Source organism: Triturus cristatus, chromosome 12 (assembly GCF_964204655.1).
Source record: "Triturus cristatus chromosome 12, aTriCri1.1, whole genome shotgun sequence".
NCBI lineage: Eukaryota > Metazoa > Chordata > Amphibia > Caudata > Salamandridae > Triturus > Triturus cristatus.
In genome coordinates, this window is record NC_140595.1 from 716,007,623 (window position 1) to 716,079,711 (window position 72,089).

Below are 72,089 nucleotides of genomic sequence, written 5' to 3' on the forward strand. Positions count from 1 at the left end.
CAGGTCTTCAGCAGTGTGGGTCGTTCCGGTGCAGCGGCTGCAGGGAGCGCTTTCTTCGGTAAGTATGGTGGGGTTTGCGGGGCTTCGTTAATGTATATTGTATGTGAGGAAGTAACTGTGTTTTTTTTTATGTTTCCTCACAGGTCTTCAGCAGTGTGGGGCGTACCGGTGCAGCGGCTGCAGGGAGCGCTTTAAGTGGTAAGTATAGTGGGGGTTGCGGGAGTTAGCTAAGGCATATTGTATGTATTTTAAGTAATAATTTTTTTATGTGTGTATTTACAGGGCTTCAGCGGTGTGGGTCGTGGCGTTGCAGTGGTGTATCTTGGGCGATTAGGTAAGAGTACGCCATTTTTTATTTATTTATTTTATTTCTAAATTTTTGGGGGGTACTGTTAGACGTTTTAAGTTTAGTTAGCTTTGTTTGTTATGGATTTGTTGGATAGCAATAGGCTTTTTTGTCGTCGGAAGTGTTGTGTATTTTTACTGGGGTTGGGCCAGGGTTTGTTGTGAATCTGCGGATGTTGAATTTTTCTTGTTTTCACGATGCAACGCTCGGCGGAAGACAGCTAGAAACAGGTAAGTGAATTTCTATTTTACGTTTAAAGTTGGACTTTGAGAATTAGTGGGAGGTAAATGTGTGTGTCGTTCCGGTGCAGCGGCTGCAGGGAGCGCTTTCCTCAGTAAGTATGGTGGGGTTAGCGGGACTTAGGTGATGTATATTGTATGTGTGGTAAGTAACTGTTTTTTTTTCTGTTTTCTTACAGGTCTTCAGCAGTGTGTGTTGTACCGGTGCAGCGGCTGCAGGGAGCGCTTTAGTTGGTAAGTATGGTGGGGGTTGCGGGACTTAGGTAAGGCATATTATAGTTTTTGAAGTAATTCTGTTTTGTTTTCTGTTTATTTACAGGGCTTCAGCGGTGTGGGTCGTGGCGTCGCAGCGGTGTATCTTCGGCGATTAGGTAAGAGTACGCCTTTTTTTTCATTTAATTTCTCGATTTTTGGCGGGTACTGTTAGACGTTTTAACTTTAGGTAGTTTTGTTTGTTATGGATTTGTTGTCTAGCAAGAGGGTTTTTGGGCGTAGGAAGTGTTGTGTATTTTTACTGGGGTTGGGCCAGGGTTTGTTGTGAATCTGCGGATGTTGAATTTTTCTTGTTTTCACGATGCAACGCTCGGCGGAAGACAGCTAGAAACAGGTAAGTGAATTTGTATTTTACGTTTAAAGTTGGACTTTGAGAATTAGTGGGAGGTAAATGTGTGGGTCGTTCCGGTGCAGCGGCTGCAGGGAGCGCTTTCCTCGGTAAGTATATGGTGGGGTTAGCGGGACTTAGGTGATGTATATTGTATGTGTGGTAAGTAACAGTTTTTTTTTCCAGTTTTCTTACAGGTCTTCAGCAGTGTGTGTTGTACCGGTGCAGCGGCTGCAGGGAGCGCTTTAGTTGGTAAGTATGGTGGGGGTTGCGGGACTTAGGTAAGGCATATTATAGTTTTTGAAGTAATTCTGTTTTGTTTTCTGTTTATTTACAGGGCTTCAGCGGTGTGGGTCGTGGCGTCGCAGCGGTGTATCTTCGGCGATTAGGTAAGAGTACGCCATTTTTTTTCATTTCATTTCTCGATTTTTTGGGGGTACTGTTAGACGTTTTAACTTTAGGTAGTTTTGTTTGTAATGGATTTGTTGTATAGCAAGAGGGTTTTTGGGCATAGGAAGTGTTGTGTATTTTGACTGGGGTTGGCCCAGGGTTTGTTGTGAATCTGTGGATGTTGAATTTTCATTGTTTTCACGATGCAACGGTCGGCGGAAGAGAGCTAGAAACAGGTAAGTGCATTTGTATTTTACGTTTAAAGTTGGACTTTGAGAGTTAGTGGGAGGTACATAGATTATGTTATGTTTGATATCTAATTCTTTGTTATGTGTCTGTTTTTGTAAGGTCGTGCCGGTGCTGCGGCGTAACTTCAACGAATAGGTAAAAGTATGCCATTTCACATCACTTCATTAACTTATTGGTGTAGTGTTAGACGTTTTATCTTTATGTCGTTTTCTTTCTTATGGATTTCGTAGTATAGCAATAGGGTTTTTGGCGTCGCAAGTCTGGGGTCGTTTTCGTGGGGTTGGGCCAGGGTTTGTTGTGAATCTGCGGATGTTTACTGTTCATTGTTTTCCCGATGCTACGGTAGGCGGAAGACAGCTAGAAACAGGTAAGTGCATTTTTTCTTATACGTTTAAAGTTAGACTTGGTGAGTTGTTGGTAGGTAAATTTTATATGTCTATGCGTAATATTTCATTCTTTGTTATGTGTCCAGTTTTGAAAGGTCGGTCCGGTGCAGCGGCGTCACTTCGGCTATTAGGTAAGAGTACACCATTTTTCAGCATTTAATGCAATTATTTTTGATTGTACTGTTAGACTTTTTATTTTTAGGTTGCTTGGGTTGTTATGGGGTTTGTAGTAGAACAAAAGGCTTTTGGGTGCTCAAAAGTGTGTGTTTTGAGTGGGGTTGGGGCAGGCTTTGTTGCGAATCTGCAGATGTTGACTGTTCATTGTTTTCACTGCGCGACGGCCGGTGGAAGGAAGCGACAAACAGGTAAATGTATATAGTTTATACGTTAAAAGTTGCACTTGGAGAGTAATTCGGAGGGGAATAAAATATGTTTGTGATTTTTTTAAAGTGTTTGTTATGTCTCTGTTTTAGGAGGTTCGTACCGGTGCAGCGGCTGCAGGGAGCGCTTTAGTCGGTAAGTATGGTGGGGGTTGCGGGAGTTAGGTAAGGCATATTGTATGTTTTTGAAGTAATTCTGTTTTGTTTTCTGTTTATTTACAGGGCTTCAGCGGTGTGGGTCGTGGCGTCGCAGCGGTGTATCTTCGGCGATTAGGTAAGAGTACGCCATTTTTTTTCATTGCATTTCTCGCTTTTTGGGGGGTACTGTTAGACGTTTTAACTTTAGGTAGTTTTGTTTGTTAGGATTTGTTGTATAGCAATAGGCTTTTTTTTTTTTTTTTATTTTTTTTTTTTTTGGGAAACCGTTTATTGCATTTTGAAAAAGTTACAGGTATGGGCCTACAACCACCCGGCCGGCCGCTAGAGTGACAAAAGCATATGACATACATACAGTAAGAGTCTCTTGGCGGTGCAGATTGGTAAAGCAGGAGCCATCAATAGCGCAGGCCGCATAACTCCAAGCCCACAATACGGTTTCCTTTTATCAAAACAGAACAACACAAAAAAACCACACCCGCAAGGCAACCCGCAATCCAAAGTGACGGCACGTGCTCCGTAAGTGGGGGATCCCGACCAGCAGCAAAACTCTGAAGAGGGGAATGGGAGTAGATCAGGGACTGGGGAACCACGTGCCCACGGCTGAGGGAGGGGGGTCGGCTAGGGGGACGGAGCTGGCGAGGCAGCCGGTAGCAGTGGCGGCTCACAAATACCCCCGCGGTAGGCGTTCCAGGGGCCCCAGATTTTCACCCACGCCCCAGGCTTACCCCTCGCCACATACACTACCTTTTCACGAAACATACACCAATCCATATGTTCTTTCCAGGCCAACACCGCCGGGGGCCTCTGGGATCCCCACAATTGGGCAATGTCACGCTTAGCTATCATGTATCCCAGAGTCACCCACCGCGTCTGCGGGACCGAATAGTCATTTGGTTCCCACACATTCAGCAAGCATCTCCTCGCTTCAGGCAACAGCGCGACACGCGTAACCACACGCAGAACCTCATGCACACCACGCCAGAATCTCTCCACCTTTGGGCACTCCCACAGTATATGCATGAAAGTTGCCAAAGCACCACAGCCACGCTTACACAATCCGTCACCAGCAAAGCCCATACGTAGAAGCCTTGGCCCCGTCACGTAAACCCGGTGAAGGATCTTAAGCTGGACGAAGCGAAGGCGAGCCGGGATGGCCACCTCCTTCGGAGAGGCCACCGCGGAAATCCAATCCCCGTCGTCCAGTTCCAGCCCGTCGGCAACCCAGGCCTCGCGGAGACTAATCAGCAGGCACGATCTGTCGTTGATCAGTTTTTTATATATAAGGGAGATTGTGCTGTCTGGAACATGGCCATCCAGCACTCTGTCCTCCAGGGGGGAAGACTCCGGGATGGACGCGACATCCGGAAAGACGGAGCCCAGCGCGTGGCGGACTTGTAGGTACCGAAAGTACTCACTGCCTTGCAGCTGAAACTCCGTCTGCAGCGTCTCAAAAGTTTTGAATCCCCCCCTCGTCCAGAGATCTCCCACCTTGCTGATTCCGATCGTGTCCCACTTCTCGAAGCCCTTCGATGTCCACAGGGAGCCCAACCTCTCAGACGCATATAGCGGTGACGCCCGGGTCAAACGGTCCTTCCACCCCATAGCTGCATTAGCCGCGTGCCAGACACGCACCATGACACGCGTCGGTCCCGTCAGACGGGAGTCGGGCGCGCCAGAGTAGAGCGCTCGATTGTAATCGCCACCGGGCAGGAGCATCTTGTCCATTTCAAATGCCGGGTTCAAGGCGGGCCCGTAAAGGCCATGATTAATTGCAGCTAGTTGGGAGGCCCAGTAATACCGTTTAATGTCCGGGAGGGCGACCCCCCCATCGTACCACGGGAGCGTCAATTTAGCCAGAGCAATGCGCGGCCTCCCGTCCCAGAACAGGCGCCGCTGGAGGCTCTCCACCTCACGGAAGTAGCGCGCCGGAACCAAGTCCATAGTGTTCTGGAGGGCGTACAGAAAGCGCGGCAAGGACATCATCTTAAACAAGGCCGCTCGGCCAAGCGGCGATAGCGGAAGATGCCGCCAACGCGCAACGTCCTCCTTCAGGCGCTGGAGGGGGGGCAGCAAGTTCCGCTCATAGCGGGCCTCCGGGTCTAGGGTAATATATATACCCAGGTACCGGAACCCCTGGGAGGCAATCTGGATCGGGCAGTCCCGTGGTAGGGCCGGAGCCTCCCCGGAAAGCACATATACGCAGGATTTCGCCCAGTTGATGACGAGGCCTGAGTTACGACCGAAGGAGCGCAAAACATCAACCAGGACAATCAGCGATTTACGCGGGGAGGCGAGATACAAAAGGATATCATCGGCATAGAGGGACACGCGGTCCTCATGCTCGGGGGTCCAGCGGAGACCACGGATAGAAGGGTGCCACCGTAGCCACTCCGCCAAGGGCTCCAAGGCCAGTGCAAACAGGAGCGGCGACAAGGGGCAACCCTGACGCGTGCCCCGCCCCAGCGCGAATGGGGCCGAGACTCGCCCATTCACCACCACCTGCGCCAATGGGCCCGAATACAACAATTTGACCCAGCTAATGAATCCCGGTCCAAATCCAAATTTCGCCAGCATCGCCCAGATGTATGGCCATTCAAGCGTGTCAAACGCCATGGTGGCGTCTAAGGACACCAAGATGGCCGGCTCCCGCACAAACGGGACACGCGCGAGCACCCCGTGCAAGGGTCGCATATTAAGAGCCGTGTTGCGGTGGGGTATAAAGCCAGATTGGTCTTGGTGGACCAAATCGCCCACCACGCCGACCAACCGGTTGGCCAACACCTTGGCGAGGATTTTGGGCTCCGCGTTCAAGAGCGAGATCGGCCTATAGGATGTGACCCGCTCACGGGGTCTCCCCTCCTTGTGGATCACCACGATTGTGGCCAGACGCTGGTCCGGCGGGAGGGAACCCTGCGAGTGGGCCGCCAGGAACATCGCGCGCAGGTGGGGCGCTAGTACATCCGGGCGTAGCTTGTAAAGCTCGATGGGGATACCATTGGGGCCCATGGCCTTGCCGGATGCAACCGAGCGAATAGCCAGGGCAATTTCGTCCGAGGTGGGAGGAGCGTCCAGCAAATCCCTGTCCTCCACCGTAAGGGAGGGCAGCGCGATGTCCCGAAGCAGGCCATGGGAATCTTCCTCCGAGCAGGGGGAAACCGGGGAGTACACCTCGCGGAAGTAATCCGCGAAGCAGGAGACAATGGCTTCCGGCTCGGTGACACACGCACCATCCATCCTCTCAATCAAAGGAACCACACGACTCGCTCTCTCCCTCTTATCCAACCACGCAATCAATTTGCCAGCCTTATCACCCACATCATACAATCGCCCCTGCTGCTCTCTACTGAGGCCCCTGGCCGCCTCCGTGACGAGGGCCCTATAGGCCGCCTGCTTGAGGTGTAGAACATGCAGCTTGGCATCCGTTACCCCGCTCCCCAGGTCACCCTCCAGTTCCGCAATCTCGGCCTCCACCCGGGTCACTTCCTCTCGCTCGCGCCTCCGGGCATGGGAGATAAAGGAGAGGGCCTCCCCTCTGAGAACTACCTTAAAAGCCTCCCACAGGGAGATGGCCGAAGGGACAGACCCCACATTCTCATCAAAATATCGCTGTAAGGATTTGATCAAGTCGGCACGAATGGTGGGGTCGCGCAAATACCATGCATTGATTGGAGCCACCCTGCCCTCCCCCCTCGGGAAGACATCGAAATGTAACAGCAATGGGGAGTGATCTGAAATACCCCGCGCCAGATGGCACACCTCCCCCACCCTCCCAGCATAGGCCGCCGGGACAAGGATGTAATCAAGCCGCGAGAGGCTACCATGGGCACCCGAGTGGAAGGTGTATTGCAGCTGTGCGGGATGCTTTAGTCGCCAGCAATCCACCAGGCCCAGTGTGTCTAAAAGGCCGGACAGCCACGCCTGTGCCCGGGGGAGGTCCCTAGGGGGATGACGATCCATAGACCCAGAAGCTACCGCATTAATGTCCCCCCCAACCACCAGCAGGCCACCCGGAAGGTCCAGGAGGAGGCGCCCCAGGTCCGCAAATGTAGTAGCTTGTAACCCAGGCGGGACGTACACTGATATAAAAATAAACACTCTACCCTCCATTCTACCCACCAGGACAGTGTAGCGTCCCCTCTCATCATGGCGCACCTCATCAATCTCCAACGGGAGCGAGTTCTTGATCATGATACCCACCCCCCGCGAGCCCGAAGTGAAGCCCGAATGGGCCACCAAACGATAGCCCCGCCGATTCATTGCATGAAAGGAGTTACCTATAAGGTGTGTCTCCTGCAGGAAGACAACATCTGGTGAAATACGTTTCAAGTTCTGCAGGACCACACCACGCTTAATCCTATCCCCCAGGCCGTTAACATTCCATGACAACACAGTCAAATCCCTACCCCCCATCGTACGTAGAAGCAATCAGTCGTCCCCCACAGAGCATCTTGAGAGCAACAATACAGTAGCGGGTTTGCCTTGCGGTGCAAACAAACAACACACCCCCCCCACCCCCCCCAACCCAACAGAACTCCCCCCTCCCTGCACCCCTGCATGAGCCCAGACAGCCCCCCCAAAGTGCAGTGTGCCTGTCGCCCCATAGATGAAAACTAACTAGTCCCCCAGAGGAGGAGGGAAGCCCCCAACAGACCCCGAACGACCTCCATAGGAGGGGAACATATACGATCAATAAATGGTAAAGGAATGTTGTCCAGAGCAAGGCCTATTATTCACCCCTCAATTCTGATCCGGCGGGCCCTCCCCGCCGACCGCACCCCCCCCACCCCCTCGGCCCCGATCTCCTGGCAGAGTGTCCAACCAGTCCCCAGCCGCCTCGGGCACAATAGGCTTTTTTTGTCGTCGGGAGAGTTGTGTATTTTGACTGGGGTTGGCCCAGGGTTTGTTGTGAATCTGCGGATGTTGAATGTTCATTGTTTTCACGATGCAACGGTCGGCGGAAGAGAGCTAGAAACAGGTAAGTGCATTTGTATTTTACGTTTACAGTTGGACTTTGAGAGTTAGTGGGAGGTACATAGATTATGTTATGTTTGGTATATAATTCTCGGTTATGTGTCTGTTTTGGTAGAGTCTTCCCGGTGCAGCGGCGTAACTTCGGCTATTAGGTAAGAGTAGGCAATTTTACATCGTTTTATTAAATTAGTTTTTGGGGTACTGTTAGATGGTTTATCTTCATGTCGTTTTCTTTGTTATGGATAAAGTAGTATAGCAATAGGGGTTTTTGGCGTGGCAAGTGTGGGGTCGTTTTCGTGGGGTTGGGCCAGGGTTTGTTGTGAATCTGCGGATGTTGACTGTCCATTGTTTTCCCGATGCTACGATAGGCGGAAGACAGCTAGAAACAGGTAAGAGAAAGTTTTAATATACGTTTAGAGATAGCCTTTGAGAGTTAGTGGGAGGTAAATAGGAAATGTTATGATTTATATCTCAATCTTTGTTATGTGTCTGTTTTTGTAGGGTCGTTCCGGTGCAGCGGCGTAACTTCAACGAATAGGTAAAAGTATGCCATTTTACATCACTGCATTAACTTATTGGTGTAGTGTTAGACACTTTATCTTTTTGTTGTTTTCTTTGTTATGGATTTCGTAGTATAGCAATAGGGTTTTTGGCGTCGCAAGTGTAGGGTCGTTTTCGTGGGGTTGGGCCAGTGTTTGTTGTGATTCTGCGGATGTTTACTGTTCATTGTTTTCCCGATGCTACGGTAGGCGGAAGACAGCTAGAAACAGGTAAGTGCATTTTTCTTAAACGTTTAAAGTTAGACTTGGTGAGTTGTTGGTAGGTAAATTTTATATGTCTATGCGTAATATTTCATTCTTTGTTATGTGTCCAGTTTTGAAAGGTCGGTCCGGTGCAGCGGCGTCACTTCGGCTATTAGGTAAGAGTACACCATTTTTCAGCATTTAATTCAATTATTTTTGATTGTACTGTTAGACTTTTTATTTTTAGGTTTTTTTGGTTGTTATGGGGTTTGTAGTAGAACAAAAGGCTTTTGGGTGCTCGAAAGTGTGTGTTTTGAGTGGGGTTGGGGCAGGCTTTGTTGCGAATCTGCAGATGTTGACTGTTCATTGTTTACACGGCGCGACGGCCGGTGGAAGGAAGCGACAAACAGGTAAGTGTATATATTTTATACGTTACAAGTTGCAGTTGGAGAGTAATTATGAGGCAAATAAAATATGTTTGTGATTTTTTTAAAGTGTTTGTTATGTCTATGTTTTAGGAGGTTCGTACCAGTGCAGCGGCTGCAGGGAGCGCTTTAGTCGGTAAGTATGGTGGGGGTTGCGGGAGTTAGGTAAGGCATATTGTATGTTTTTGAAGTAATTCTGTTTTGTTTTCTGTTTATTTACAGGGCTTCAGCGGTCTGGCTCGTGGCGTCGCAGCGGTGTATCTTCGGCGATTAGGTAAGAGTACGCCATTTTTTTCTCATTGCATTTCTCGATTTTTTGGGGGTACTGTTAGACGTTTTAACTTTAGGTAGTTTTGTTTGTAATGGATTTGTTGTATAGCAAGAGGTTTTTGGGGCGTAGGAAGTGTTGTGTATTTTGACTGGGGTTGGCCCAGGGTTTGTTGTGAATCTGCGGATGTTGAATGTTCATTGTTTTCACGATGCAACGGTCGGCGGAAGAGAGCTAGAAACAGGTAAGTGCATTTGTATTTTACGTTTAAAGTTGCACTTTGAGAGTTAGTGGGAGGTACATAGATTATGTTATGTCTGATATCTAATTCTTGGTTATGTGTCTGTTTTGGTAGGGTCTTCCCAGTGCAGCGGCGTAACTTCGGCTATTAGGTAAGGGAACGCAATTTTACATCGTTTTATTTAAATAGTTTTTGGGGTACTGTTAGATTATTTGTCTTTATGTCGTTTTCTTTGTTATGGATTTAGTAGTATAGCAATAGGGGTTTTTGGCGTCGCAAGTGTGGGCTCTTTTTCGTGGGGTTGGGCCAGGGTTTGTTCTGAATCTGCGGATGTTGACTGTTCATTGTTTTCACGATGCAACGATAGGCGAACAGAGCTACAAACAGGTAAGTGAATTTTTAATATACGTTTAGAGATAGACTTTGAGAGTTAGTGGGAGGTAAATAGAATATGGTATGATTTATATCTCATTCTTTGTTATGTGTCTGTTTTTGTAGGGTCGTGCCGGTGCTGCGGCGTAACTTCAACGAATAGCTAAAGTATGCCATTTTACATCACTGCATTAACTTATTGGTGTAGTGTTAGACGTTTTATCTTTATGTCGTTTTCTTTGTTATGGATTTAGTAGGATAGCAATAGGGGTTTTTGGCGTCGGAAGTGTGGGGAACTTTTTGGTGCGGTTGGACCGCTTTTTGTTGTGAATCTGCGGATGTTTACTGTTCATTGTTTTTCAGATGCTACGGAAGGCGGAAGGCAGCTAGAAACAGGTAAGTGCATTTTGTATCTACGTTTAAAGTTGGACTTTCAGAGTTGTTTGTAGGTAAATATAATATGTCTATGCGTAATATCTAATTATTTTGTTAGGTTTTGTAACGGAAGTACTGTCACGTATATTGTGTGTTATTCAATATGTGAGTACGTGAGGGTGGGGCACGTTTTGGTGATGAATCTGCTGCTTTGGGAGTGTCTCATCCTTTTTTAGATCGGACGGTAGGCGTGACGCAGCTACAGACAGGTAAGCGCGAAACTTTTATACCTATTATGTTTGATTTGAAAGTATTTTTAATGTGATTATAATGTTTGCGTTATTGGATGTATTTGTAATACAAGGTTATCTTATTTATTGCTGGGTGTTACACTGTTTAGTTGCTTGTGATACAGGTTTTGTAACGGGAGTACTGTCACGTGTATTGTGTGTTATTCAATATGTGAGTACGTGAGGGTGGGGCACGTTTTTGTGATGAATCTGCTGCTTTGGGAGTGTCTCATCCTTTTTTAGATCGAACGGTAGGCGTGACGCAGCTACAGACAGGTAAGTGCGAATCTTTTATAGCTGTTATGTTTTATTTGAAAGTATTTTAAATGTAATTATAATGTTTGCGGTATTGGTGATGTATTTGTAATACAAGGTTATCTTATTTATTGCTGGGTGTTAGACTGCAAAGTTGATTGTGAAACAGGTTTTGTGACGAAAGTACTGTCACGTGTATTGTGTTTGATTCAATATGTGAGTACGTCAGGGTGGGGCACGTTTTTGTGATGAATCTGCTGTTTTGGGAGTGTGTCATCCTTTTTCCGATCGGACGGTAGGAGTGACGCAGCTACAGACAGGTAAGTGCGAATCTTTTATGCCTGTTACGTTCTTTTGGTAATTACTTTTACTGTGATTAGAATGTTTGTGAGTTATTGCTGATGTATTTTTATTCTAAGTTTATTCGTATTTCTTGCTGAATGTTAGAACGTTTATTTGATTGTGAGACAGGTTTTGTGACGAAAGTACTGTCACGTGTATTGTGTTTGATTCAATATGTGAGTACGTCAGGGTGGGGCACGTTTTTGTGATGAATCTGCTGCTTTGGGAGTGCCTCATCCTTTTTTAGATCGGACGGTAGGCGTGACGCTGCTACAGACAGGTAAGTGCGAATCTTTTATATTTGGTATGTTTTATTTCAAAGTATTTTTAATGTGATTATAATGTTTGAGTTATTGATGATGTATTTGCAATACAAGGTTATCTTATTTATTGCTGGGTGTTACACTGTTTAGTTGCTTGTGATACAGGTTTTGTAACGGAAGTACTGTCACGTGTATTGTGTGTTATTCAATATGTGAGTACGTGAGGGTGGGGCACGTTTTGGTGATGAATCTGCTGCTTTGGGAGTGTCTCATCCTTTTTTAGATCGGACGGTAGGAGTGACGCAGCTACAGACAGGTAAGTGCGAATCTTTTATACCTATTATGTTTGATTTGAAAGTATTTTTAATGTGGTTATAATGTTTGCGTTATTGGTGATGTATTTGTAATACAAGGTTATCTTATTTATTGCTGGGTGTTAGACTGTAAAGTTGATTGTGAAACAGGTTTTGTGACGAAAGTACTGTCACGTGTATTGTGTTTGATTCAATATGTGAGTACGTGAGGGTGGGGCACGTTTTTGTGACGAATCTGCTGTTTTGGGAGTGTCTCATCCTTTTTCCGATCGGACGGTAGGCGTGACGCAGCTACAGACAGGTAAGTGCGAATCTTTTATACCTGTTATGTTCTATTTTGAATTATTTATAATGTGATTATAGTGTTTGTGTGATTGATTATGTATTTTGGTTCAAAGCTTTGTCGTATTTATTGCTGGGTGTTAGACTGTTTATTTAATTGTCATACAGGTTTAGTGACGAAAGTACTGTCACGTGTATTGTGTGTTATTCAATATGTGAGTACGTCAGGGTGGGGCACGTTTTTGTGATGAATCTGCTGTTTTGGGAGTGTCTCATCCTTTTCTAGATCGGACGGTAGGCGTGGCGCAGCTACAGACAGGTAAGTGCAAATCTTTTATGCCTGTTATGTTCTTTTGGAAATTACTTTTACTGTGATTAGAATGTTTGTGAGTTATTGCTGATGTATTTTTATTCTAAGTTTATTCGTATTTCTTGCTGAATGTTAGAACGTTTATTTGATTGTGAGACAGGTTTTGTGACGAAAGTACTGTCACGTGTATTGATTCAATATGTGAGTACGTCAGGGTGGGGCACGATTTTGTGATGAATCTGCTGCTTTGGGAGTGTCTCATCCTCTTTTAGATCGGACGGTAGGCGTGACGCAGCTACAGACAGGTAAGTGCGAATCTTTTATATTTGTTATGTTTAATTTGCAAGAATTTTTAATGTGATTATAATGTTTGAGTTATTGATGATGTATTTGTAATACAAGGTTATCTTATTTATTGCTCGGTGTTACACTGTTTAGTTGCTTGTGATACAGGTTTTGTAACGGAAGTACTGTCACGTGTATTGTGTGTTATTCAATATGTGAGTACGTGAGGGTGGGGCACGTTTTTGGGATGAATCTGCTGTTTTGGGAGTGTGTCATCTTTTTCAAGATCGGACAGTAGGAGTGACGCAGCTACAGACAGGTAAGTGCGAATCTTTTATACCTGTTATGTTCTCTTGGGAATTAATTATTGCTGGATGTTAGAACGTTTATTTGATTGTGATACAGGTTTTGTGACAAAAGTACTGTCACGTGTATTGTGTTTGATTCAATATGTGATTACGTCAGGGTGGGGCACGTTTTTGTGATGAATCTGCTGTATTGGGAGTGTCATCCTTTTTCTGATCGGACGGTAGGAGTGACGCAGCTACAGACAGGTAAGTGCGAATCTTTTTTTCCTTTTTAGGTTCATTCTAAAATTACTTTGACGATAATTAGAATGTTGGAGAGTTATCGATGCTGTAATTTTTGGGGATGTGTTCACTTTTTTAAGGTTGTATGTTAGGCGGTTTATTTCTTTGGAATACAGGATTTTTAACGGAAGTACAGTCACGTGTATTGTGTGCAATTCAATATTTGCGTACGGTGAGGGTGGGGCACGTTTTTGGGTTGGATCTGATGTGGTGGGAGTGGCACTCTTTTCTAGATCTCACGGTAGGCGGACGCAGCTACAGACAGCTAAATTGAATTATTTGAAACGTAATATGTTCAATGTAAAATTGCGGTTACTTTGATTGTAATGCTTGGGAGTTATCATAAGGGCACGTTTTTTAACAGAATCTGCTATTGGGGGAGAGTGACAGTCTTTTGCAGATCGCATGGTAGGTGCTACGCAGTTATAAACGGGTCACTTGAAGTTTGTTCACCAATTGTAGGCATTACCTCAGGTTGTTATTGGAATAAATAACTTTCGGTTTGTTTTCCAGGTATGCCTCTCTCTGGCCCGTTCCCGGGAACCAACGTGCTTGCACTGCTTTCCATGGGTATGTATAATGCGTTTGCCGCCTCTGTAGTAAAGCATCTTGTCTGTCCCTTATCTAACGCTTGTATTTTTACTTTTTTTTTCACAGGGATTCACCGGGCCTATCCGTCCTTGGGAAGCGTCATGCAAAGATTACTTCAGCCGGTATGTATGCTGGTGTTTGCGGATCTTTCATAAGACATCTTGTCTGATTCGTATTTCACTTAGACATTTTTTGGGGGGGTTTTACAGGGACTTCTGCGGGCCTGACTATCCCGGGCAGCATCGTGCTTTAGGAGCTTTACTCTGTAGGTATTAATCTTTTGGCGGGTCTAAGGTAAGGCATCTAAAGGTAAGTCTGTTTACTTATTTTCGTATTCTGCCTGTATTTAGAATGTTTTGTGTTCGTAAAGGAGGTTTTAGCTTTACAGCGCATTTGCGGGGAATTCTCTTTGATAAAAACTTTGAACGCGGTCAGACAGGTTGGAGCCGCGTTTCCTTTTGCTGGATCGCTATCTGTCTCATGCATGCTTTCACATTCAATTCACCAGGAATTCACACCTCCTCGCTAACGATAGCACACACTCTCAGGCAGACATTCCTTTCATCCAAGGAAGACCACCACCCAAACATTAGCATACGGCTAGACAACAAGAAGATTTCACACGCGTGCTGTTCGTAAACAAGTGTTACTTCTCTATTGTTATTCATTTAAAGTAACTCCCCTTTCCTCCGGTTTGACTGTACTTAAACTCGAAGAGCAGCCATTCGAAAACATTGCTTGGTTCCAGGTCATCCAGTACGAGCTAAACTATCTCTATTCCGAAAAGGTAAGCCACTTTATTTGTATTGCCGTTTTGTAAATATACGCATTGAACGTTTTGTATCGTGTTTTGCTAATGTAAAGTGCTGGTGTTTTACTATGTTAACCTTAGCCAACATGTTGGGCGCTTTTATTGTTAGCAAAGTCCGCTCAGTATCTTGATGCCTTTAAATTTTCAAAACCGCGCTTTTATTTACTATCGGCAACGGGAAAATTGACTAACTTATATTGGGCAGGATTTAGAAGGGGCACGCACCCCATATAACCTTAATGTTTATGCTTTTTCCGGGATTATTATATACATTACGGGACCGCTTCGCCATCGTTTGGTATCTTGCTCCCTTTAATTGTCAATGCCGCGATTACTTGCATTTTAAAAAGAAAAACACTTGCTAATAAATATTTGACGGAATTTGTGAGGACCTCGCACACACACCACATTACCTTGCATGCTTTTTGTGTTCGCCGCTATTAATAAATACATTACGGTACCGATTTGCTAGCGTTTCCCGTGTATTGCATACTTAGTGAAGCGCTCTCTGCATAATACACTTTCCCATGCTTTACATTTCAGACTTGCTATTGTTGTCAGGGATCGTACATTTATTAGTTAAAATACAACTTAGAATGCCTTTTGCTTTCGAATCGATGGTTACATTTTTGAGATCATTTATATTAAATACGCTTCATTTCTCTTTTCCTCGACCTGAACTGGAACAGCAGCCATTCTAGACATTACGTGGGTCATCCGGTACGAAGTATACTATCTCTATTGCAAAAAGGTAAGCAAATTCAATTGTATTGCCCTTTTTAAAATAAACTCAACGAACGTTTTCTATCGTGGATTGCTAATGACAAGTACAGTAAATTTCCAATGTTGACCTTTGCAAACATGTTATGTGCTTTATTTATTAGCAAAGTTCGCTGAGTGTCTTAATGGCTTTAAATTTTCAAAGCCGCACTTTTATTTAAAAGCTGCAACGAAAAGATTTACTAGCATATGTTAGGCAGATTTTACAAGGGACACGCACACACACCACATTACATTAATGTTTTACCTTTCGCCGCGATTTATATATACATTACGGTACCGGTTCGCCATCGTTTGGTATCTTGCTGACTTTAAGTTTCGAAGCCGCGATTACAATCGTTGAAAATAAATCACTTGCTAGGAAAGATTTAACACAATTTATAAGGAGCACGCACGCACACCACGTTATTTTGCAGTTTTTGGGTGTTTGCCACTCTTACTATACACATTACGGTACGCGTGTATTGCATACTTTGTGAGGCGCACACTGCATTACAAACGTTTCCCTGGATTGCATTGCACACTTGCTCTGTTGTCCGAAATCGTACAATTATTACTTAAAATACAACTTACAATGCATTTGCCTTTCGAATAGATGGCTAGATTTCAGAAGACATTTGAACTAACTCCCTTTTATTTCTCTTTTCCTTGACCTAAACTGGGAGAGCAGACATTCAAGACATTTCGTGGGTCATCCAGTACGACCAAAACGATCTCTATTGCTATAAGGTAAGCAGCTTCTATTGTATTTCCGTTTACACAATGAACTCACTGAACGTTTTCTGTCGTGTTTGGCTAATGACAAGTGCAGTGGTTTTGCGATCTCAACCTTTGGCAACATGTTAGGCGCTTTGTAGTTACCACAGTGCGCTTCGTATCTGAATGCATTTAAACTTCCGACCCGCGCTTTTTTGTCAAGTTTGCAATAAAATATTTAGTGAGCGTAGATTGGGCAGAATTTAGAAGGGACACACATAGACAGCACATAACCTGGATGCTTTTGGCTTTCGCCAGTATTTCGGTATACATTACGGTACCGCTTCGCCATTGTTGGGTATCCTGCTTATTTTGATTTGTAAGCGTTACGTTTAGATGCCATCATTTTGTTTTTAGCTTAAAACCGAACAGCTTTCGAAACATATTAGTCCTACTTTAACGAATGCACACGCAGTACATTGACTTGCTCTTTTTGCTTGCACCACTAATGCTAGCCTTATTACGGTAACGTTTTGCTTTAGTTTGCCACTTATTTCATCCTCACTGAAACACTCTATGCACAAGATACTTTAACATCGATTGCATTGCAAATTTGCGACTGTTGCCAGTCATCTGCAATTATATGCTAGTATACAATTTTGGCACCCGAGGAATATTAATGCGCTTGATACTTTTTACATGTCTTACGACTGTTTTACTTTTGTTGGCAAAATGTGTTTTGTGATGCGAAACATTTATGTGAAATGTTTTCATATGCATGCCTCCTTTTGGAACTGACTTTTGGCCTATGATTGCAGTTATGGTGCGCGCATTCTATAGATTTGGGTTTATTTCTATTCGTTTGGCTTGACATTTGAATACATTTACCATGTTCCGGTTGGGATTCTTTGCATATGCTTTTAAGGTACATTGTTTACGTATAGGTACCGTCTAAAACGCGTCTTTACCTTACTTAAATCTCTAACGCTTCTATGCTAATGTAACCAACTGAAACAAGTGTGTGATGAGGGGGGCGAAAAGGGGGGGAGGGGGGTTAACCTTATACTAGCAGTGACATTTTGTCATGTGCACTAATGCTAGCCTTATTACGGTAACGTTTGGCTTTAGTTTGCCACTTATTTCATCCTCACTGAAACACTCTATGCATAAGATACTTTAACATCGATTGCATTGCAAATTTGCGACTGTTGCCAGTCATCTGCAATTATATGGTAGTATACAATTTTGGCACCCGAGGAATATTAATGCGCTTGATACTTTTTACATGTCTTACGACTGTTTTACTTTTGTTGGCAAAATGTGTTTTGTGATGCGAAACATTTATGTGAAATGCTTTCATGTGCATGCCTCCTTTTGGATCTGACTTTTGGCCTATGATTGCAGTTATGGTGCGCGCATTCTATAGATTTGGCTTTATTTCTATTCGTTTTTCTTGACATTTGAATACATTTACCATCTTCCGGTTGGAATTCTTTGCATATGCTTTCAAGGTGCATTGTTTACGTATAGGTACCGTCTAAAACGCGTCTTTACCTTACTTAAATCTCTAAGGCTTCTATGCTAATGGAACCAACTGAAACAAGTGTGTGATGAGGGGGGCGCAAAGGGGGGGAGGGGGGTTAAGCTTATACTAGCAGTGACATTTTGTCATGTGATGTTTGTTAGACTTTTGGAGGGGGTGGGAGGGGTTTCACAAAGTACGCTAGCGGGACGAGGTATCCTTTTCTAAATTATTTCATCGCTCCTCGAAGGTTACTTAATTTTAGTGTTTGCTGTACAAACATTGGCGTTCATGTATGTATTACCCGCAGTAATGCAGATACTACTGTGCAATTGTTTTTGGGGAATCACGCGTTGGAAAAAATGCATTTTTTCATTCAGAACATATGGTTCATAGCTTAAAAATGTCATGCACTGTTTGGCATACATCTCTGCTGCCTTTATCTTCAATACTAACCTTTAATATTTGTATACTACATAAATTACTCCTCTCGCTACTCCTTTATGTTTATTACACACTTTATCTTCTTTAATCTTCTCTTTGTTTTCCATGATTTTTCATAATTTACAACTAAAAGTTGACAATAGCTAATGATGAGAAAGTGAGCATGCAGGTGAGAACCAATCTGCTAACTCAAATGGTGTGACTGACGTGAGGCTCTGCAAACGTTTTGTACAAGTTTTACCTTTTGCTATTCCTATTTTCAGCAGTAATAGCGCACACTCGCCACCATGCATTTCACATCATGCATTCTCCAAAACACACGCTACACCACACACTCTTTAGCGCACATTGAAATTCACTCTCTTCTATCCACTCTCTACAGCACACTCATTGTGTGACTTAGTGCGTGTAACTTAGCGCGTGTAACTTAGTGCGTGTAACTTAGCGCAGGTAACTTAGCGCGGGTAACTTAGCGCGGGTAACTTAGCGCGTGTAACTTAGCGCGTGTAACTTAGCGCGTGTAACTTAGCGCGTGTGACGCTCTGTTGCACGCGCTCTGTTGCACGCGCTCTGTTGCACGCGCTCTGTTGCGCGCGCTCTGTTGCGCGCGCTCTGTTGCGCGCGGTCTGTTGCGTGCGCTTTGTTGCACGCACTGTCACACGCTCTCATGCACTATCATTTCACATACTCTTTAGCATACTACTTTTTGTACACATTTTTATATACATCCCCTCAACATGCACCACAGCAAATTTACATCTCTAATGCCTTTATCTTCACTACTATCCTTTATTATTTGTACACTGCATACATTGCTCTTGCTCCTGTCGCTACTCCTTTATGTATGCTACACTATGCCTCTTCTTTATACTCCTCTTTGTTTCCCTTGCTTTTCTCATACTTTCAAACTATAAGTTGACAATAGCTGATGATGAGAAAGTGAGCATGCAGGTGAGAACCAATCTGCAAACTCCAATGGTGTTACTTACGTGAGGCTCTGACAACTTTTTCTGAATTTTTTTCATTTTCCTATCCCTGTTTTCAACAGTAATTGCTCACACTCCACACCATGCATTTTGCACCATGCATTCTCAAAAACACACTTCACACCACACACTCTTTAGCACACATTCTCATTTACACTCTTTTATCCACTCTCTACAGTACTCTCATTGTGTAACTTACCACATGTGGCTTAGCGCAGGTAACTTAGCGCATGTAACTTAGCGCATATGACAGCATGGTGCATATACTCTGTAGCACGCAGTTTAGTTACAGCCTCTATGGCACTCTCTGTACTACCAGCTCTTTACCACAGGCTCTCTGCCACACACTGTATGCCACACACTTTTCTACATGCTATCTTTTGGCAGGCGCTTTCACATACTACCTACTGTACACATTGTAATACACATCTCCTCTACATGCAGCATAGCTAATGCTTCCAACTACTACCTTTATTATCCTCCTATCCTTTACTATCAGTCAAACACTACACACACTACTTTTACTGCTCAAAACTACTTCTTCATGTATAGTACATACTGTCTCTTCTTTATTCACACTTTTTATTCCCTTCTTTTTGGACACTTTCAGCCTATTTGTCAAAAAAAAAAAAAAAACAGAAAGTGAGCATGCACGTGACAACCAATCTGCACAATGCAATGGTGTTACTTATGTCACGCACTGTCAACTTTGTGGGCAACTATTTTCTTTAGCTAGCTGTGTTTTCACCATTAATAGACTATTTTTTGATGCGCACTCTTTCCCGCGCCCTCTTTTCCGCGCACTTTCCAGCGCCCTCTTTCCCGCGCCCTCTTTCCCGCGCCCTCTTTCCCGCGCCCTCCTCCCCGCGCCGTCTTCCCCGCGCCCTCTTCCCCGCGCCCTCTTCCACACGTAGTCTCAATACACATACTTTACTGCACACCATTTTTAGCACACCTCTTAAACATCGTAGCTAATGCTAGCTTTTTTTACTACATGCATAGCCCAAACAGCACCATACATCTCTAATGCCTTTATCTTCACTACTATCCTTTATTATTTGTGCACTGCATACATTACTCTTGCTCCTGTCGCTACTCCTTTATGTATACTACACTCTGCCTCTTCTTTACACTCCTCTTTGTTTCCCTTGCTTTTCTCATACTTTCAAACTATAAGTTGACAATAGCTGATGATGAAAAAGTGAGCATGCAGGTGAGAACCAATCTGCAAACTCCAATGGTGTTACTTACGTGAGGCTCTGTCAACTTTTTCTGAAATTTTTTCTTTTTCCTATCCCTGTTTTCAACAGTAATTGCTCACACTCCACACAATGCATTTTGCACCATGCATTCTCAAAGACACACTTCACACCACACACTCTTTAGCACACACTCTCATTTACACTCTTTTATCCACTCTCTACAGTACTCTCATTGTGTAACTTACCACATGTGGCTTAGCGCAGGTAACTTAGCGCAGGTAAATTAGCGCATGTAACTTAGTGCATATGACAGCATGGTGCATATACTCTGTAGCACGCAGTTTAGTTACAGCCTCTATGGCACTCTCTGTACTACCAGCTCTTTACCACAGGCTCTCTGCCACACACTGTATGCCACACACTTTTCTACATGCTATCTTTTGGCAGGCGCTTTCACATACTACCTACTGTACACATTGTAATACACATCTCCTCTACATGCTGCATAGCTAATGCTTCCAACTACTACCTTTATTATCCTCCTATCCTTTACTATCAGTCAAACACTACACACAATACTTTGATTACTGCTCAAAACTACTTTTTCATGTATACTACATACTGTCTCTTCTTTATTCTCACCTTTTTTTCCACTTCTTTTTGGACACTTTCAGCCTATTTGTCAAAAAAAACCAATAAACAGAAAGTGAGCATGCACGTGACAACCAATCTGCCCAATGCAATGGTGTTACTTATGTAACGCACTGTCAACTTTGTGGGCAACTATTTCCTTTAGCTAGCTCAGTGTTTTCACCATTAATACACTATTTATTTATGCGCACTCTTTCCCGCGCCCTCTTTCCCGCGCCCTCTTACTCGCGCCCTCTTTCCCGCGCCCTCTTTCCCGCACCCTCTTTCCCGCGCCCTCTTTCACGCGCCCTCTTTCCCGCGCCCTCTTACCCGCGCCCTCTTACCCGCGCCCTCTTTCCCGCGCCCTCTTTCCCGCGCCCTCTTTCCCGCGCCCTCTTTCCCGCGCCCTCTTTCCCGCGCCCTCTTTCCCGCGCCCTCTTTCCCGCGCCCTCTTTCCCGCGCCCTCTTCCCCGCGCCCTCTTTCCCGCGCCCTCCTCCCCGCGCCCTCTTTCCCGCGCCCTCTTTCCCGTGCCCTCTTTCCCGCGCCCTCTTTCCCGCGCCCTCCTCCCCGCGCCGTCTTCCCCGCGCCCTCTTCCACACGTACTCTCAATACACATACTTTACTGCACACCATTTGTAGCACACCTCTTAAACATCGTAGCTAATGCTAACTTTTTTTAATAGATGCATAGCCCAAACAGCACCATACATTTGGGGAAAGTGCTCCATGTAGGCATCTCCACCGTAGCACCCCAGAACGATGAAGCCCTGTAAACAAACAAAGATACACAGTTAGTTACAAAACATACAATATGCCTTACCTAAGTCCCGCAAACAACACCATACTTACAAAGGAAAAGCCTCCCTGCATGCCGCCGCACTGGAACGACCCTCACTGCTGAAGACCTGTAACGAAACAGAAAAAAAAAATGAGTTACTTACAATATGCCTTACCTAAGTCCCACAAACAGCACCATACTTACCGAGGAAAGCACTCCCTGCACGCCGCTGCACCGGAATGACCCACACCGCTTAAGCTCGAGAAACAAAAAGTTAGATAAAAAGCAAGCAAACAACAAAACAGCCAAAAAACATAGCACATTGCTTGCCATACTGCTTCAGGAAGAATTTGCCTCACAGTCATAAACATAAGCTGGAAAAGGCCAAAGATAAAATAGAAGAAACATGCCCACCATCAAATATGGGTCCGGCTGGGCAAAAGAGAAAAGTTGCAAAAAAAGACACCCATGATTCTGAAGAGCGTGGGGCAGGCTGAGGGAAACTTCCTCAACAAATGCTTGCTATGGGAAAGGGGAGAGAAAAGAGTTGGGCCAAAAAAAACAATACATAGATGGCTGTGCACACTCAAATAATGTATTATTGCTTTTAAAGAAATGAGCAAAATGGGAAGTTTGCATGGAGTACTTAAATTCACGATTGGATGAAGCAGTGTGTATGTGTAGGTTTATGTAAATGCCTGTGTGACATCGTGAAAATGTGAATATAAACCACATTTGGCATTAGCTATTGATGGGGAAGTAAGCATGCACATGCAAAACAATCGGAAAAGTCGAATGGTGTTAATAACATGAGGCGCTGGCAACTTTTACGTTAGAGCAGTTGAATTTATTAGATAGCAATATAGTTTAGTTTTCTACAAACAGTCTTGCGTTTGCACTGTTTACCATACAATCTTTAACATGCACTCTTTAACATGCTATATTTTACAGAATACAATTTTAAGCGCGCTTTTTTAGAGACACCTCCTCTACATATATCATACTTAATGCCTACATTTAGACTACTGTTGGTCGTTAGACGCGCCTCTTTTTAATCCTTTTTTTGGGGAACTTTCAAGCTATATGCTGCCGAATTTTAACAATGAAGAAGTGAACATACAAGTAAAGTATTTGGCAAACCTCAATAGTGTTACTGACATTAAACACTCAACACTACCAGGGGATTTGGACTTTGCCTATGTCAATTTTTCCAGCAATAATATACTTTAATCCTCTACAAACACTCTTTTGCACGCACACTGTTGCACGCACTCTGTTGCATGCACTCTGTTGCATGCACTTCTTAAATGCTCTCTGCCATGCGCTCTATCATGCACTATGCTTTTACATACTCTTTACCATACTACCTGTTGCACACCTTTTTAAGTACATCTCCTCAACATACACCACATCTAATGCTTACATCACTACTGACCTTTATCCTCAACACTATCCTTTACAATTTAACACTACATACATTACTCTTACTCCTCTCGCTACTCCTTAACGTAAAAGACACACTGCCTCTTCTTTACTCTCCTCTTTGTTTTCGTTTCTTTTTCATATTTTAAACCTAAACGTTGACAATAGCTGATGATGAGAAAGTGAGCATGCAGGTGAGAACCAATGTGCAAACTACAATGGTGTTACTTACGCGATGCTCTGTCAACTTTTTATACAATTATTTCCTTTTACTAACCCTGTTTTCAACAGAAATTGCGCACACACCACAGCATGCATTTTACACCATGCATTCTCCAAAACACACTCCACAACACACACTCTTTAGCACACATTCTCATTCACACTCTTTTAGCCACTCTCTACAGTACTCTCATTGTGTAACTTGACACATGTGGCTTAGCAACTGTGACTTAGCGCAGGTAACTTAGCGCGTGTAACTTAGCGCATATGACAACATGGTGCATATACTCTGTAGCACGCACTATATTTACAGCCTCTATGGCACTATCTGTACTACCAGCTCTTCACCACAGCCTCTCTGCCACACGCTCTATGCAACCCACTTCCCTACACGCTGTCTTTTGGCATACACTTTAACATACTACCTATTGTGCAAATTGTAATACACATCTCCTCTACATGCACCCTAGCTAATGCTTATAACTCTACTACCTTTATTATCCTCCTATCCTTTACTATCAGGCAAACACTACACACACTACTCTTACTGCTCTTTCTACTCCATGTATACTACATACTGTCTCTTCTTTATTCTCACTTTATTTTCCCCTACATTTTTGACACTTTCAGCCTATTTGTTGGCAATAACTAATTTTGAGAAAGTGAGCATGCACATGACAACCAATCTGCACAATGCAATGATGTTACTTATGTAAGGCACTGTCAACTTTTTGGGAAAGTTTTTCCTTTACGTAGCACAGTGTTTTCACCATTAATAGACTATTTCTTTATGCACCCTCTTCCCTGCCCCCTCTTCCCCGCCCCCTCTTCCCCGCCCCCTCTTTCCCCGCGCCCTCTTCTCGCGCCCTCTTCTCGCGCCCTTTTTCCCGCGCCCTCTTTCCCGCGTCCTCTTTCCCGCACCCTCTTCCCCGCCCCCTCTTCCCCGCCTCCTCTTTCCCCGCGCCCTCTTTCCCCGCCCCCTCTTTCCCTTTCCCTCTTTCCCCGCCCCCTCTTTCCCCGCCCCCTCTTTCCCCGCCCCCTCTTTCACCGCCCCCTCTTTCACCGCCCCCTCTTTCCACGCGCCCTCTTTCCACGCGCCCTCTTTCCACGCGCCCTCTTTCCACGCGCCCTCTTTCCACGCGCCCTCTTTCCACGCGCCCTCTTTCCACGCGCCCTCTTTCCACGCACCCTCTTTCCACGCACCCTCTTTCCTTTGCCATGCACTCTGTTGCATGCATGCTGTTGCATGCATGCTGTTGCATGCGCTCTGTTGCACACGCTCTGTTGCACGCGCTCTGTTGCACACACTCTGTTGCACACACTCTTTTGCACACACTCTTTTGTACACACTCTTTTGCACACACTCTTTTGCACACACTCTTTTGCACACACTCTGTTGCATGCACTTCTTAAATGCTCTCTGCCACACACACTCTCATGCACTATGATTTTACATAATCTTTAGCATACTACCTGTTGCACACATTTTTAGGTACATCTTCTCAACATGCACCACAGCTAATGCTTACATCTCCACTCTCTTTATCCTCACTACTATCCTTTAAAATTGTACTGTACATACATTACTCTTACTCCTCTTGCTACTCCTTGACGTATGACACACTGCCTCTTCTTTACTCTCCTCTTAGTTTTCCTGGCTTTTTCAAACTTTGAACATTTAAGTTGACAATAGCTGATGATGAGAAAGTGAGCATGCAGGTGAGCACCAATCTGCAAACTCCAATGGGGTTACTTACGTGAGGCTCTGTCAACTTTTTCTCAAAGTTTTTCAGTTTCCTATCCCTGTGTTTAATTGTAATAGCACACACTGCTTTTTACACCATGCATTCTCTATTATACATTCTGTACCACACATTCTTTAGCACACATTCTCATTCACACTCTTTTAGCCACTCTCTACAGTACTCTCATTGTGTAACTTGACACATGTGGCTTAGCAACTGTGACTTAGCGCAGGTAACTTAGCGCGTGTAACTTAGCGCATATAACAACATGGTGCATATACTCTATAGCACGCACTATATTTACAGCCTCTATGGCACTCTCTGTACTACCAGCTCTTTACCACAGCCTCTCTGCCACACGCTCTATGCAATACTACACGCTGTCTTTTGGTATGCACTTTAACATACTAGCTACTGTGCAAATTATAATACACATCTCCTCTACATGCACCCTAGCTAATGCTTACAACTCTACTACCTTTATTATCCTCCTAGCCTTTACTATCAAGCAAACACTACACACACTACTCTTACTGCTCTTTCTACTCCATGTATACTACATACTGGCTCTTCTTTATTCTCACTTTATTTTCCCCTACATTTTTCACACTTCCAGCCTATTTGTTGGCAATAACTAATGATGAGGAAGTCAGCATGCACATGACAACCAATCTGCACAATGCAATGATGTTACTTATGTAAGGCACTGTCAAATTTTTAAGAAAGTTTATCCTTTAGATAGCTCAGTGTTTGCACCATTAATAGACTATTTCTTTATGCACCCTCTTTCCCCGCGCCCTCTTTCCCCGCGCCCTCTTTCCCCGCGCCCTCTTTCCCCGCGCCCTCTTTCTCCGCGCCCTCTTTCCCCGCGCCCTCTATCCCCGCGCCCTCTTTCCCCGCGCCCTCTTTCCCCGCGCCCTCTTTCCCCGCACCCTCTTTCCACGCGCCCTCTTTCCACGCGCCCTCTTTCCACGCGCCCTCTTTCCACGCGCCCTCTTTCCACGCGCCCTCTTTCCACGCGCCCTCTTTCCACGCGCCCTCTTTCTACGCGCCCTCTTTCCTTTCCATGCGCTCTGTTGCATGCATGCTGTTGCATGCGCTCTATTGCACGCGCTCTGTTGCACACTCTCATGCACTATGATTATACATAATCTTTACCATACTACCTGTTGCACGCATTTTTGTGTACATCTTCACAACATGCACCAGAGCTAATGGTTACATCTCTACTGTCTTTATCCTCACTACTATCGTTTAAAATTGTACTGTACATACATTACTCTTACTCCTCTCGCTACTCCTTGACGTATGACACACTGCCTCTTCTTTACTCTCCTCTTTGTTTACCTAGCTTTTTTCAAACTTTAAACCTTTAAGTTGACAATAGCTGATGATGAGAAAGTGAGCATGCAGGTGAGAACCAATCTGCAAACTCCAATGGGGTTACTTACGTGAGGCTCTGTCAACTTTTTCTCAAAATTTTTCAGTTTGCTGTCCCTGTTTTCAACTGTAATAGCACACACTGGCCACAATGCTTTTTACACCATGCATTCTCTATTACACATTCTGTACCACACACTCTTTAGCATACATTCTCATTCACAATTTCTTCCATCTACTCTTACAGCACACACATTCTGTGACTTCACACATGTGGCATGACACGTGTTACTTTGCGCCTCTGCCTTAGCCCCTGTACCTTAGCGCATGCGCCAATATGTTGCATAATTCCGTGCTGCAGACTACCATGGGATGAATTATGTGAAGCACTGACAAGTTTTATTGCCTTTGTTTTTGTACCGTACTGTTTGTCTTTTTTATTTAAATATTTTACTCTAAGAAAAACACTCTACTACTCTTTTCTTCACATTCTGCTACACATTCTCGATGTACACTTTTTTGGCTACACATTGTCTACACTATGCTACATTTTACAACACTTTTTCTACCATACTCGACAGAAACCTTACACTACAAACCATCTCCATATTATTACATCTGTATTGCTCTTTGGGATACAATTTCTACTTGTGTTTTCCCTCTATTACATCTACCAACTTTATGAGCCATGCAAAAATTACTTAATTTCGTTACTATTGACAACTTACTGTATATTACTATGCTAAATCAACATTAATACTTGTTTTTATTCTTCCATAGATAACTGTGAGAAGTTGCGCATTCTTTTTCAAGGCATCAAGGTGAAAGTATCTTAATTTATTGTTGATACACCAGCCTATGGTGAAAACAAATCAGTTGGGATCATTAGAATATATATATATTTTTTTTGAAACATACTCATTGTTTTCAGCATGCATAACCTCTGTTAGCGATAGCTATAGGCTGTTGAGAAAGTCTAGTGCTTACAAATCCGTAAACATCATTCACAGACTATTTAAGAAACACTGACCTTTGCTTAAAGCACAACATTCGTGGAAACACTACAAGCGTATAGAAACACACAACAAATGCATGCTTAGAAAACACTTCTATTCATTTTAGATTCCTATGCATATAGCATAAATTTAATAAAGTATACATCTAACCTATCTCACAGAAATTAGTTTGCTGAACAGCATCTATTTATTACTTACTGTTATTAGCAGCACAAGGGAAGTTGCATGAACCTGGTATAGCTATACAAATAAATAGTAACTACTCAGAAAAGTTAGAAAGTGTATATAAATTTTAATATATGCTAGTTAGCATTATACTTGTATAGAAGCATACAGATATATAGTCCATACAAGAAACTTACAACACTAAAATACAGCATCCAAAGAACGCTACAATACAAACCTATAATAGGTAGTTTAATACCGGCAGTTTATTTGAACAATATTTTGGTGTCGCTATTAATATCATGGAAATACTGCAGGCAGCTTATCATCAAGGGCATAACAAATTTTCTCCTACTTCGCGGGGCAAACAATGTTTGCCAAACAGCACATTCGCAATCATACACAATAGCTACAAACCTGCTAATACATGGACTGTAGAAGATTTACATGCCATTATGGACTTAGGGGATGCTTTATATATAGATATGCATTCCATAAATCAAGAACAGCTTATGCATCCTGATGATTTACCAAATTATATCCAACACAATGACACTATCTATTCGCTTAAGCTTAAACAACCTTCTTATGGGGATATACTGAAACAGTTTGACCCATCTTCGCCAAATATGCAAACAGTATTGAGAGCTGCACTCAATTTGCATTGCGGTGTTTTACTTTGCATGGATATGTATGTTATAGCTATTATGCACAGTGAAAATTCATACTTTGTATTTGACTCGCATAGCCGTGACACCACAGGAATGCCTCACCCAAATGGGACATGTATTACCATACAAATATCATTTGAAGGGCTTATACAGTACATAACAAATCTGGCATATAGTCTAAAGCGACCCAATAGTAATTACTTACCATATGAATTAACTCCAATAGATATAATTCCAATTAAAAAAGATTCACTACATAAGGCAATGCTCATAGCAGAAAAAAATGCAAGTGCCATATTACACAAGCATATTTATGTGCATTCTACTAAAGCATGTACAGATTTATTCACACACACATTAAGAACTCGCATACAAAATGAAAGAGATTGCCTCCAAAGATCAAAGGCAGGTACTCTTCAGCCATCAGCATCATTAGCTACTGATCAGCATATTCCCCCCTCACAAAATTGCATTGTGCCTATAACAACTGCACAACTGACGCTACCTACCTGCACTAGCATAGATACAACAGAATATGCAAGTAACTCACATAATACTCCGACATACGCAAATATACTTCGAAATACACTTAGACACAACACAAGAGTCACGAGTTGTGATACAAAAAACATACAGACACAAAACATCACAGGCTCAACAAGTGATTTGCATAATAACGCATATATACAAAGCTCCCATCCTACAAACAAACCTAACACTCAGGGTAACAAAATACTTAGCCCAAAAAATAACCCCAAGACTATATTGTCCAAAATGCATATTAACATCAAGAACAACATAGAACAAACTTTTTGGCCACAAACACAACAACATATAAATGTCGTAAATAGTACAGACAAACAGCAAACACAAACAAATCTTACACTACCATCAAGGTGTACACAATCTATACAAAATAGTCTATTTGCTATTCTACATAACTACTGTAAACCCGCACATAGTTGGGATAGTCAAGACTTGCAATCTATTATGGGACTTGGAAATGCACTATATATTGAAATGCAGTCAATTAATAAAGAAAATTGTATGCAACCACAATATTTACCCAATTACATAGAGCACAATAGCGTTATATATGCAATTAAGCAAAAAAAGAGCATAACGTTGGAGGAAAAGCAAACAGAAATGCAAAATGCAAGGCTTTTGAGAACCCTTACTTCAATTCATTGGAACAGTGGTATATTGATTTGTTTTAATGCATACACTATTTCAATATTCAAAACGATTCATGCATACTTTGTATTTAATTCAAATAGCCAAAATGAGGAATTAATACCTCCTGCTAAGGGGACCTCTATTGCTTTACAAATCAAATCACCTGAGCAGGTTATTGATTACATCAGAACGTTGGCTCTCCAGAACAAAGTACCACATTCATTAAGTTTTACTTTATACTTCACTCCAGTTACAGTACGCAAAATTAGCAAATTGTCACTTGAGACAACACAAAGAAAACATAGAGAGAAAAAAGTTACACCTATAAGAGACATGTATATCCATACTACTAAGTTAACTCTACATGCCTCTATACATATCACACCTATAGAGTTACAACTAGAAAATACAATTACAGAAACACTCAACAGCGATAGGCAAATGCATACAGAGAATTCCACAACCACAAGTCATATTGAATCTATCATAGCTATTAACAATCCCAATCCAATAACAAACACATTTACACATAATGCTGGGATTCACAATGAACCAAATGCAATAGAAGTACAACCAAATAACTGTAACAGAAAAAGATTGCATGAACAAGAAACAGAAAATGCACTTAATGCCACAAATATAACATCTTTGACAAATGCCACAATTAGTACTTTCCATGCACAAATTAAATATGGCCCAGAGTATGCTTGCAGTATTTGCAATCAGTTATGGCATAAACAAAGTTTTCAAACAACGCACAAGTTAAAAAAAAGGGCTAAATTCATAGAATGTAACATTAGTCAATATCAAACAGAAGATATATGCCGGACATGTTACAACTATATTGCCAAGGACAAAATACCACCATGTTCTTTCTATAATGGGATGACATTTCCTGATATCCCACCTGAATTACACTTGCATAATTTAGAAGAGAGATTAGTATCGCCAAGAATACCTTTTTTACAAATCAGAACGCTGCCGCGAGGCTTCCAAAAATCTCTCTCAGGTGCAGTAGTTAACGTTCCTGCCGATGTTATGACAACTGTAACTGTTTTACCAAGACAAATTAATGATAACATGACGATTCCAATAAAATTAAAACGCAAATTAAGCTATAAATCCTATACCCATTTCGAAAATGTAAGGCCAAACAAAGTAAAGCGTGCAGCTCTATATTTAGCAACTACTAGCAGTATGTTCCAAGAATATGGAGTCACTGTTAATAAAGATTGGGAATATACACCAGAGAATATGCCACCTTGTAATGACACTTCTGATGCAAACAATACATCAGATTCATCAGACAACATTGCAGCTGGGAATTTAGATACTATGCTAACTAATGAAACTATAACTACAGAAAGCATTAACATTATTAACTTGGCACCTGCAGAATATAACACACCAAGGGGTCTATATGAAGACAAAGATTCTGAATATTTAGCTTTCCCCACTATTTTTTGTGGGAAGCGAAGGCCAACAAACAAAGAAAGGCATGTACCAATACATTACAGTACAATATGTCAATGGGAATTAAGAAGTTATGATTTAAGAGTAGCAAAGTCCATGACAAATGTTTTCTTCAAATTGAAAAAGTTGCATATTAAGCAAATACAGAGCAAAATATACATCTCACTTAGAAAATATTTTACCAATGGTAACATTATTACAGCAAAAGACATCAAACAAAAATTAGATAGCATTTTCCAATTTAATGAGGGATATAAAATACTAAAAACAATACGTGGCTCACCACCATATTGGGAGCAATGCAAAAAAGACTTATTTGCTATGATAAGACAATTAGGGATACCAACATTTTTTTTAACATTATCAGCAGCAGAAACTAAATGGTATCATTTAATCAACATACTATTACGCACTGAGAAAAAAAAAGAATGTACAGAAGAAGAATTCAAAAAAATGTCATGGGAGGAAAAATGCAAATTAATACAGAGAAATCCCATTACTTGTGCCCGACATTTTGACTTTCAAGTTAGAAAATTCTTTAATTGTATATTACTGCATAAAAGTAACCCAATTGGCAAGGTGATAGATTACTTTTATAGAGTAGAATTTCAACAAAGAGGATCACCACATATACATGCTATAATATGGATTGAAAGAGCTCCACAGTATGAAACTTCAGAAGTTACTACTGTTACAGCTTTTATAGATAAATATATAACCTGTGCAAAACAACAAGATACAAATATCGAGCCTTTATTGCCACTACAAAAGCATGGACATACCAAAAATTGTCGTATTAAACATAAAAGAACATGCAAATACCAGTACCCAAAATATCCAATGCCAGAAACTTTTATACTGGAACCATTACCACTAGACAAAACTGATCAAGAGCTCTTACAGAAAATCGAACTAATCCACCTAACTATGAACACGCAAGAGTTCTCACATTATTCCTTTGAACAGTTTTTAGATACAATGAAACTAGATCTAAGTCAATATGTTAGATGTATACGCTGCATTATAGAAAAAAATACAATTTTCCTAAAAAGAACACCAGCTGAATGCTTTATTAATAACTACAATACGACAATTTTACAAGCATGGCAAGCAAACATTGATATACAATACATCTTAGACGCATATGCATGTGCCGTATATATAGTATCATATATTAGTAAATCACAGCGTGGAATGAGCAAGTTGATTGCACAAGCAGCAAAAGAAGTTTATCACAATCCAAGCATAAAAGAGCAGCTTAAGCATATAGGTAACAAATTCCTGAACTGTACAGAAATAAGCGCGCAAGAAGCAGCCTATCTTATACTTCAAATTCCTTTACGCAAAAGTTCTAGATCGTATGTTTTCATTAATACAAGCCCTCCAGAAAAGCGTACCTACTTATTAAAAGACATTGAGACTATAAATTTGTTACCTGATACATCCAATCAAATACAATATGATAATGTAATAGTAAAGTACAGCAAACGTCCTACAGATTTGGAAACGTGTACATTAGCTGACTATGCATCTATGTATCATGGAAATCATAAAAATAGAAAGCAGAAAAATGCAACAGACCATGATAATTTCCTCACCGAAAACAACTTTTATAGCTCGGATGAGGAAGAACTTGAAATTAATATACCAAATAAAACTGCAGAAACAGATTATACAAAGCGGCAAAAACAAAAAATATTTCGGTATTGCAGGTTTAATAAAAAAAATGACCCTGAAAATTATTACAGAGAATTGCTAATGCTTTATTATCCCTGGAGAGTAGAAAATCAAATTATTGGTAATAAGGAAACATATTATGAAAAATACCTAGAACTTCAAAATATAGTTGACGCTAATCATACTAAGTATAATAGGCATAATACCCCTTTAACACCTAATGCCAATGGAGACTGTACATTGGACGCATTACTTATACCTCCAATGGATATAGAAACTGACGAAAACATTTGTCCTGAAGTTCAAACAAATGAACCAGTATTATATGACTTATCATTTGATTTAGGCATTAGAAGTACAAGTAATGATGAACTTTTAACCAATAATATAATGCCAGATGACCAATATCACAGTTTGATGCAAAATCTTACAGATGAGCAACTTAACTTTATATACCATCACTTGCATTGGATAAAAACCAAAGAAACACCTTGCTATACGTTTTGCACAGGTGGTGCAGGAGTAGGGAAAAGCTTCCTTATAACAGCCCTTTACCAAACATTACTACGCTATTACAATACCAAAGCAGGGGAAAATCCTGATAACATTTATGTATTGCTTACAGCTCCAACAGGCAAAGCAGCACATAACATCCATGGTAAAACGCTACATAGTACATTCAAAATACCAGTTTCGCAATCGCTATCTCATAAACCACTCACTCATGAGAACAGGAGTGCACTTCAAAATGAATTATTGCATCTTAAATTGCTAATAATTGATGAAATATCAATGGTAGGGGCAAATCTTTTCAATTTTATACATAACAGGTTACAAGAAATTAAAATGTCCAAACTCCCTTTTGGTGGGATATCCATATTAGCTATTGGAGATTTTTATCAGTTAAAACCAGTATTTGACACATACATATTTGAAAATTCTAGGCATTCATACAGACCAGTAAGTACAAATTTATGGCAAACACACTTTAAGTTGTTTGAATTAACAAAAATTATGAGACAGCTAAATGACTTACCATTTGCTCAATTACTAAATAGATTAAGAGAAGGAAAACAAACTAATGACGATATTATACAAATACAAACACGCGAGCAAGACCCACCCCAAAACATTACCAAAACCATCCCTTATATAATGGCAACAAACAAAGAGGTTAATAATATTAATAATGAAGTTTTGTTACAACATATAACAAAATACCCTGTATACACATCAACCGCAATAGATACAGTTGCATCTGACCTAAGCGAAATTGTAAAAAAAGAAATACTAATGCAATTACCTGCAGATGCAACTAAGACCATGGGCCTGCCATTTATATTGCATATTGCATTAAAATTACGATACGATCTAACATGCAATATCAATGTTAACGATGGCTTAACAAATGGTGCAACAGGTATAGTTGAATTAGTAGAAACTATCAATAGCATTCCAAATGTGATATGGATTCTTTTTGATAAAGAAAATGTTGGCAAATTAACAAGACAGGAAAATAGGCACATATATCACAGTAACATTTCACCTCATTGGACACCAATTCATGTTATCTCTAGACATTTTCAATTTACACAAAAATTTATAACAATAATACGCAAGCAATTCCCACTACGCCAATCATCTGCACGTACTATACATAGAACACAAGGAGAAACTATTGAACCACTTTACATCCATTTTAACAATAGTAAAATACATCATTTGCATTATGTTGCTTTAAGCAGAGCAAAATCATTAGAAAACATATATATTAAAAACTTTCAGCAGGACAAAATAGTTGTGCACCCAAAGGTTCATGAAGAAATGGCCCGCTTAAGGACAGATATGCTATTAGAAATATCAATACCACAATTATGTAATTATCTGCTAAACTTTAATGTTATTGTACACAACATACGTTCACTACAAAAAAATCACAAAGCTATACAAGCCGACACAAATATCATGAAGGCAGATATTATATGTCTCAATGAAATAAACACAACTAGGGAAGGGAACAGTCATTCATTAGATATTGACCACTATCATCTGATGCTATTTGATAAATTCCATAATCAAAATACCAAGCATGGGATTGCTATTTATTACAAGAAAAATATTTGCCTTTTGCCAATTTATGAAACACAGCACGAAATTGACATTTTACATTTTACTTTATTTATAAAGAATTGTGATTACTTATTTGTGATAATATACAAACCACCACATGTACAACTACAAAAACTTTTTCAAGTGTTAACTAGCGTATTGAGCTTTTACCCAAACTACAAATATATAATAATGGGCGACTTCAACATAGATTTAGCACAAGTATCACATAATGCAACACTACTTTTAGAATACATGCAAAACCAATTTCAATGTCACCAAAAAATACAAAACTACACAACAGACTACAATTCAACCTTAGACCATATATATGTTAATGAAGAGATAACTCACTTTGGTATACTAGAGTCCTACTATAGCGATCACAAAGCATTATGGGTAGCTATTTAATAAGCTGAAATTATCAATTGGTATGTTATTTTGCTTTAGGGATTTCCTTTCTTTACATGCTAGATTCAGAAGGTCTACTTACATTATTTGTCTCGTTGCAGATGATTTCTATACAAGAAATTAAGGAAACCAAACACGAGGAAAGCAAACCGTATCAAAAAGCAATACGAGCCAACATAGTCAAATGCTCTGCAAAAACACACTACAAAAACGCTAAGCAAGAAAATAAGATTTTATTCCACATTGCTCTTGCTGATGAAAGTGGGTCCATTAAAGGAACTTGCTACAATGATGATTTTTTCAAGCTAACAAAAGAAGGGAATGGAATTATAATTCGGAATTTTATAAACAAGAACAATGTCATCATCTTAACGAAACAAACAAAGATTTCGAGAATGCCACCATTAACGCTCCCGGAAACAATTACCCAAGAAGCAGTATATTTGCTACAGCCGCCTGCACCCCCAGTTTCTCCAATAAAAACTATAAGAAAAGCTAATTTACGGACATTGATGAGCATATTAGGGACAATATCAGAGGTACGTATCATAAAAAAATTAAGGTGCTTAACTATTGCATGTAGTAGTCTGTAAACTTACATACTATCAGCAACACTATCTGCCACACACACTTTGTAATCACACTCTTCAAACCACTATACCATACATTCAAAACCCATTTAGTAACTGCAACTCTTTAAAACACACACTATTAGCAGCACACTTTACTATAAACTATATACAACACTCACTCCAACACACATACTATCTACAAACATTTCAAGTAATAGCTGTTGCTTACTCCTTTTACACACACCACAAGGTTACATATAGTTAAAAACGGACACTCTCTATCTCATTCATTGCTACTTAAACTTTGCCAATACTCTGTAGTACAATCTACTACAAGCATACAACAATATTTTATAGAGAAATAACATCTAAAGGCTATATTTAGGACTAATCGATTTAGAAACTCAAATAGAATACACAACATTGCTGCTAATAGCACTATACTTACTGCACAACACATACAATATCCTAGCAACTCTACTCGCTCATTTTACAATCTAAATTATATTATACTAATATAATTTACGAAAAAAAACATTAACATCTGTAAAAATACACATCGGACACTAAATGCACTGTAAAGTGTTGATTACATGGAACAGTCCCACAAGTTTCAAACATGTAAAGTATTTTTACTATTTATTTCAAACACTTGTAAAAATGATAGCTATACAAAATATCATCATCTACTCTTTTATGTGCACTCTCCTACAAATTATATCATATATATACTTCCATACAAAAGTCTCTAACGCACACTCTCTAACATACACACTGTAGCACACACTATTACACAACTAATACACCACAACAATCAACAAACTTTTCACTCGCATGTTCTCTCCAATAAACAAAGATACAGCACAAGTGTATACTATCTATGCAAGAACCAATAACAATGATTGTTTATCAAATTTAACAGGAGGAAGAAACCAAAACTGTATTCATTGGAGGACAAGAAACAAAACTAAAATCAATAACAGTAAACGATGCAACAGACTCAGTGAAAATAACACTGTGGAGGGACGCAGCGGACTTTCCCATCGAACTTGGGAGCTACATAAAAATAACCCATCTAACAGTGCATGAATTTAACAACGAAAAGATATTAAATTCTACTCGGAATACACAATTGCAAGTAAGTACAAAGTAAAAAGACAATGCAAAAAAAAAAAAATGTATTCTTTGCAAAGAAATTACTTACACATCTAGAACAGAAGACTCATTAAATTCACCATTTTTATATCACACGTAGTAACATCAGTTGCTCTTTTTTCAGCATACAATTTGGGATTCTACACATAAATCTCATACACATAGATGAAACACCAAAATACTATATCGCCTTTAAATACATGCATATACATTCATACAAAACACTCTCGAAATATCACAAACAACTTTTCTGTTTACCTTTCCTACAGCTCAACACCTAACGACAAACTTCAAAACATGTAGGTCAATACATTGCAAATCATACTACACCTTTCATTATAATAATTTTGCACACATTTAAAAATGCTAGTCCATAACCATGCCATATTAACTATTTTTGTCCATATCTACACCTTACCTACAAACACATGGAAACATAAAATATCTTACTTTATATATAGCACTAACTTACTATTAGAATAGCACCAGAATCATACATTACTACATCTCAAGCAAAGCAACATCCAACTCTCTATCTATGTCTATATTTACCTTTTTGGAATACATACTAATCAAAAACTGCCTTAAATGCACTTTTCGATTTTACATTACCTATTACTTAACTTGGAGTTTATTTGCACTCTCTCACTACTTTCCTGTGCATATTCGAATTCTATTGCAAATTTTTCACATAATGTGCCATATAAACATACATTTCTATAAATATCTGACACCTTTACATCATCTTGCATTACATTTAGAAACACTCTGCATCAAAAAAAATACAACACCGCCTTCATAAATTCCATAGGTAAGAACACATAAGTACGCACTTTGGGTCTTTGCCTTCAACTACATTTTTCACATTCTCTGAACCGCGCAGAACAAATGCAATTCACAGAAAAATCTTGAAGAAATTCCTTCAGCATCTATAGAAATTTTTTATTTCTCTGAAAAGCACGTTAAAATATAGAAAAAAAAAATAGACAGTAAAAAATGGGTTTTATAACTGATGTTTTTTCTATTTGCAGAAAATTGAGCCACCCCAAGAACAACTGCAGATAACTATATATGGACTCGAAAATACAACTCAGGAAAAAAGCACCATTACCATACAAATTCAAGATAATGAACATTTAAAATCGGTACAAATAAGCAATACGCTTTTAATGGACCACCTACAAATTCCAGCAGATATTGAGGACTTTTCAGAGGCTCTTATGCCACACCTACCGAAAACACTAAATATAATATTTCAAAATGAACACATTGTCGAAATTCTCGACGAAGATTAAATTATACAATATGCAAAAAGATAACTACTTTTGTAACTTTGAATAAAATGGATACATACAAAATAAATATTTTAGTTAATAAAAATCTTAAATCACATTTGACTTACTGTTTATTTTTTCTACAAAATAATGATTGATATGTACTTGCATGTATTTATATGCGCCATTCGGATAAATAATTACACAATGACTTATGTATACATTTTGCAAGAATTGGGTACTAGTATTACTAAAAAAAAAAAAATATATAATTTCTAAATATTACTTAATGCACTTGGATAAGGATAATTACTCCTCCATTTAGAATATAGAACGTCCTATTCAAACCTTTCTCTTTCTCTTCACAACTATTACTCATGTAATAGTACACTATCTAAACAGTAGGTCACCCAACAATACTACTATTGTTAAAGTTACAGCTATTCGAATTGCTAATGACATTATGGTTTGCTTATCTTTAGAAAACAGTACAAAAAAACATTAGTATTTACTGTATCAATAGCTAACTCAATATATGTGTAGGTAACTCTGTCTGTAAGTACAAAGGCAATAAATGTTGCATTTAAGACTTATTAAGGTATTAACATTGGAAATAACAATACCTTTTGTTTAAATGTTTTAACAACAAAAACTTAACCAAAAACAATGTCATAAACAATGCCAATAGCTCTAACTTTACTAATGCCGAGACCATTGCATTGTAAATGCTTGTTGAGTAGTCCTTTAGGGTTTTCTGTAGGGATTTAGGGTCTTTGATAATCCATTTATTGTGACCCTGAGTCTGGCAGGACAGAGCATGGTATACTCAAGATTATGAGCTCATAATGTGCATTTCAAAGGTGGAAATTGCCTCCGTGCCTCCTGAACCTTGATGGTAAAGTCAGGGAAAAGCGAGATGGATGAGCCCTCATACTGCATGTCCCCTATTTTCCTTGCTCTTTAAAGGCTGTCATCCCTGTCCCTGTAATTCAGGAGTTTGGCAATGATCGGGTGCGGCGGCGCACCCGGGGGAGTTTTAGGACTACGAGAACGGTGGGCGCACTCAATCACAAACATGGAGGAGAAAATTTCCCAGACCAGTAGAGTCACTAAGAGGTTTTCTGTGAATAACTCCATGTTCCCTGTAGCGGTAGATTCTGGAAGGCCAGTGATTCGAATACTGCTTCTTCTAGACCTGGCTTCCAAGTCTTCTGTATTGTCCTGCAGCTGTTCAAGGGCCTTATTGAGTTGTTTATGAGCTATGTCAGTTTCCATATGGGCTTCCTCAACCTCTGACACATGCCGCTCCACCATATCAAGCTGTTCAACATGCTTATCTAAGCGCTCGGACATACGGTCCATACAAAAGGCCAAGGAGTCAATTTTGCCATCAATTGTGCTAAGGCTTAATTGCATGTTGGCTAGGATTTGACGCAAGTCAGCAGGCACTTCTACAGACATGTCACACTATGCAGGGGAGGGCTTAGAGTCACCCACTTCACGGGCCCTTGTTTTCCACTGGTCAAATTGAAGCTTGGATTGGACCTTGTCTACTTTTCCCTTCGTGAAAGGGACCATGTCGCCCGTTGCCCCACAAGCCGTCTCCGTAGGAGGCACTCACACTTTAATTAGCTGGTGCTGACTGAGTCCAGGGTAAGCCAGACAGATTTAGACTGCACCTTCCCAACACTTTATTAGAATGTGCAGCACTTTAAGCGATGGGGGGAAGGGCAAAGCAGTGTTTCCTTGCCACATGTCCAGTACCCCAAGTCACTCCAGTCCAATCAGTGCTATCTGCAGAGGCAGCAGCCAACTAGCACTGCCCGGCTCTGGAGACCACTGTGGGGGGGGGAGTCAAAGTACACAGCAAAAGGGTACCTATGTTGGGTATTCAGTAATTGTAGAAGGGTTGCCTTATCTAACTGTGGTTGGTGTTCAAGAGGAGGCGTCTCATGCATCAGAAGGGTACATGCAGGCTTAACTCAGTTTGGTGCTTCAGGAGAGAACGGTGCCCTTGTGGTGCAGCCCGTCTCGTGCTGGTAGTCTCCAGGGCTCACTCCCTCAGGCACCCGGCAGCATTCCCCACTTACCATCCGTAGTAGACTTGCCTTCGTGCAGGACCCAGGCAGGAGCAAGTGACTCTCCTCCCTCGCCAGACAGCTCCGCACGCCACCAGGGAAGCCGCTGGGCCGCGATCAGGCCACGCTACAGCGTCCGGCAGGCAACTCCCGTCACCACTGCAGCCCACAACCACGCCCTGATCCGGGCGGCGAGGAGACCAGCGCAGGTGCACACGGGAGTACCAGCGCTCCCCCCAGAAGCATCACTCACCCCACGTCCGACAAAGGCTGGGAGGCAGAGGGCGCACCCACCAAGGAGTCAATTCTGGATGACTCACTCGGCACAGCAGCAGGTCTCGAGCGCAGACAGGGCAACCTTCTTCTCTCTTCACGTGTTATGGCGCCTTCACACAGTCATCTAGGGGAGTAGAGGTACGTGCCCCCTCAGCAGCGTTTCCCCAACAAAAGAAGCTCTGCTAGGGCTTAAAAGGCTGCAGGATGCTCGGATAACGGTAGGATTGTGACAATGGCTTACAGGAGCTCTGTTACTGCATGGACATTTTGCGAGCCGGCAAGCACTGCCCCGTATGTGTGCATTATTGTTATTTGAATTGCCCACCATGCTACCCAAAAGGTCAGTGGGTATTCCAGCCAGCGTTCAGAGGAATGTATGATGTTACAGCGCATACATTTACAACGCATGCCTTTACAACGCAGTTTTTACATAGCAACATCCTTTACAATGCATACATTTACATCGCATACCACGGCAACAAATTTTTTAAAACTACATTTACAACGCATTCTATTACATCACATCATACCTTTACGACGCATAGCATTACAACGCATACCATTACATTGCATATAAGGTAAGTGTTGAATAGTGTAGGGGTAAAAATTGCTATTCTAACTCCAGAGGGTGTAACAGTAGGGTAAGTGTTGGATAGTGTAGGGGTAAAAATCACTATTCTAACTCCAGGGGGTGTAAGAGTAGGGTAAGTGTTGGCTAGTGTAGGGGTAAAAATCACTATTCTAACTCCAGGGGGTGCAACAGTAGGGTAAGTGTTGAATAGTGTAGTGGTACTATGCGTTGCAATGGTATGCATTTTAATGACATGCGATGTAATGCCTGCATTGTAGTGACATGCGTTGTAGTGTCATGCGTTGTAGTGACATGCAATGTAATGGCTGCATTGTAGTGACATACGTTGTAAAGGATGTTGCGATGTAATGACTGCGTTGTAAATGTAGTGCGATGTAATGACTGCGTTGTAAAGGTTGTTTCCCATTCAGAAAGCTGTTAGGATCCATCCCGGCAGGACTTGTTGCATCCTGACCCATGAGTCTTCACCTTTATGGAATAAACACAGTTATGGGAACAGCCATCCTCTTCTAGAACCTCTACATATGCTATAAACATGGGGTACCATAGATCCCATTCCATTTTGGGCTCGCCAGCAGAGGGTAAGAAATGTGGGGGTGCTGAAATATTCGACATAGTGAAATGAGAACAGTTCCCTTACAGTACTTACGTCATAAAACAGTATGTTTGTATACATGCAGTAGAATTTTAAATTGCTGAAAAGAAATATTATATAAACTTATTATTGCAATATTTTCCTTATGCTTGGCACACATGAAATATACTTTGAAGAAAGCACAGTAAAAAGGACAGGAAAAGAAAGAAAAACCAAAACAAAACAAAGAAAACTGTCTTTGCAAGAGCAGTGTGCGAATCACCGAAGATAGTGCTCGCCTTTCTTTGCTTCTTGAATGACGTGAGAATTTGCTTTAAATCGCCCTTGAAATAGCACAGAAACCGCGTTAGTGTACAATACAATACAATTTCCCAACTAAATATGGCCGCCGAGAGCGTGTGATGTCATCGCGCTCCCGGCATGCTCCGTGCGTTCTCAGCGTGATTCACCGTCTTCAATGGTGAGTGTGGGAGAGCGCGGAGACCGAATCCTGATGCGAGATTCCAAAGTCCGTTCACAGTAAGTTGTGTACTTTTAAATACCTTGCTATCACGCGCGATCCAAGTTAAAATAATATGTCCAAAACACTGCCAATCGTGGATCAAACACGCCTAAAAAATGTTCGTAGCCGGCAATTTACACGCCAGTAGTTCACATTCACTCCCAAGCTCCACAATTGTGTCCGCTTAACTGAACTCCGGCGCTAAACAGCTGACGATCTTCTTATTCGCATCGGCAGACTTGACTCACTAAATTCAGTCTCAGCCGCAGGTGCAATCACAGCACAACTCTTTTGATGCAGCCGCTGGTGCGTGTGCATTCACACATTCACGCACTATAAATCAAAATTTTCTTGATACCTTAAATCTTCTCATCAAGTGAACGCTGTTCTCCCTTCATCCCGCTTGTCGCCAATATGATGTAAGTAGAGATGAGGCCAAGTTGGGTTTCCACGTATGTTTATTCCGTACAAGAGAGAGTAGCTTAGACAACCACAACCAAGTAGTACATCGCCCCGTCTAACCGCCCGTCACGAGTGGAACCTGGAACCCCACTAGACCCATAACATTCTATGATGAGAATACTACACTTTGCTTTGTGGATATTCATCCATTACAGAAGTTTAGCTTGCAAGTTTATACACAGACTGATAAGCTTTGGCTGTCAATGGATCTCCCTACCTGGCCACCTTGCCCACTATGATATTGCATCCGTACGTAATAGTTGGTAGGAATGTCGCTGCCATGGCCTTCTTAGAAGGGCCCTAGAATGGGCCCATGCTATGATTTTGAGAGGGTTTTGAAACCTAATGTCAGGGATGCAGCCTTAGATTTCATTACCTCCATATGTGTGGCAAAGGAACCCCTAGATTAGAATACAATCTCAAGATATTTCGAGTGTGAGTCGCAAGTAAGCCGCAGTTCAATGATGTTCCATGAGCTGGGTGTGCTTAGATGCAAACTAAACCTGACACCTTTGGTTTTCATGGGATTGATTTTGAGTTTGTTCCATTGCTTAAAGATGAAGAGAGCATTAAGGAGGCGCTGTAGTCCAACATGGGTCATATTCATTAAACTTAACAAAAAGGGGGGGACAAGTGGGCTTTAAAAGGTCCTACATACATGCCCATACGAATCAAAACAAGAAAGAGTATGTAGTTCCTAAAGAGAGTCGTGAGCAGGTAAGAGAGCCAAAGTGACTATTACTACAGAAGTAGTCCAACTGATATTACAAGGGGATAGGGGAATTCCCTTGTTTGGAACTAGGGCCCTCACACACCCAGCCAGCTAGGTGTCATGCTTCATCATTGGGCCTGCTCCTCGTCGGGTCGGCGCTGCAATACCCGACGGGCACCCAATGCGGGGCTCTTTGGCGGAGATCTTTTGTTCCACGCCGTATGGTGTAGTGGGGGTGAGGGGCCCAAAGTGAGTAAATGTGGTGAGTGCAGTGATTAAAAAAGGTAAGGGAATCCAATAAGAGACCTTTATTCAGATAGGTTCCCTGCCTCATTAAAATGAAGGTCGAGTGGCGTATATATGGCTGTGATAAATAAAATCATTTACGCTCTACTCGTATTTGTACAGGTCAACATGTTTCTTGCCTTGCTCGTCAGGAGGATCGAATGGCAATTCATCAGGACCAAGTGACATACATCTGCACATCAAGGAGAGGTGGAAGCACCTACCTCCCAACTAATCAAACTGTGGTAGAAGTGACCACAATGATGGAGGACGACCTAAAGAAAAACAACAATAACATATTTGTATATATCGTTGTAGACATAGTAATAGTAACGACTCTCTCAACACTGCAATCATACGTTGATAATAATGACTCTTGGTAAGAGAAAACATGCTTCACATTGTTACAAATTTAAGTGTCAATGTTTCTTGAAAGGCTTACAGTGAGATCATAATGGAAGACTTAAAAACAGGACTCAAACTCGTCAAGAGGATAGTGGCAAATGAACTCACCTACAATTGTAGGAGTCATACCTCAGCGGTTGCCGGCGGGTCATAGGACACCTATCATGTAGTGTCATATCGGGGCAGAATAGTGAAGAAATCACCAATTAGTTAAAAGCACACCTGGGATAAGGAAAATACCTATGATGCAAAGCAGGCAGTAGGGTGGGAGCATCTTGTCCCTGTGTCGCGGCTCATACTGGCGGTGGTTAATTAATGGTTAAAAGCACTCGCTTATCGCTAGATTCTGCCGCCTCTCACCCAAAGCCAGCACATCAGTTATATAACAACGGAGGCCGGAACCGCTCGTGGATGAATACGAGCTCACCTGATCAGCAATGGATCCTACTATGAGACCTTAAATTTGTAACAATGTGAAGCATGGTGTGCTTTTAACTAATTGGTGATCTCACTGTAAGCCTTTCAAGAAACATTGACACTTAAATTTGTAACAATGTGAAGCATGTTTTCTCTTACCAAGAGTCATTATTATCAACGTATGATTGCAGTGTTGAGAGAGTCGTTACTATTACTATGTCTACAACGATATATACAAATATGTTATTGTTGTTTTTCTTTAGGTCGTCCTCCATCATTGTGGTCACTTCTACCACAGTTTGATTAGTTGGGAGGTAGGTGCTTCCACCTCTCCTTGATGTGCAGATGTATGTCACTTGGTCCTGATGAATTGCCATTCGATCCTCCTGACGAGCAAGGCAAGAAACATGTTGACCTGTACAAATACGAGTAGAGCGTAAATGATTTTATTTATCACAGCCATATATACGCCACTCGACCTTCATTTTAATGAGGCAGGGAACCTATCTGAATAAAGGTCTCTTATTGGATTCCCTTACCTTTTTTAATCACTGCACTCACCACATTTACTCACTTTGGGCCCCTCACCCCCACTACACCATACGGCGTGGAACAAAAGATCTCCGCCAAAGAGCCCCGCATTGGGTGCCCGTCGGGTATTGCAGCGCCGACCCGACGAGGAGCAGGCCCAATGATGAAGCATGACACCTAGCTGGCTGGGTGTGTGAGGGTCATATTCATTAAAGTCAATTCATCAGCGTATAAGATATGAGTAAGGATTGGGGGGCCCAACTTTTGGCGAATGAGCATTTAATTTATCTAAATCTCTGGATAGACTTGAGATGTAGATATTAAACACCTGAGGGGCAAGAATGCAACCCTGCTTCAATCCAACTGTGGTGTAGATTTTCTGGGAGTGTTTGAAGCCTTTTCTTATCTTTACATGAAGCCATGTTTTAGAGTACAGTAATTGGATAGCTTGCAGTACTTATTGCAGCTCTTATTAATTTTTGCCAGAGTAGGTCTCGAGAGACCCTGTCGAATGCACCTTTGAAATCAATGAAACAGGCATTGAGTTTAGATTTTATGCTAAGTGTGCTTTCCAAGCAAAATGCAAGGGCCTCTAGGTTTGATAATGTGCCCTGTGAAAAATCCTGCTTGATTCCATAGGTTAAGCTCCGGCCTGTCTACCTTTGGCAAAGGATCTCCTAGTATTAAACTTGTGTAGTACTTGGGTTCAATATCGAGCAAAGCAATCAGACAGTATTTGGCTATTTTACTCTTGTCATCTCCTTTGAAGATTAGCAGGATTATGGATCCACACTTAGAATCTGGAACAGGCTGTTGTAGGCACGCTGCACTAGACAGGATGTTGAGATTGTTTTGCCAAGAATGATATTTTAGACTAAGAGAGCTGAGGGTAAGCTATTTGTGCCACAGACCCCATCTGCTCTGCTCTTCCAATGGGGCATGTTTTTCGTTCTTCTGACCCCTGATGTTCACTCTTTATCACCTGCCTGTTCTTGGTTGGGGCAAATATCAATCCATGCCAATTTACCCAAACTAGCTACTCATTGCCATTCTTTGGGGTGGGTGAATTTGATGACTTTATCAGCCGATCTATGTTGTTGGGGATGTGTATTCTAATAGTTTTCACATCCACCTGATCATCTTTACTTCCACTTGACCATGAGGGCTTAATTAATGCTGGTGATGTTTTTTTGGCATCAGGCAAAACATCTGTAAGCTTATACGGCAGGTTTTCTGTGGAATCCACTGATGTGAAGGAATAGTGTTTCCTCAGATGCTATACCAAGGACTAGGGGTGGGCAAAACATGCAGAATTTCACTTCATGGATTTCTGCACAGTTATACAATTATCTCACGCAAACCAAAAGAGGTCCATTATTTGGGGGAAAATGCATGTTGCACTGAGTTTTAGTGTCAGCAGCATGACCTGAAAGACCAGCGTGAATGGAACCCCTCAGTGCACAAGCGTACAGTCATTTTATTTAATCCATCCTGGTTCTGACTAACTTTCTCCTGTACTTCTTGTTTTTCCATCCAACCCAATCCACCCTATCTGATCATCAACTTCCCAATCACACCTTTTCTTTACTTCAATGTATTAATTGTGTGTGTTATTTATGTTTCTGTGTATGTTTTAGTGGCTTTTTTTGTACTTTCCTGACCTATCTTGTCTGTCTTCCTGATTCCCTTCGTCCCATTCCAGTCCTAACCTCAGTCTAGACCTCATGCCTATGGCAGAAGCAGGTAGCGATGCAATGCACCCGCACACCCTGTAAGCAACACTGATGTGTAGGGGTGCAGCCACGCCCTAACTTTGGAGAGGTTGGCACACCCATCTTCTAGGTGTAACGCCACCTCCCCCACATGCTTGCAGCAGGCAGCAGTTCTGTTAAGGGATATGCCCTGTGGGAGCATGGATGATCTGGGCATGAGTGTGGCGCTGTATCTAGTGTTCTACACACCAAGCAGCAACTGGCGCACCACTGAGTGGACCTTATAGACCGAGGACAAGACCTGCTAATCATATTATTACTTTTCTCAAGCAGCATGATCACAGGTAAGCATATCCATATATATACTGACGCCTGGTGTCTGCTCTGCACGGACTCACACAGTTGGGTCCGGGCCGTATTTTCCCTGCAGCAGTGCTCGCAGTGCATCCAACCAATTACAGAGGGATACTGTGGTTTTAAACTGAGGGCGGCAAACAGTTCACTTTATTACGGCATCTGAGGAAGTTCGCAAGAACGAAACGCGTCATGACGAGTGTTCAAATAAAGCGCAGTCTCAACTGGGACCCCCATGTGTGCTCAACTTCTTGCCGACAGCGAAAGAGTATATATATATATATATTATCTACTGGCGGTCGGCAGTAGATAGTTATAGTTAGGACCGAGTTCCCATAGGAAATCTGAAAATTCTATTTTGAATAACTTTGGCGCCGGTTGACGAATCCTCGCGAAATTTTCAAAACTAATGGGGCGCTCCGCTCAGCTCCTACCCTGAAAGTCTTGGGGTGATTCGTCAAGCGGGTGCTGAGAAAAAAGGGGGGTCCCAAAACGCGTTTTCCCCATGCATTTTCCCATAGGACCTTTAGTCGAAGGTACAGCCCGAACGGCTGAGCAGAATTACTTGAAATTTGGCAAAGGGGTAGTCCTCAGGTCAGGAATGTGCCTTTTGCATATATGGTGTCAATCTGTTCAGTAGTTCCTGAGAAAATTGCAGTAAAAAGTACATAAATATCTATATGCGCGCACCGTGCGCTCACCGTGCGCACACCATAACGTGCGCGAGCCTAATTCTGATTGGTGGTTACATGTCAGTCAACATTTGAATCGGTCGAAATCAGGAAGTGTCGGCCGCCATTTTGTGTGTGACAGTGAAAAAGAAAGGTGGAGAACGTGAAAAGGGCAGGGTAGAGAGTTCCTGACCCCCTAGCCTTTGTCAGGGGGTCCCTGAAGGACCCCGAAGGGTGAAAAAAAAATTTTTTTTTTTTTTTCTAAATCGCGGGGTGCGCGCACCGTAAAAAAAACTTTTTAAAAAAAACATTTTAAACTGTTCATAAGTTTATAGAAGATATTAACTATGCTGTTCAACTTTATCCAAATTCAAAAAAAAAGAGCTGAGCCATTCCATATTACAGGATACAGTCAATCTATAACTATATACATAGGTAGTTTATTTTAAAATAAATATATAAAAAATATAATAATACATACATAAATTAGCATTTAAAAAACCTTACAAATTCACTTAAAAAAACATAGGTTTCACACACGTTATAGTTAGGAATTAGCATTTAAAAAACCTTGCAAATTCACTTAAAAAACCCATAGGTTTCACACATGTTATAGTTAGCTGGACATTTCACTCGTAAAAAACCATTGAAATTCCCCCGTTATAGTTAGTTCAGATAACTATCACTCGCGCGACCGCCACTCTATCACAAGGATGATGTCATCAGTGATGTCATGAGTGATGTAATATGTGACGTCATCACATCATATTGCCAACACCCTTTCCCATGATTAAGGTGCATGCGCACTGAAACGCGTAGTGATACGCACCAGTTGGGGCTCTGTCCGTGGCCCTGTCAATAAAGGTTTTGAAAATCATACCCCGCGGAGTGGCGTCTTTGAGATCTGGGGCACCTGGAGATATATATATATATATATATCAAAGCTCCAAGGTTCCCACCTGTGGAGACGCACTCTGACATCCACTGCAGCAACCTTCATGTGGTAAAAGCCGGATAGGCGGGCTGATCCGGTTTACAGCATGCCTGTCAATTCACCCCTGACGCGTTTCATGTTCATTGCACTCTTCAGAGGTGCGACAGTCATTTTGCCATAGAGGCCACACCTCCCACTTAAAAATATGAGCCCTCCATTGGGCGACGTGAATGAGTCCGCGTTGGTTTGTGGGTCTTGTAGTGTGTGCCTCAGTTGTGGCCTGTCTGCTAAAATGACTGTCGCGCCTCTGAAGAGTGCATATAACATGAAGGTTGCTGCAGTGGTTACTCCGTGGAGTGGCGTCTTTGAGATCTGGGGCACCTGGAGAGAAATCATGTAAAAACAACAAAAAAACTTAGTAATCCATGGAAGCAACAAATCCCTACAATTCTTCATGTTTGGTTTCTTAAGTTGTTTTTATTCTTTCTTCATGTTTTATTTTCCATGTCAATAAATCCGAAACAGCCTCAAATACTGTAAGCAGTTAGACAAAAGCCAGCACGTGTTTTGCGCTCCACTGCGCTTCTTCAGGGCTGTCAAAAACACAGAACGATCCAAATTAAAATCTAGATATGATCTAAAATCATAATCAAAAACATAATAATTCTATTTCACAACACACTTTTTATAAAATGAAAACACGGTTATTACTCAATTCATGTCAAGGCTACAAAGAGTACAGAAACTTTATGATCTTCATTAACCCGTTGTGTGCTTATGACGAGCCCAGCTCATCATGAGGCACAGTGGAGCTGTGCTCATGACGAGCTGGGCTCGTCATAACGATCGCGCTCCGCCCACGCGCGATTGATTCCCCGCCTGTGCGGGAGAATCAATTAGTGGGCGGAGTCGTGACTCGTCATGAGCACAGCTCAACTCTGCCGGCGAAGGGATTAACATCTTTACACATTTTCTGTATATTAGTACCATCTCATAATATTAGATAGATAGTTTCATCCCCACAGTAACCCACAATTCACCCTGCCCCAATATAAAAACTCTTGCAAATTCAATTCCAGAATTGTTCTAAAAAACCTCCAAATATATATATATCCACAAAAAGCCTTGCACACTCCTACCAGACAACAACACACCGCAAAATCAACAACACCCACAAATGCTTTGATTAAGCAATTTTACATGCTAAAAAGCATATAAACAATTCACCAAAGTAAATTTTAACATGAAATTATAGGCAATGAGACAGGTGATGATTTTGGGGTCCCCCCTAACCTAGGGGGAGGACCAAGCAGATGCCTTGAACACAAAGAGCATATCGTGCTAGTGAACGATTCAGTGGTGGTCCCTTCCTCCTAGGACCACCCCAAGCACAATTATTGGCAAAAACACAATCACAACCAAAGGCCCTGCAAAGCATTATGGGACAAGATTAGCAGTAGGCAGTGAATATTATAATGTTCATATCAAAATAAGTCTATAAAGAGCTGCAGTTCAACTAGTGGTTACTAGATGTCCCACATGAGTCAAATGCAAAAGCATTGAAATTATTATTACATCAAGCTGCAGTTCCACTAGTCGTTACTAGATGTCCCTCACAAGTCAAATGCAAAAGCATTGAAACCCTTTCATGAAGCTTTTGCATTTGACTTGTGAGGGACATCTAGTAACGACTAGTGGAACTGCAGCTTGAAGTAATAATAATTTCGATGCTTTTGCATTTGACTCGTGAGGGACATCTAGTAACGTCTAGTTGAACTGCAGCTCTTTGTAGATTATTTTGATATTGGATACTACACTATTCACTGCCCACTGCTAATTTCGTCCCATAATGCTTTGCAGAACCTTTGGTTGGGATTTTATTTTTGCCAATAAAACAACTGTGCTTGGGGTAGTCCTAAGAGGATGGGACCACCACTGAATCATTCAACAAGATGTGCTTTTTGTTTTCTATGCATCTGCTTGGTCTCTCCCTAGCGTAAGGAGGATCCCAAAATCATCACCTCTCTCACTGCTTGCTAAATTATCATTTTCACTTTTGTGAAAAGACTATATGTATTTTAGCATATAAAGACCTGATCCCTGAAGGTCTGGGCCTGCATCACTCTGGCTTGATCGGAGCCAGGCTGCGTCACTAGGGGTGAAGGGTTTTTGGAGGGCAGATAATTCTTGTCCTTCCTGCCTTGAGGGACTGGGCCTTCGTTCCCTGGCTTGACTGGGGCAAGGCTGACATCTCTGGGTAAGGTGGGCAGGAAGAAGATCCAGAAGAAGATCTCTTGGAGACCAACGTTGCAGGAGGGGTCACTAGCTTTCCCTGACAATGTGGGGCGGGGCCGGGCCTGTGGCACCTGGCTTGACCGGGACCAGGCTGCACACCCCAAAGCTGAAAGGGCATCTAGCTGACACCCCCACGACAAGTAGGGCGGAGGAGCAGTCTGCACCATTTTGCCCTGCACTCTCCACCTGCCAGAAGACCGGACGACTTTGTCTGCAGTGTCCCAGGGAAGCTGCCTACACCCCCACCCCTCCCCTGGCCGTGCAGATCATGCCGGCCCCCTCATGACAGAGGGAAAGGGAGGGGAACGGGGGACGCCTCATCTCATCGTGGTCTTGCCTGACATCTGCTACTGTTGCCACGAGTGTCTCCATTCGGATGTATGACTGGACAGAAATAAAAGCTTTAAAACCTCTGCTTTTCCTTTCTTGGAGGAGCACGCTTGTGACATTTCTACAGAGGCAACGGGCGGATTTAATTTCCGATCCCATCACGGCCCTTTGCCTCGGATCCCCATTTTGCATGCAGGGGAGACTGCCTGTTATACCGGAGCAGTGGCAGACGCCCGCTCCTATCGTTTATATCGATTTTCTAAAACTCCCCTGAACACTTCTGTTTCTGCTAATACCCAGCACGTAAAAACCGGCATGCCTGCTCCCTCAACCGCACAGGAGCTCGGTGGGTGCTGATAGACATTAAGTTGAGATACCTGCAGAGGCTTACTCCCCCGCCGCATCGTGGCGATTAGCATGGCCTCATATGCACGCATGGCTGGCAATATACGCTCATCATATTACGTGCCAAATACGGTGCGTGTGGAAATTGATGAAGTTCAAAGGAAGGAGAAGAATGTCTTGTTTCTCATTGAAGAAGTGTTAAAGAAGGAGTGTAATATATCGGAGAGGGCAATTGAATGTAAGAAGGACTTCTCCAACAGGGGCGTGTTTGATGTTGCCTTCTCTAGTGAGCCTATCTGTCAAGGTTTTCTCCACAATTCAACAGGGAAACGACACAGTAATGCTTTCTATGGGCTCTCTGTAACCCCTATGTTTGCACCTAAAGAGACTGTGCTAGTGGTACATATGTACAACCCGTACACGGATCCAAGGGTAATTGAGGTGTTTTTGAGTCGGTATTGTGCCACCGTCAGAGGGGGGCAAAAGATTACAAACCTGTGTGGGATTTGGAATGGAAAGAGGAAATATGTGGTAATATTCAAGGAAGACCCTGAAGGAGTACGTGGGTTGGCACATCCACCACAGACATTCACCCTGGGAGCCAATAGGGTTTTTTGGTTTACTCAGGGCAACCTCTTTTTTTTAAGACTCTGCCTGCAATTTGGCCACTCCAAGGAACAATGCTCAGGGTTCATTTGCAGGAACTGCGGGGGGCAGATCATAAGGCCCAAGACTGTGTTGCTCCAAAGAAATGCAATCTCTGTGGTAGTGAGGAGCTCCTCTTTAAAATGTGCCCCAGGGGTAAATTCTCCTATGCCTCAGCAGCTAGCACCCATTCCATGCAAAACACGCTCCAGCCGCTCATACCAACCAGCTAGTAGCTTCACCAGAGCTACAGACCCAGCAGGAACAACCAGACATTGCTGACTCTGACATACTGGGTTGCTTTGATGGTATAGATATTAGAAGGTGTAGTGTACAAACAGAGCAAGAGGGGGAGCCACAGGCGGCAGTGCCTCCCATAGACACGGAAGATCCTCCTAGCCCCGTTCCTCTGCTGTCCCAGCTGGCAGGGGATGAGGTGGAGCGCATAGAAACAAAGAGGATTAAAACTGCAGCTTTCAAAAGAAGAGCGCGGCGCGAGCATCTTAAATCACAGGGCGCTACTTCCTCTGCTTTTCCTGGTGCAACACCTACCCTCGCAGAGGATGAGAGTCCGATCACTGAGGTCCCTGATTCTGGTGTCTCAGTGATCCCTCCCCACAGCGCAAGTAATTGTTAAAAGCATCACCACAGAGCAGGCAGTACAGGGTCTGAGGCAGGCTGCACAGGACACTGCTCTTTCTTTGCATTCCTCGACTGTGACCTCAGAGAGGGGGAAGGATATGGAGCACAGCGGGTGGACTACGTACATTTCCAACAAACGCAAAATGAGATGTACTAAAAGCCCAATGGACTCACCTGCTGTCACCTGCTCCAAGCGACGTCCTTCTTCCTCGGACCGCTTTCCCCGAGGGGGCAGGTACGGCCCTCTACTTTCCCTCTCCGATACCGAGGAGGGTTTATCAGATGTTGCACAGGTCTTGGAAGTCAGTGATGGCCCTATAATTGATATAGAAAGCACACCATATTTGGAGGCCCTGTTCTCAACCTCCATAATCACCGGTTGCGAGCGGATGGGCATCACTGAAGATGGAGAGTCAGTGAGGGCAACTACCTCTTCCAAGGTGTAAATATGGCTGGTTCTCTTATGGTTTTCATTATGGCAGTAACAGTAGCCTCTTGCAACGTGAGGGGCATAGGTAATGCTGTTAGCAGAGCAATTGTATTGGATTATTTTGCAAACACACAAGCTGATGTTATATGTCTTCAGGAGTGTTATCTCCCTCATCAGATGCGATACACTTCATTCAAACAACAATGGGCATATGGGCCATCGGCTTGGTCAGGAGAAGCTAATAGGAACGATGGGGTGGTCATCCTCCTTAAAAACAAACATTGGCAGATCTTGGAGGAAAAAGTTTTATACCCAGGAAGGTCTCTTTTGATTTCAGTACTTATGGATGGTATACCATTACGTATTTGTGTTGTTTATGCACCAGCCTCCAAAACAGAAAGAGGGGGCTTGTTCAATCTAATCAAACCTTTATTAACAGGTGCTATACCTCTCTTATTAGTTGGGGATTTCAATTGCATCACACACAGCAGGGACAGGCAAGCATCCCAACAAAATTATGTACTGGATGTTACGTCAAAACTGTTATTAACTCTCATACAGGATTTACACCTATATGATACTTTCCGGAAGCATCATCCACCAGGTGAGGGCTACACTTGGGAGGTGGATAGCGCCCTCACATGATCACGCATTGATTATGTGTTTGCTTCTAAAACTCTCTGCGCTGATAGCAGCTCTGTTGCACCAGTACCCTTTTCAGATCACCATATAATCACAGTCTCTTTGTCAGTTCCTGATCGACCTCAAAGGGGTTCTAGATCATGGAAAATTAATAATGACCTCCTTACAGACCAGCAGATTTGTGACAAATATGTGATGAGTTACCAGAAGTGGGCCCAAAGGAAGGCTCACTTCCCCAATGTATACCAATGGTGGAAATGGGTTAAAACTAAAACATGGCTGTTCTTCCAAGAGCAAGGGAAACTCCGACGCAAAAGGGAATGGCAGGACTTCCAGACTTATACTCCTCCACCAAATGGGAGAAGCTGGGGGTGATGTTAAAGACAAGGTACGCTCTTCGAAACTAGACATGCAGAGATGGTTAAACAGACGGAACAAAAATGCTATCTTCCACTCAAGGGTCAAGAATTTCCAAGAGGATGAAAAGTGTACTTGTTTTTTCTTTAAAAAAGCTCACGCATCACACAAGCTGCTAACTAAATTACAAAATGCGAAAGGGGACATATTACAGGGGGTAGATGCATGCTAGACCATTGCTTTTGACTTCTATCAGTCCTTGTATGATGCTTCTGTCAAAACACCTTCAACTTCAGATTTAGAAGAGTACTGTTCTTTACACACAGGAGGGTTAACATTAGATCAAAGTAACTTCCTTGGGCAACCTTTTGGAGGTGAGGAATTTCTGGACGCACTGAGATCCTCCCCCAAAGGCTCGAGCCCAGGTTTGGACGGTCTAACTTGGGAGTTTTACAAGAAGTTCTGGGGTCTGTTATGCTCTGACTACTTGCAGGTCCTGGAAGAGGGTTTTCAATATGATTGTTTTACACATGATTTTTCCGCAGGGGTTATCACCCTCCTTTACAAAAAAGGAGATGAAACATCACTCCAAAACTGGAGACCAATTTCACTACTAAATGTGGATTACAAATTGGTATCTAAAGTCCTGGCGCGTAGGTTCAGGAAAGTTCTTCATTCATGTATCCACCCTGACCAGACATGTGCAGTTCAAGGACGCACCATCGTTGACAGTTTGGTTACCATTAGGGATGTTCTGTGGTATGCTCACAAAAGATCTCTGTCACTTGGGGTTTTAAGTCTGGATTTCCAGAAAGCTTTCAACCGGGTGGCTCACCCATACCTTTTTGCTGCACTTCAACGCTTGAATGTACCGCAAAATATCCTAAGCATCCTACACACCCTGTATAACACAGCACACAGCAGAGTGAGCATCAATGGTTTCCACACACAAGAGTTTCCCATCCGTGCTGTGGTGCGACAAGGATGTCCCTTGTCCCCAGCGCTCTTTGTCTGTGCTTTAGAGCCTTTCCTGTGCAAGCTACGAAGGTACAAAATCATCAAAGGTGTGTTTGTACCAGGGGGGGGGGGGTGGTACTCCTGCCAAAGCGGTTGTATACATGGACGATGTCACAATCTTCTGCACGGATGCACAATCTGTGCGCAGAGCTCTACTACAGGCTTCACTCTTCCAAGAAGCATCAGGTCTCCGCTTAAATGTGGACAGATGTGTGTGTCTCACTATGGGTCCCCGGGACCGGCTAACTAATCTCCCAGTTGCAGTTACCACAGAACCCACAAAAATACTAGGGGTGCACTTCGCCACTGATACTCATATAGAGAAAAACTGGAAAGAAGTGCAGGAAAAAAAGAAAAAAAAGATCACCTTCTGGAAATTGCGCAAACTCACCATCGAGGGTAAGATCATGGTAACAAAAGCTGTTCTTCTTCCTATTCTGCTATACCTGTCTATGGTTTTACCTCCACTGGCCCGCACATTGCAGAAATGCTCCAAATTGATTTTCTCTTCTATTTGGGGTTCAAAAATGGAAAGGTTGAGCAGGGAAAAAATGTGCACCATTTGGAGAAATGGGGGGGAAAAGTATTCGTAATATCGAAGTGTTTCCGTTTACTAAAGTATTATGCTATGCTGTATCACGGACTAATGTGGACTCCATGTCTGTACCAAGTTTTTCTTGGGAACTATGCTGCGGGGATATGGATTGTTTACACACTCAAATTTAATGCCATTTGCACTGAATGTACCCCCATATTATAATGGACTTTGCAACTTTCTAAAGACTCTGAACTCCACCATACTCTCTAGAGCGATATGTTCCCATGCGAAAAAACTGAAACAGCCTTTGGTCGCCCGTGAAAAACCCCAACAAGTGGGTCTCCTGTCAGAGACTCAGTCCTTGCGTGTCTGGAGAATGGTGGGTCACCGAGGTCTCACACACAGCCAGAGGGACTTGGCATGACAACTGCCTGCCAGTGAAGGTGTTCCAGCATCACAGAGGATTGGCACCATCAGCGCAATACCCACGTTCCCGGTGCGGCCACGAAGAAACTGTCTTTCACCTGTTCTGGGGCTGCAGGCAAGCGCAAGCCTTTTGGACTTTGGTAAAGGCTTTTCTTCTCCATATTGCAGACATTGCTGTGCTGAATTGGGACACTGTTCTGTATGGACATTCTATCTCCGAGAAATGTCCTCCCACGGCTTGGAGACTTTTGAACTGTGGTAAAGAATCCCTATGGGACTCAAGGAACTTGTTCCTTTTGTTGCATAAATAAATCTCTGCCATTGATTGCAGGAGCCTCTTCCTTAACAAACTAATGACTTGTGTTTATGTTGACCGAGCACTTTTGGGGGAGGCAGAAGCTGGTGCACTCTGGCATATGGACAAATGGAAGGGGTGGATCACTTAACACAGGCTTCATGTTTGCTCCTTTCTGATGCATGATACCCTGCCACCGGGTTATAAGGATTGGCACTTATATATATGTATATATATATATTTTTTTTTTCTGACACCTGCGAGAAATGTAATTTCGTAACAGGATTCTCAAATATTTTGAGCATATTGTAGATTGTCTTTTTCCTGTATGTGTTCCTTTATATAACTTAAAGAAAGGTTTAAAAAAAAAATACAGAGATACTTGTTTTATCATAATTTGCACTGAGCAAGATGCTGTGTGCATTTATTGCACAGAGCAGACAAGTATACAGTGCCAACAGCTATGCACTACACTTTGCATAGCTATGTGACCCAGGGTTACATACTTCCCATTACAATTGTTGCATATTTCAACCAAAAATTGCTGTTCGTGTACAAAGGTAATAAATGCAGTCCTTGTGTATATTTCTGATGTGTTTCTTCACCTTGCATTCCTTAGGAGAATTTCTTTTCATTTGTTTCTTGCAACGCAAGCCTCTTGTAAACTGTATATAGTGCATACAGTGAACTGAGAAGCTTCTAGGTGTCACTGCTGTTGAAACATGGACAGTGCCAAAGGAAAAGAAAATGCGATGCTTATAGGTGAAGGGGAAGGTTGTGTGTATGGAGGATGTTGTGGTGGAGGAAATGTACAGAATTACAGCAGAAAGACAAAGTGAAAAGAGGGTGCTAAGGAGGAAAGAGATGATGAGAGAGGTATTCGGATTCAGGAATTCAGAAAAATGTGAGGCAAACGGGCATAAGGTCAGATCAGATTTCAAGACTGCAGAGGAAAGTGGTGTGAAGGGGAGAACAGGAAGACACTTGGATGAGCACTGTCCTTTTCAAGAACTTTAGTAATGTTTAATCTAAAGCCCCATATGAACAGAATTGAAAAATGTTCATTTCTAGTTATTCATAACAAATTAATTTTTGTTCCTCATTTATTTGAAACTGCTTACAAGAACTGCAAAGCTAATAGATCTGGCTTGTGTTAAGTTTTGCTCTGTTGTACATGTCTGGATGCAAAACACAAAAATAACCTAGGGCCAGATGTACTAAGGTAAGTGTTTGAAATTACCAAATAGCAAATTTGTGTGATTAGCTATTTGGTATTTGCAAACAGCAATGTATAAATGTGTGGTCTACACATTTTGCAATTCCCAGTGGGTCGCAAATAGACCTACCTTATGAATATTAATGAGGTAGGTCTCAATTTGGGACCCATTGGGAATCACAAAAATCACAGGGATGGTGGCCTGCTGGGGTCAGCAGACCACCATGTCTATGCTTGCTTTTAAATAAATAAATCCTTTTTTTCTTTAAATGCACTTCATTTTCCTTAAAGATAAAAGGGATGCATTTTAAAAAAAAGAAAAAATGAAAAGTTTTCTTTTAATTTTTTAGGAGTTGGCAGTGGTCCATGGAACCACTGCCTGCTCTTAAACAATGTTCAAAACAAACATTCACAAAGGGGAAAAGGTTCCTTGTGGAGCCCTTCCTAATTGCGAATGGGTTACTGCCTACTTGAAGCAGGTGGTAAAATGTGAATGTTTTCGGACTGCATTTCAGTTGCAAAACATTCACACATACCACTGTGATTCGGTATTAGGAAAGGATGCCCTAAACATGCCCCTTCCTTATACCGAATCGCAAACCCAATTTGTAATTCGGTAATAGGTTACCAAATTACAAATAGGGATTTGTGTATTTCAAAAAGCCTTTCAAATAGCTTTTCTATTCTTCGAATCGGCCCTTTTGCAAACACAAAAATGCTTTGTACATCTGGCTGTCAGTGAGGGAACAAAATACTATCTGTGTGAAGGACAAGATTTTTGATTACACATTTACCACGTTACCTTTTGCTTTTATTATAAAGCAGTCTCTGTAACAAACGAAAACTGTATATGCAGCTGGAAATCGGCTAAAGTAGGAGCCAACTGAGCAATTTGCTAGGGCTGGTTTCTGTTCCCAGTTCGGCTCTGGTGGGTGGGGAGAAACTTGGGAGCATGGGGGGACAGCACACCAAGGATAGAGATGGGCAGATATAAAAGTGCGCGGTAGTGATGAAGCAATTTGGAGGAGGAAGTGCGAGGGGAGAAGGACAGGGTGAGAGAGTGTGGAGCATGTGTGGGGGAGAGTAGAACATGTGGGAGAAAACATTGAGGAGCACTGAGGGCGGGCAATGAAGCAGTCTAGGGTGACAGCTGGAAAACAAGAGCACTCTCATGGAGTGCTCCACAAAACAGAAATTCATAGTTACTGGAAAGCAGACACTGGTGGAAGCATAGAAGGAGCCAATCAGAAAACATAGAGGTGGAAAATGTATGCTCCACTGAATAAAGCAATTAAAGCCAACAAATAGAAAGCAAGGAGATTTTAGTGGCGAAACAGAAAGCCAATGGTGAGCAATCGACAGAGTAGACTTTTAGGTCAGACCCTGCATGTCCCCAAGAGTCCTTTGTGACCAGGCAGCTATGCTGTGTGGTACAGTTTGACCCAAACATCTACATGACATTAGATATAATTGCAAAGTTTAAAAATTGTTTGACCTTCTTAGTATTGCAGATGCTGGGAGGTGCAGCTGGTTTTCATAATAGATTTGGAGTGTTCATTTCAGACTAAGAAAAGCATTACAGACATGAAGAGCCACCATTTTTAAGAAGATTGCAATGTCTGCCAACAGTGGGCATATTGTTTCAAAAAAGTTACTTGTATGTGGGTGGTTCTGTGTTAAAACTTGCGTTCAAGCGTCCAATAGAAAAGACTGACTGTTAATTAAAGGTCAATGGTCATATATCCCCATACATGCAGAAGAAAAGTAGAAAAGAACACTTCCTGCAAAGGGAAGTGTAGTGAAAAAGGGCGCTAACATGCGATTTTGCATGTTAGCACCCTGTTGTTGATAGGGCGATATTTTTAACTCCGCTTCTTTGGCTCTTAAAGCCAAAAAGGTGGAGATAAAGCCCTTGTTAATATGTCCCAGATTTGGATGAGATTGCTCTAAGGTCCGCTGATGCAGGTGATGTGGATTGTCAGCAACACCAAATACTAAGGCAGCATATCTTCTTTTATTCACCACTAAACGTGGACTGTCCCTTTATCTTACTCTAGCTAACAGGTTCTTTTTCATGAGTTTTTGTTGGTTGATTGGGATGTGAATCCTGGTTAAGCAGCAACCACAATCCTTGTCAGGGTGAGGCACAAGCCAACTCTAAATTAACCTGTGCTCAACCCTCTGGTAGCTTGACACAGAGCAGTCAAACTTAATCTGGAGGTGATGTGTGAAGTGTTTGTGCAAAAGTAATAAAGTGAAAAACGCTACACAAAAAGGATCCCACATCAAGTTAGCAAAATAGGGTTATTTTTAATAAATAAAACAAGTCCAAACCAAAATGACAGAAATCCAACCAGTAGAATCAAGGGTATGCAAGTTTAAAATGTCAGTGAAAATAGAACCCAAAAGCACATAGTGCCAACTGTGGATATCTAGTCGTGTCAAACTTGGACAAATTCAGAAGTCCAGACTGACTGCGATGGAGTGGGGGCCAGCTACAGGAACCCAGTCAGGCCCACTGAACAAAGTACCTTAATTCCGGGTTTGTGGAGCATCACAAAGGTCCGTGTCGAAGATGTGACGCACAGCCAAAGCGTTGCGGCAGTTCTGAGTTGCGGTGAGGCTGCAATGCAAGGTGCTGCCTCATCATTGAGGATCCCGTCGGCATGGGCTTGTGATGCAAAGTCTGGTGTCGAGGAAGAGTCATGCCGTTGGGGTGGTGCATCCATTTTAAAGAGCTGCGCGGCTGCCTTGTCATCAAGGGCGTCATCTATGAGGGATGCAAGGGCATGCACTAAGGATGCGTTGTGCAGCAGCAGTTCTGATGAGGTGCATGGCTGTAATACAGGTCTTTGTGACGACAGGTTGGTTCTGCACAGAATTGCGCCATACACCAGAGGTGATGCATCAGTTCTGCTGGTTCCACAAAAGCTGGCAGAGCACTTTAGCCCACTTCCAAAGGTCCAAGACTGGGGTGGCACCACTTGCAAGGTAGACTCACAGTTGGCAGAGTCCAGATGCTGGAGTTGAGGTTTGTGAAGGCTTCTGTCCCTGAGGATCAAGTCAGAAGACCAGCCAACTAGCCCTTGGAGTCACCTTGGGGTCCTTGGTTTAACATTTGAAGATACTGTCCTTCTCACCCAGGCACGAGGACAGTAGTAAGCAGGTCAGCTCAGCAGGGCAGAAGTACTTAAGAACAGCAGTAGTCTAGCAGAGTGGCAACCTTTCAGCAAAACAACAGTCCTTCTTCCAGGCAGAGTATCCACAGGTCCAGAAGTGTACTGAAGATTTGGTGTTTGAGGTCCAATATATATACTCACTTCTACTTTTGAAGTGGGAGAAGCTTCTAGAGGCATGTCTTTGAAGTGCACAGGTATTGAGCATTCCTTGCCTTGGTTCCAGACTAACTATTTGTTTGGGGGCAGGACACATCCTAGTCAAGTGTAAGTCGGGCTGTGCTCAGCTCATCCCTACTATCCTGCCTGGTGAAAAGTGTACTATGCCAGGTCAAAATGACAGTTTAAACTGTACATAAGGCTGCAATGCAGACAGGCCTGAGACATGTTTAAAGTGCTATTTCAGTGGGTAGCACAAACGGGGCTGCAGGCCCACTGGTAGCATTTAATTTACAGGCCCTGTGCACAGGCAGTGCCACCATGCTAGGGACTTATATGTAAAGTAAATATGCCGATAGGTATAAGCCAATCTTACCATGTTTTAAGGAGAGAACATAAGCACTTATCACTGGTTGGCAGTGGTAAAGCGTGCAGAGTCCTAAGGCCAGCAAAAATGAAGTCAGCAAAACAGGACGTCTGAAGGCAAACGTTAGGAAAAAAACACATCGAAGATGCCAGGTCTAACACATGCCTACCCCTCCCCCACCTGAAAGTGGGGAGAACTACTCAACTCCTTTGAAGTTCTCTTCACTAAGGTGAAAAAACCTGAAGAGACAATGTGCATTCCGTTGTAAAGTCCATTCCCAGTAGGGAGATGGAACACCTCAACAGTTTGGGATTCTCACCCCTCATCTTCATTAGCCATCTGAGGGGTCTATGGTCTGTCTGAACCCAGAAGGAAGAACCAAACAGGTATGATCTCAACTGTTTTAGTCCCTAGACCACTGCTAAATCTTTCCCTTTTTATTAAATTCCACCTCTGTTGCCAGGGAAGTAACCTCCTATTGATGAAGGCTACAGATTGATCCAACCATCTTCGTTCAGCTGCAAGAGCACATTTCATGCCAAGGTCTGAGGTGTCTGTCTGGATAACAAATTCTTTGGAGAAATCAGGGGCCTTCAGTACATGTGCTGTGCACATAGTCTCCTTCAGGGTATCAAAAGCATCCTGGTGTGCCTCCATCCAGATCACCTGTCTAGGAGGCTACTTAGAAAGCAGCTCTGTCAAGGGTGCAACAATGGTGCCATACCCCTTGGTAACTCTTCTGTAATAATCAGTGAGGAATAAGAATAATCTCACCTCTGTCTGGGTCTTGGGGGTTCCCAAGCCAGGATAGTTTGGATTTTGGGCTGGAGGGGCTGCACCTTGCCTCCTTCCACTTAGTGACCCATGTAGACTGTTGAACCCTGCCATATCTAGAACATACTGGCCACTTGCACTTTTTCCCCTCACAGTGACCAGACCAGCGGTCTTGCAGATCCCAGGGCTCCACAGGCTCCAAAACCAACACTTTTTGGCCATGCTGAAACTCTACCTTCTGGTCATACTACCATTTCATGACTTCCTCACTGGCTTCTAGAATCTCTTTGGCTTTCTTCCAGAAGCGCGTCATCTGGGTATCGAGTGCCAGCATTTAGATGATACTATTCACAAAGAAGTACGTCTGGCTGTGTGTCAGGAGAAGAGAAAAATGAAGACTGAGTGGCAGGAACATTTTGACCTTATGAACTAGGGAGTATCTGTTGAATCCCTAATCTTCTTGCTTTTTAGCTATGTCACTGTGATCATCTAATAAACTTTCAGTGGACTCAGCTAGACATTTTTAAACCACACCTTATCACCCTTTTCTGCACTCTGCCCCTCAATCATCTGTACGTCTTATGCTCATCTACTGAGAAAACACCTCTGCTCCTCCACTTGGTGAGTTGTAGCCCAGACCACGGTGTGAGGAAGGAACCCATATGATGAAGCATGTCGCCTAACGGTGTGTGAGGGTTCATGTCCTGAGGGAATTCTCCCCTCTTTTTCTACATTGTACTTGGTGTTCATTTTTCTCTTCTCCTGACACATAGCCAGATGTGCTTCTTTGTGAATAGTATTCTCTTGAGGGATCAGAATCCTCTGGCTTTCAAACATCCCCCAAAGCTCCCAAGTGTGTTATGATTAAAGCATTTGGATGATCACACCCTTGGGGGAAGTCTTCCGGGATCTTGCTCCCACCTCTCCTTCACCAGCCTGAGAGCTCCTTGTAGAGGGTGCCCATGCAGAAGTTCAAAGGGGCTAAAGCCAACCCCCTTCTGCTGTACCTCCCTGAAGGCAAACAAGAAGCATAGTAAGAGGACTTCACACTTCCACCTCCAGGGCCCCAATAGGCTCAAGAGGTACATCATCCCCTCCAGGGAAATTGCTGCCTCTCAGGATTGGTATCCAGATTCTCTCCGCCTGTTTACATCATCATCTGCTTCTGCTGCTGTAACCAGTGACTAGTGGGCTTCCATCCAGGCCCTCCGTGCTTTTTGAAGCTCCACCTTCCAGTATTGCTTTTGGTTGGAAGCCCTCTCTTTACAAAACGTCTTGATCTGGGCCCCAGTGTAAGAATCCATGTTAGCCAGCACAAACCCCATCCTTTCAGGTATGGATTCAGGCACAACAGTCAGAGAGAGGATTTAGAGAAGGCAAAAAGGCCATTCAAGGAGAAATTAAAATCGAATTTGTCTCAAATATGGAATGGTAGAGTACACAAAACCACTTCATTGCACTTCAAAAACACAAGTCCTAATCCTCACTGCTGATCACTGATGTAAGAAATTGTGGTTGTTGATTTACTAGGGTGTGAGCCCTGGTCAAGCAGCAGCCAGAATCGTTGTCAGAGTGAAGCACAATCTAACACTAAACTAAACTACTGCTCAACCTTCTGCTAGCTTGGCACAGAGCTCTTAGGCTCAATCAGTAAGCGTGCCTGTGAGTACACAGGTGCCCTTTATTCCTTGTCATGGTTCCAGACTAACTACATAGGGTAGGTACCCCAATGTGTGCAGGCATGAAACAGCCTATTACAGTGTAAGTGTGGCTGTGCCCAGCTCCTCCCTTCCATCCTACCAGTGATGGTTCATCCAAGCTCTCCTTAGTCCGTATTTTGTATGGCTATCTAGGAGGAATGAACAAAGCCCACCTGTCAACGACATCCAATCATGTGACTCAGAGATAGGCTGCAGGCACTAAATGGCTAAGATACGAAAATGCCAACTTTCTAAAAGTGGCCTTGACAAAATTATAATTTAAAATCCGACTTCACCATAAGTTATGATTTTTCATTTCAATCCCAAAAGACAACAAACATGAACAAGTCACCTGTTCCCAATTGGAAGCTATAGCTTATTAAATCAAAAAAGGTAATCTAAATGTTATCCATGGGAGAGGTAGGCCTTGCACCAGTGAATAACACATTTGAGAGTTTTTCGCTACCAGGAAATGTAAAATTTAAAAGTGCATGTCAAACATTTTAAATACACTGCACTCTGACTGCTGGGCTAGCCAGGGCTCACCCTAGGGGTGACTTACATGTATTAAAATAGGAGATTTTGGCTTGGCAAAAGGTTTAATTTCCCAGGTCAAAATGGAAGTTTAAAACTGCAAAAACAGGCTGCAATGGGAGGCCTGAGAAATGCTTAAAGTGCTACGTAAGTTGGTGACACAATCAGTGCTACAGTCCCACCAGTACGTAAATATGCCAACAAGGTATTTACTTAGAAACAATATTTCAAATATGATTATTATTCATTAATGATGTCAATGATTGACATCTCAAATCAAGTAAATGTTATTTAACCTATGTAGGATAATTAGAAAAGAAAGAAATCAATCTAAAATGAAGGTGTATTTGTTTTCAAATTTGTATTCACCAGTCTGGTGCATGTGTGTCGGCCAACGGCTGACACGTGCACTACCTCCAAAATGCGTGAAATGGTCATTGGCAACACTGGGAGGGCTAATTGCACCGCAGGGTTCCTTTAAAAAGAAAAAAATCAGGGGGAGATGCATAATAATTTCTGTGCCATCTCGTGCTCATTTCCCGCTCATATGTGATATCAGCACTGTACGAGTCGAGCTGATGTCACAGACCCCACCAGAGCGGAGAGATAAGCAGCATGTATGTGCTGCTCCCAGGTTCAGTGAGGATTTTGGCATTTAGGATGTCTCCCCATGTTAGTGGGAGGCATCGCTGGAAAGGGCAGAGTCTCCCCTTTCCAGCGATGCCTTTCACAAATGGTTTCCTGCTCATGGATCATGGTGTGCCACGATCAACGAGTAAAGCGCTACCAAAGGGGATGATGGACGGAGCGTTAGAGCAAATCAAACACTCACCCCCAGTCAACTGATCTGGGTTTAATCCATCATCATTCTTTAGCTCACTCCACCACCCCAGTTCAGACATGGCCATATGCAAATCAGTCTGACCCTGTGCCTCATGGGAACAGTCCAGCCCGAACTGCCAAGCCATGTCTTCCCTGGACCGGAAACAAGCATCCTGGAACCGGTTTCGGGTTCATAACCCTCGTAAGCCAGGCTATCTTGAATCCAGTGGTAAAGTGAGCAAGGGACCCACGTCTGGGCATACCCTGCCAACTTAGGGCGAACAAAGCGATCCCAAAGGGGATGATGGACGAGCGTTAGAGCAAATCAAACACTCACCCCCAGTCATCTGATCTGGGATTAATCCATCATCATTCTTTAGCTCACTCCACCACCCCAGTTCAGACATAGCCATATGCAAATCAGTCTGACCCTGTCGCTCACGGGAACAGTCCAGCCCGACTGCCAAGCCACGTCTTCCCTGCACCGGAAACCTGCATCCTGGAACCGGTTTCGGGTTCATAACCCTCGTCAGCCAGGCTATCTTGAATCCAGTGGTAAAGTGAGCAAGGGACCCACGTCTGGGCATACCCTGCCAACTTAGGGCGAACAAAGCGATACCAAAGGGGATGATGGACGAGCGTTAGAGCAAATCAAACACTCACCCCCAGTCATCTGATCTGGGTTAAATCCATCATCATTCTTTAGCTAACTCCACCACCCCAGTTCAGACATGGCCATATGCAAATCAGTCTGACCCTGTCCCTCATGGGAACAGTCCAACCCGAACTGCCAAGCCATGTCTGCCCTGGACCGGAAACAAGCATCCTGGGACCGGTTTCAGGTTCGGGTTCATAACCCTCGTCAGCCAGGCTATCTTGAATCCAGTATCAAAGTGAGCAAGGAACCCACGTCTGGACATACCCTGCCAACTTAGGGCAAACAAAGCGATACCAAAGGGGATGATGGATGGAGCGTTAGAGCAAATCAAACACTCACCCCCAGTCAACTGATCTGGGTTTAATCCATCATCATTCTTTAGCTCACTCCACCATCCCAGTTCAGACATGGCCATATGCAAATCAGTCTGACCCTGTGCCTCATGGGAACAGTCCAGCCCTAACTGCCAAGCCATGTCTTCCCTGGACTGGAAACAAGCATCCTGGGACCGGTTTCGAGTTCATAACCCTCATCAGCCAGGCTATCTTGAATCCAGTGGCAAAGTGAGCAAGGGACCCACGTCTGGGCATACCCTGCCAACTTAGGGCGAACAAAGCGATACCAAAGGGAATGATGGACGGAGCGTTAGAGCAAATCAAACACTCACCCCCAGTCAACTGATCTGGGTTTAATCCATCATCATTCTTTAGCTCACTCCACCGCCCCAGTTCAGACATCGCCATATGCAAATCAGTCTGACCCTGTGCCTCATGGGAACAGTCCAGCCCGAACTGCCAAGCCATGTCTTCCCTGGACCAGAAACAAGCATCCTGAGACCGGTTTCGGGTTCATAACCCTCGTCAGCCAGGCTATCTTGAATCCAGTGGCAAAGTTAGCAAGGGACCCACGTCTGGGCATACCCTGCCAACTTAGGGCAAACAAAGCGATACCAAAGGGGATGATGGACGGAGCGTTAGAGCAAATCAAACACTCACCCCAGTCAACTGATCTGGGTTTAATCCATCATCATTCTTTAGCTCACTCCACCACATGTATAAAAAAATGATTTACATACATATACATGTATATCTAGAGAAAGAGAAATTCTCTCTCTACCTATACACATAGAGACCTCTCTCTCTCTGCCTATATATATATATATATATATATATTTTTTTTTTTCATTGAAAAAACCAATGGTGACAGGTACGTTATAGTATTAGGAAATAGAATTAAATATGAGTGAGTTGATCTGTGTGTGGCTCTATGAATCAGCGAGTTGGTGTGTGTGTGGATGATGTCATTAGCGATGATATATTTGAGATGTCATGAGATATATCATTTGAGATGTCACGAGTGATGTCACAGACCATGTCATGAGTGATGTAATATGTGAGGTCATAAGCAGTGCATTGTGGGGACATACATTATAGTTAGCTCAGCCAACTATAACTGCTGAATTTCTCTGGTTTTGTACAAGCAAAATTTCAGTCTAACTATAACGTCCGTCTAACCTTTGGTTTTTCAATGAATTTCTAAGGCTTTTTAAATTTTATTTCCTAACTATAACATCCCTATAACCTTTGGTCTTTTCAGTAAATTTCTATGTTTTTTTAACTAGTAGCCATGTTTGTAGAGTGGTGGAGAAAGGGGACGGCCTCCAACTAGCTCTCACAAATCCCACTGTGTCACGCCTACTAGAGGTAATAGGAGGGCTTCTTGGCCCCTAAGGACCTGCAGCCGCCAAGAAGACTTCACCCCTCAAGCAGTAGTGCGCTAGGAGGTGTGTTTGCAGAGTGTTGGAGAAAGGGGGCGTGGCCTCTGAAGACCTTTAAGCAATCATGCTATGTGTGATATACTGGAGGTAAGAGGAGGGCTTGTTGACCCCCACGGACTCTCAGTAGCCAAGGAGACTTCATCCGCCAAGCAGTAGTGCACCAGGAGGTGCATTTGTAGACTGGAGTTGAAAGGGGGCATGGCCTCCCGATGACCTCTCAACAATCCTGCTGTTTGGGACTTACTAGAGGTAATAGGAGGGTTTGTTGGCCCCCAAGAACCCACAGCATTCAAGGGGACTTCATCCCCAACCAGCGTTGCGCCAGGAGGCGAGTTTGTAGAGTAGTGGAGAAAGGGGGCAGGCCAGCATTTGTTTTTCACTTTTTATACAGGAGGGCCTTGTGGCAAGGTGAAGTAATACCATGTCTTTTTTTGTGTTTTTGGTGTCTTTGGCAAACCTGTTGCTTTTGGAAAGAAGACTAGGTAAGGTGACTTTGTCGTTATTTACTGTTGCACACATCACTCATGCACACACCCACCAACTGTTTCATACATTCTATCTGCCTTCTAAGTAGAATAGTGTTTTAGAAAGATGGTTTTAAGCAGTAGAAGAGACAGAGTCTTTTCATGGATGACTGCTGCTCAAGCCTTAAATCGGATTATGGAGGACTGCTCTGAGGTAGGATCAGAGACTAAGACAGCAGATATTGAGACAGCATCTGAGGGAGAGGACAAAGGAGCAGAACCTGAGAGTGATGATGACAGTCGTGCTGTCCCTTTGTAAGCTGTCCCTATACAGCAGGACAACAGTAGCAGGTTAGTCCAACCCAGAGAGTAGGCACGTGCAGCGTCAAGCACAGACGGAGTGCTCTCTTGCAACCCCCATATTATTTAGTTCAGCCCCAAATTCTGAATTTTACAGTCGAAGCTGGATCTAAAGTCGATACAGCCAACTTTTTGCCAATTGACTACATTCATGTCTTTTTGGATGTTGACTTCCTTGAGCAAATTGTCTGGCAAACAAATGTGCGTGCCAAACAATTTCTGTGGGAGCATGGAGGCTCTTTAGGTCCCCATTCTAAGACACACCTGTGGACTCCGACTTTGCTGGAGGAGGTGAAGATATATTTTGGCCTTATGCTCAAAATGGGGTTAGTGCAGAAACCAACCTGGCAGTCCTACTGGTCAACTTGCACGGTTTGAGTATTCCCCATCTTCACACCGTACATGAGCAGAGATTGTTTATGTAGGCCTGAGCGGAGTACGCAGAGTTCCTCTACGCGGAACTCTGCGAAGTGACGAAAAAACTCCACCAAGGTACGCAGAGTTCCATGAGCAGCAGAGTGCGTTACCTCGCGCCATTTGTGCTGATTTTTTGCACCGGGTGTTTGTGCCGTGCTGTAAAATCAGTGCGAATGGCATCATGTGCAGAGCAAGAGAGCGCTGCTTCTTTCTTCCGCTCGAGTAGAAGTTCTACTGGAGCTGTAGATTCCTCAACACGAATGGAAGGTTTCTCAATGCAAGCGGTAGAGACCATCCGTGAATGCTCACATTGAGAGATCTCACTGGGAAGCGGTACAACGTTGGATTGTCCTCGAGCGCGAGCTAGGAAAAAAATCCTATCCGCTATGCTACTCAGACTTTTTCAGAACTCCTCAAGCTCCGCAGAGTGTAAGAAACTCTGCAAACTCTGCAAACAGAGCGGTGTTCACCACCCAGGCCTAGTTTATTGCTATTGAAGCACATTCAGCATTTTAATAACAATTCTGTTGCAATGCCCTGGGACCACCTAGACCATGAATTGTTGTTTAAAATTCGGTACCTTCATGGAATATTTGTCTGGCCTGGTTTCCAGAGATTTATACTCCTGCAAAGAATATAGCCATCGATGAATCCAATATCCTGTACAAAGGGCGGGTGCTGTTCAGGCAGCACATTTTAAACAAAAGAGCTCGCTATGACCTCAAGCTGTACATATTGTGTGAGAGCTCTACTGGCTATGTCTACAGCTTGAGAGTGTATACAGGGAAGGACTCTGCTCTAAACTCTGTAGGTTGCCCTCCTGTGCTGGGGGTCACAGTAGAGATTGGAGGGGAGCTTGTCCAGCCACTCCTTCACAAACGTTATATAACCTTTATTATGTGGACAATTTCTATACAGGAGTAGAGATATTCAGTGAGCACTACAAAGCTGGCACTGTGGCCTTCAGTACACTTCATTGTAGCCACAAAGAATTCCTTACAGGAGCTTGTTTGCAAGAAGCTCTGGAAATCCCAGAGCACTGCATTGCGTTCCAATGAACTGCTCGCAGTCAAGTCCTCAGATAGGCATGATGTTTACATGCTCACTAAATTTCATGATGAGAGCACTACTCCCATTATGGTTTGGAGTCAGATAAAAAAAAGTCCATAGGTTCACCTGTATACTTTATTACAACAAGTACGTGGGCAGAGTGGACAAGAACGACCAGGTTCTTCAGTCATGTAATGGGAGTCGTAAAACTCACACTTGGCATAAGAAACTGTGTAACCACCTGATCCAGATAGCAACATGCAATGCTTATGTTGTTTATCATCAGACAACCACTGGAAGACTCATGTCTTTCCCTTACTTTTGATTGTCTGTGATTGAAAGTCTCACTGCTACAGAAGCAGCAGCCTCCACTCCATATGCTCTGGACGACGTGGCTAGTCTGAAAGAGCGATACTTTGCTGATCGCAGTCATAAAACACCCAAAAAGCAGTCAACATGTCGTCATTGTAAAGTGTGCTTGAAGCAGAGAAAGATGCAGAAAGGAGAGTCGTGTTTACTGTTTACAGTACCCATCTCAGTGTTTTCCTACTTGCTTTATGTTGTATCATACTGAAGCAAAGTACTGAAAAATTGACTGAGTGGAGCTGCCGCTAGGTAAACTTTTTAATGGTTGTGCTTTGAATACTTACTGGCTATGAGCCAGCCACAACTTTTCTAGGCAAGCAGATGCAGAATTTTAGTTCCTCTACTTAGAAAAAAACATGGACTTCCTTATGACCTGCGTGACACCTTTATCCACCCTCAGAATGTGGTAAGTGCTCTGTTTGCTGATTGACAAGTACATATGCTACGTTGTCACGAAGTACCCTGCATGGCAAAATGTTAAAGGGTTTTTCTGGATTTTGTAGTGTTTGATAAGGAAACTTTTGTATACTACACAAGGACCCCCCTGATTGCCCACGAGAACCAGAGTAAATGTAATAAGTCAAACAAATGTCCCGTGGGACAATATTCACCAACATTTCTACTTGCTTTGAAAGTGTGCAAACTCAATTATTAACTTGTATCATAACCATGTTATTGAAAGGGGATACAGAACACAATTTATTGTATGAAGATTGTTTTCACATCTTTAGTTTAAGATGTGAAAACAATCATCATACAAGATATTGTGTCCTGTACCTTTTCTCAATAACATTGCGTATGATACAAGTTAGTTAATTGACTTTTCATGCTGTCAAAGCAAAAGTAAATGTGTTGTCGAATGAGTCCCACAGGGCATTTTTTTGGCTTATGATTTAGGGAACTTAGGCAGCATTATCTAGCATGTTTGCTGAAGTTTTAACAGTAAATATGCTCGATCACCTTGAGGAACAAGCCACGCAGGGCATCCTTGGTCACCCCCAACTTGAATCCACAAACAGGAAGGAGTTGGATGTAGCATATTAAGTGCGTTGATGGCACATGAAAGATATGTTTTCTCGAGCTTCGATTAGCTAGGGACGGAAGGCAATTAGTTTAGGGTCACTTGACAATTATACAGGGTTAGTCAGGACTCTGAGGAGGGCAGAGACAGGAACGGGTAAGAAAAGATTAGGTTAGGTGTGCTTTCCTAGGGATATTGCATAAGTAAGGCAGATAGTAAAGGTAGTACGGATACACAGGTCACAACTTCCTTTTCACCTATTGAATAAACACATTGGTGCCACACTGACATGACTTACTATGACACCTATGGGTCAATGGTGGACCTGCTTGCCATGTTCCTCCTCCATCAGAACTTAGTAGATGTTCAGTTTGCTGTATGATAAGTGCATTACAGTCACAGCACTGCACAAAATGGTGGATGGGACATATGCTACATTCTCACAGACTACCCTGTGTTTTAAAAACAACTGTTCTTCATAGTGTATGATCTTCTCTTTAGGAAACTTTGGAAAATTCCGCAGCATGATTGCCAAAGTTTCAAAGGTAGAGATGCTTGCTCAGTTCGAGGAATAGGCCTTGGGGCATACTCAGACACGCCTATCGTGCATTCACAAACTGGAAGTAGTTGGATATAGGACAGTGAGTGCGCTAAACGTTTCCTGTTTTCCTGCGCCTCATGCGGCTGTCATGAGAACCATTGGTAAGGGTGCACTAGGCATGCATTTGGTAATATTCAGAAAGAAGGAGGGGTTA

The 72,089-nt window shown here is 42.7% G+C and overlaps 1 long non-coding RNA gene across 1 annotated transcript; it reads left to right on the top strand.

The window, feature by feature from the left end:
• Positions 1-14,878: 14,878 nt before the first annotated feature.
• Positions 14,879-35,156, top strand: LOC146780434 (uncharacterized). Its single transcript, XR_014972223.1, has 4 exons — positions 14,879-15,229; positions 15,929-15,987; positions 27,067-27,107; positions 35,086-35,156. It is a non-coding gene; the product is annotated as an uncharacterized LOC146780434 (long non-coding RNA).
• The last annotated feature ends 36,933 nt before the right edge of the window (positions 35,157-72,089 follow it).